Source organism: Budorcas taxicolor, chromosome 7, assembly GCF_023091745.1.
Source record: "Budorcas taxicolor isolate Tak-1 chromosome 7, Takin1.1, whole genome shotgun sequence".
In the NCBI taxonomy this organism is placed as follows: domain Eukaryota; kingdom Metazoa; phylum Chordata; class Mammalia; order Artiodactyla; family Bovidae; genus Budorcas; species Budorcas taxicolor.
The window spans coordinates 10,463,670-10,524,617 of NC_068916.1; the positions used below are offsets into that span (position 1 = coordinate 10,463,670).

General features: G+C 38.8%; 3 protein-coding genes and 1 pseudogene across 3 annotated transcripts in view; all 4 read left to right on the forward strand.

Moving 5' to 3' along the window:
• The window catches only part of LOC128051274 (olfactory receptor-like protein OLF4), a gene marked incomplete at its 3' end in the record, with an annotated part of 3,773 nt that extends 2,405 nt beyond the window's left edge, over window positions 1-1,368 (forward strand). Inside the window, exon 2 of the mRNA XM_052643803.1 lies at window positions 1,347-1,368. Coding sequence (XP_052499763.1) covers window positions 1,347-1,368 — 22 coding nt within the window. The remainder of the gene's footprint in view (window positions 1-1,346) is intronic.
• A 29,032-nt stretch (window positions 1,369-30,400) lies between these two features.
• Window positions 30,401-31,432, forward strand: LOC128050431 (olfactory receptor 7A17-like). The gene has a single exon (XM_052642685.1). It carries the CDS (start codon window positions 30,401-30,403, stop codon window positions 31,430-31,432), a length of 1,032 nt encoding a protein of 343 aa, XP_052498645.1.
• A 13,876-nt stretch (window positions 31,433-45,308) lies between these two features.
• LOC128050432 (olfactory receptor 7A10-like) lies at window positions 45,309-46,167 on the forward strand (annotated as a pseudogene).
• Window positions 46,168-52,354: 6,187 nt separating this feature from the next.
• On the forward strand, window positions 52,355-53,885 carry LOC128050434 (olfactory receptor 7A17-like). The gene is made up of 3 exons (XM_052642686.1): window positions 52,355-52,709; window positions 52,998-53,176; window positions 53,724-53,885. Exons 1-3 carry the CDS (start codon window positions 52,355-52,357, stop codon window positions 53,883-53,885), a joined length of 696 nt encoding a protein of 231 aa, XP_052498646.1.
• Window positions 53,886-60,948: the final 7,063 nt, after the last annotated feature.

Consider the following 60,948-nt stretch of genomic DNA (forward strand, 5'->3'; position numbering starts at 1 on the left):
CCTCCATCCATGGGATTTTCCAGGCAAGAGTACTGGAGTGGGTTGCCATTTCCTTCTTTGGAATCAGCCACAGGTATGCATATATCCCTTTCCTTTTGAACCTCCCTCCCCATACCACCCCTCTAGGTTGATACAGAACCCCTGTTTGAGTTCCCTGAGCCATACAGCAAATTCCTGTTTGCTATCTATTTTACATATGGTAATGTAAGTTTCCATGTTACTCTTTCCATACATCTCATCCTCCCCTCCCCTCTCCTCATGTCCATAAATCTATTCTCTATGTCTGTTTCTCTGTTGTTGCCCTGTAAATAAATTCTTCAGTACCATTTTTCTAGATTCCATATATGTGTGTTAGAATATGGTATTTATCTTCCTCTTTCTGACTCACTTCACTCTGTATAATAGGTTCTAGGTTCATCCAGCTCATTAGAACTGACTCAAATGCATTCCTTTTTATGGCTGAGTAATATTCCACTGTGTATATATACCACAAATTCTTTGTCCATTCATCTGTCAACAGACATCTAGGTTGCTTCCATGTTCCAGATACTGTAAATATCACTACAATTAATAATGGGATACATGTGCCTCTTTCAATTTTGGTTTCTTTGGGGTATATGCCTAGCAGTGGTATTGGTGGGTCATATGGCGGTTTTATTCCTAGTTTTTTAAGGAAAAATTCCAAACTCTATACTGTCTTCCATAGTGGCTGTATAAATTTACATTCCCACCAATAGTGCAAGAGTGTTCCCTTTTCTCCACACCATTTCCAGCATTTATTGTTTGTAGACTTTTTTTATATGTTTTATTTAAATGCATATATTTATAAAGCAGTTTTTAATAGCTACTTTTATATTCTTTTATTTTTTGATGAGGACCATTCTGACTGGTGTGAGGTGATATCTCATTGCAGTTTTGATTTGCATTTCTCTAATAATGAGCGACATAGTGGCAGACATTTTTGGGGGCTCCAAAATCACTGCAGATGGTGACTGTAGCCATGAAATAAAAGGACGCTTACTCCTTGGAAGACATATTATGACCGACCTAGACAGCATATTAAAAAGCGGAGACATTACTTTGCCAATAAAGGTCCATCTAGTCAAAGCTATGGTTTTTCCGGTAGTCATGTATGGTTGTGAGAGTTGGACTATAAAGAAAGCTGAGCACCAAATAATTGTTACTTTTGAACTGTGGTGTTGTAGAAGACTCTTGAGAGTCCCTTGGACTGCAAGGAGATCCAACCAGTCCATCCTAAAGGAAATCAGTCCTGGGTGTTCATTGGAAGGACTGATGTTGAAGCTGAAACTCCAATATTTTGGCCATCTGAGGTGCAGAGCTGACTCACTTGAAAAGACCCTGATGCTGGGAGAGATTGAGGTGAGAGGAGAAGGGGATAACAGAGGATGAGATGGTTGGATGGCATCACCGACTCAACGGACATGAGTTTGAGTAAGCTCTGGGAGTTGGTGATGGACAGCGTGGCCTGGTGTGCTGCAGTCCATGGGGTCACAAAAAGTAGGATATGACAGAAAATAAACTGAACTGAACCGAATAATGAGCTATGTTGAGCATCTTTTCATGTGTTTGTTAGTCATCTGTTTGTCTTCTTTGGAGAAATGTCTGTTTAGGTCTTTTTCCCACCTTCTGATTAGGGTTTTTTTTTTTTCCTTTTTTTTTTTTTTTTCTGGTATTGAGTGATACGAGCTGCTTGCATATTTTAGAAATCAATCCTTTGTAAATTGTTTCATTTGCTATTATTTTCTCCCATTCTGAGGGCTGTCTTTTCACCTTGCTTATAGTTTCTTTTGTTGTGCAAAAGCTTTTAAATTTAATCAGATCCCACTTATTTTTTAAAAATATAAATTTATTTATTTTAATTGGAGGTTAATTACTTATCAATATTGTATTGGTTTTGCCACACATCAACTTATTTACTTTTGCTTTTATTTCTGTTACTCTAGGAGGTGGGTCATGGATGATCTTGCTTTGATTTATGTCAAAGTGCTCTGCCTATGTTTTCCTCTGAGTTTTATATCTTCTGGTCTTACATTTAAGTCTTTAATCGATTTTGAGTTTATCTTTGTTTATGGTGTTAGAAAGTGTTCTAATTTTATTCTTTTACATACAGCTGTCCAGTTTTCCCAGCATCATTTATTGAAGAGGCTGTCTTTGCCCCATTGTATATTCTTGCATCTTTTGTCAAAGATAAGGTACCCATAGGTGCATGGGTTTATTTCTGGGCTTTCTATCTTGTTCCACTGGTCTATATTTCTGTTTTTATGCCAGGACCATGATGTCTTGATAACTGTAGATGTGTAGGATAATCTGAAGTCAGGTAGCTTGATTCCTCCAGCTCCATTCCTCTGTCTCAAGACTGCTTTTGCTATTCAGGGTCTTTTGTGTTTCCATATGAATTGTGAATTTTTTTGTTCTAGTTCTGTGATAAATGCCATTGGTATTTTGATAAGGATTACATGGCTTAGACAGTAAAGTGTCTGCCTACAATGTGGGAGACCTGGGTTCGATACCTGGGTCAGGAAGATCCTCTGGAGAAGGAAATGGCAACCCACTCCAGTACTCTTTCCTGGAAAATCCCATGGACAGAGGAGCCTGGTAGGTTACACTTGATGGGGTCACAAAGAGTCGGACACGACTGAGTGACTATACTTTACTTCACTTTCACATTAACTCTGTAGATTGCGTTTGGTATTCTAGTCATTTTCACAATATTGAATCTTCCTACTCAGGAATGTGGAATATCTCTCCATCTGTTTATGCCATCTTTATTTCTTTAGTGTCTTATAATTTTATGTGTACAGTTCTTTTTCCTCCTTAGGTAAGTTTGTTCCTAGATATTTAATTCTTTTTGTTGCAAAGGTGAATGGGATTGATTCCTTAATTTCCCTTTCTGATTTTTCATTGTTAGTATATAGAAATGAAAGTGATTTCTGTGTATTGATTTTGTATCTTGCAACTTTTCTAAATTCACTGATTAGCTCTAATAATCTTCTGATACAATATTTAAGGTTTTAACGTACAGTATCATGTCATCTGTAAACAGTGAGAGCTTTACTTCTTCTTTTCTGACCTGGGTTCCTTTTATTTCTTTTTCTTCCCTGATTGCAGTAGCTAGGACTTCTAGAACTATGTGAATAATAGTAGTGAAAGTGGACACCCTTGTCTTGTCCCTGATCTTAGGGGGAATGCTTTCATTTTTTCACCACTGAGAATAATGTTTGCTGTAGGCTTATCATATATGGCCTTTACTATGTTGAACTAGGTTCCTTCTATGCTCATTTTTTGAATAATTTTAATCATAAATGAGTTCTTAATTTTGTCAAAGGTTTTTTCTGCATCTGTTGAGATGATCATATGCTTTTTGCCTTTCAATTTGTCAATATGGGACATCACATTGATTGATTTCCATATATTGAAGAATCCTTGCATTCCTGGAATAAACCCAAGTTGATTATGGTGTATGAACTTTTTGATGTGTTGCTGAATTCTGTTTGCTAAACTTTTGTTGAGGATTTTTGCATCTAGGTTCCTCAGTGATATTGTCCTATAGTTTTCTTTTTGTGTGTTGTCTTCATCTGGTTTTGGTATCAGGGTGATACCATTGTACAAGGTGGTGGCCTTGTAGAATGAGTTTGGAAGTATTCCTCTGCAATTTCTTGAAAGAGGTTTAGAAGGACAGGCATTAGCTCTCATCTAACTCTTTAACAGAATTCTCCTGAAATAGGCATATCCTTTTAACCTTTCTTGCTTATCTACATGGAACCCTAAATGGAATCCCATTTTTATAAAATTGACATAAACTTGAATGATAGAATCATCATGAATGTTATTCAAACATCACACAGTTGCCTGGAAAAAAGCAGCATGTTATTATAACTCCCCCCAGTTCTGTTCATTTTGATTATTGTTTCTGTTACCTGTTGCTACGTAGCAAGTCATCTTATAAGCAAATGGCTTAATATAATGAAGATTTGTCAGATGGTTTCTGTGACAGGTAGCTTATCTGAGCTCTGACTGTCTTCTCTTGGGTCTGCTGTCAGCTGGCAGGCTCTATTTTGTGTTTTAAAGGATCATCCATGATGTGGTGTGCAGTAGTAGTGCTCTTCTGTCTCGAACCACTTTGTGTCAATTTCTTCCTTTTAAATATTAGGTCAGTCTTTTGTTTATAGGGAAATCACTAGGTTTCTCAAATGTCAGTTGCTTTATTTAAATTTCACTGTTCTTAAATTTATATATGCCCCTTCGCTTTCTTCCTAATTAGAGGAGCTGTCTCCCATCAATTTTAGGTATGACACAACTGCCTGTGTTTAACATACTACCCTCCACAATGTACTGCCAGAAAGTTTTAACACTTAACTAATTAATTAGAGTGCAATTCCATATAATAAACTGTACATTTTTAAAGTATTCAACTTTCTGAATTTTAAAAATTAGCAGTATATTCAGTTCAGTTCAGTTGCTCAGTCACGTCCGACTCTTTGCCAACCCATGAATCTTAGCATGCCAGGCCTCCCTGTTCATCATCAACTCCTGGAGTTTACTCAAACTCAAGTCCATCGAGTCGGTGATGCCATCCAACCATCTCATCCTCTGTCGTCCCCTTCTCGCCTGCCCCCAATCCCTCCCAGCATCAGAGTCTTTTCCAATGAGTCAACTCTTCGCATGAGGTGGCCAAAGTATTGGAGTTTCAGCTTCAGCATCAGTCCTTCCAATGAACACCCAGGACTGATTTCTCTTAGGATGGGTTGGTTGGATCTCCTTGCAGTCCAAGGGACTCTCAAGAGTCTTCTCCAACACCACAGCTAAAAAGCATGAATTCTTCGGCGCTCAGCTTTCTTCACAGTCCAATTCTCACATCCATACATGACTACTGGAAAAACCATAGCCTTAACTAGACACAGACCTTTGTTGGCAAAGTAATGTCTCTGCTTTTGAATATGCTATCTAGGTTGGTCATAACTTTCCTTCCAAGGAGTAAGCGTCTTTTAATTTCATGGCTGCAATCACTATCTGCAGTGATTTTGGAGCCCCCCAAAATAAAGTCTGATACTGTTTCCCCATCTATTTCCCATGAAGTGATGGGACCAGATGCCGTGATATTAGTTTTCTGAATACTGAGCTTTAAGCCAACTTTTTCACTCTCCTTTTTCATTTTAATCAAGAGGCTATTTAGTTCCTCTTCATTTTCTGCCATAAGAGTGGTGTCATCTGCATGTCTGAGGTGACTGATATTTCTCCCAGCAATCTTGATTCCAGCTTGTGCTTCTTCCAGCCCAGCATTTCTCATGATATACTCTGCTGATAAGTTAAATACATAGGGTGACAATATACAGCCTTGATGTACTCCTTTTCCTATTTGGAACCAGTCTGTTGTTCCATGTCCAGTTCTAACTGTTGCTTCCTGACCTGAATACAGATTTCTCAAGAGGCAGGTCAGGTGGTCTGGTATTCCCATCTCTTTCAGAATTTTCCACAGTTTATTGTGTTCCACACAGTCAAAGGCTTCGGCATAGTCAATAAAGCAGAAATAGATGTTTTTCTGGAACTCTCTTGCTTTTTTGATGATCCAGCAGGTGTTGGCAATTTGATCTCTGTTCCTCTGCCTTTTCTAAAACCAGCTTGAACATCTGGAAGTTCATGGATCACGTATTCCTGAAGCCTGGCTTGGAGAATTTTGAGTATTACTTTACTAGCATGTGAGATGAGTGCAATTGTGTGGTAGTTTGAGCATTCTTTGGCATTGCCTTTCTTTGGGATTGGAATGAAAACTGACCTTTTCCAGTCCTGTGGCCGCTGCTGAGTTTTCCACATTTGCTGGCATATTGAGTGCAGCACTTTCACAGCATCATCTTTCAGGATATGAAATAGCTCAACTGGAATTCCATCACCTCCACTAGCTTTGTTCATAGTGGTGCTTTCTAAGGCCCACTTGACTTCACATTCCAGGATGTCTGGCTCTAGGTGAGTGATGACACCATTATGATTATCTTGTTCGTGAAGATCTTTTTTGTACAGTTCTGTGTATTCCTGCCACCTCTTCTTAATATCTTCTGCTTCTGTTAGGTCCAGACCATTTCTGTCCTTTATCGAGCCCATCTTTGCATGAAATGTTCCCTTGGTATCTCTACTTTTCTTGAAGAGATCTCTAGTCTTTCCCATTCTGTTGTTTTTCTTTATTTCTTGGCATTGATTACATAGTTCCATTTGCATATGGTTTAAAAGGGTGCACAATAAGTTTTTTTTGTAATGTTATTGTTAATGATGGAATTGCCCTGAGCCTCAGTTTTATCTTTCAGAAGGAAATGTGAAATGATAAACCCTAACTTCACTTGGATGTTGTGAGGAATGAATGAAGTGCATAGAAATACTTTGTTGAGCCCACAAACATTGTTCAAGCTTAGGAATATGTATGTACATCTGTATCTGTATACACTTTCTCTGAAATAAACACCCATGCACACATAGATTTAAACACACTGTTTCCTTTTTTTTAAATTAAATTTATTTATTTTAATTAGAGGCTAATTACTTTACAATATTGTATTGGTTTTGCCATACATCAACATGAATCCACCACGGGTGTACACGTGTTCCCAATTCTGAAGCCCCATCCCACCTCTCTCCCCGTACCATCCCTCTGGATCATCCTGGTGCACCAGCCCCAAGCATCCAGTATCATGCATCGAACCTGGACTGGCGATTCGTTTCTTATATGATATTATACATGTTTCAACGCCATTTTGCCAAATCATCCCCCCCTCCCTCTCCCACAGAATCCAAAAGACTGTTCTATAGGGTGGGATCATTTGGGAGAATGGCATTGAAACATGTATAATATCATATATGAAACGAGTCGCCAACCCTGGTTCAATGCATGATACTGGATGCTTGGGGCTGGTGCACTGGGAAGGCCCAGAGGGATGGTATGGGGAGGGAGGAAGGAGGGGCGTTCAGGATGGGGAACACGTGTATACCTGTGGTGGATACATGGTGATGTATGGGAAAACCAATACAATATTGTAAAGTAATTAACCTCCAATTAAAATAAATAAATTTATTAGAAAAAAGACTGTTCTATACATCTGTGTCTTTTTTGCTGCCTCGCATACAGGGTTATCATTACCATCTTTCTAAATTCCATATATATGTGTTAGTATACTGTATTGGTGTTTTTCTTTCTGGCTTACTTCACTCTGTATAATTGGCTCCAGCTTCATCCACCTCATTAGAACTGATTCAAATGTATTCTTTTTAATGGCTGAGTAGTACTCCATTGTGTATATGTACCACAGCTTTCTTACCCATTTCATTTGTAATTCCATCTGTTGTCTTGAAAGAAAACATAAGAGCAAGTTTGAAGGAGAGAAGTAAAAAAGAAAAGAAAAAAAACCACGAACATTTAAATTAGCATAAATTAGAAAAAAAGTGGAATTTTTATTTTATTTTATTTATGTATTTATTTTTTTAAAGTAGAATGTGTGACCTTAATTTGTTGTTGTTGTTGTTGTTGTTGTTGTTTTTGTTCTGTCCCTCCATTGGATAATCTCTCTAACGTCACTCATTCTTTCTTCTGCCAGTTCAAATCTGCTATTAAGCACGTTCAGTGATTTTTATTTCACCTGTTATACTTATCACCTTCATAATTCTTAATTTTTAATAATATCCATCCTCTACTGATTACCTATATTGAATGAGAAATCATTCTCATACTTTCTTTTTTTAAACTTAAATTTATTTATTTTAATTGGAGGCTAATTACTTTACAATATTGTATCGGTTTTGCCACACATCAACATGAATCCACCACGGGTGTACATGTGTTCCCCATCCTGAACTCCCCTCCCACCTCCCTCCCCACACCATCCCTCTGGGTCATCCCAGAGCACCAGCCCCAAGCATCCAGTATCCTGCATCGAACCTGGACTGGTGATTCATTTCTTATATGATATTATACATGTTTCAATGCCATTCTCCCAAATCACCCCACCCTCGCCGTCTCCCACAGAGTCCAAAAGCCTGTTCTATACATCTGTGTCTCTTTTGCTGTCTCACTTACAGGGTTATTGTTACCATCTTTCTAAATTCCATATATATGTGTTAGTATACTGTATTGGGGTTTTTCTTTCTGACTTACTCCACTCTGTATAATCGGCTCCAGTTTTATCCACCTCATTAGAACTGATTCAAATGTATCCTTTTTAATGGCTGAGTAATACTCCATTGCGTATATGTACCACAGCTTTCTTATCCATTCGTCTGCTGATGGACATCTAGGTTGCTTCCATGTCCTGGCTATTATAAACAGTGCTGTGATGAACATTGGGGTGCATGTGTCTCTTTCAATTCTGGTTTCCTCAGTGTGTATGCCCAGTAGGGGGATTGCTGGGTCGTATGGCAGTTCTATTTCCAGTTTTTTAAGGAGTCTCCACACTGTTCTCCATAGTGGCTGTACTAGTTTGTATTCCCACCAACAGTGTAAGAGAGTTCCCTTTTCTCCACACCCTCTCCAGCATTTCTTGCTTGTAGACTTTTGGATCACAGCCATTCTGACTGGTGTGAAGTGGTACCTCATTGTGGTTTTGATTTGCATTTCTCTAATAATGAGTGATACTGAGCATCTTTTCATGTGTTTGTTAGCCATCCGTATGTCTTCTTTGGAGAAATGTCTATTTAGTTCTTTGGCCCATTTTTTGATTGGGTCATTTATTTCTCTGGAATTGAGCTGCAAAAGTTGCTTGTATATTTTTGAGATTAGTTGTTTGTCAGTTGATTCATTTGCTATTATTTTCTCCCATTCTGAAGTCTGTCTTTTCACCTTGCTTATATTTTCCTTTGTTGTGCAGAAGCTTTTAATTTTAATGAGGTCTCATTTGTTTATTTTTGCTTTTATTTCCAATATTCTGGGAGGTGGGTCATAGAGGATCCTGCTGTGATTTATGTCAGAGAGTGTTTTGCCTATGTTCTTCTCTAGGAGTTGTACATTTTCTGGTCTTACATTTAGATCTTTAATCCATTTTGAGTTTATTTTTGTGTATGGTGTTAGAAAGTGTTCTAGTTTCATTCTTTTATGTGACCTTAATTTTAATAATGACTTACTTTTCCTATCTTAAATTCCAAAGGCCTCAGAGTCAGATCCACATTTACATTTAGGCCAGGTGAAAGGGGGCAAAATCTGTCCATAGTGACTAAAAGATCAGAGTGTACCATAAATGACCCTGTGTAAAGGAAGTTCACTGATTGACTCCGAAGGGTTAGTCTCAGCTCCTAGGAGCAGTATGTGTGTTGTGCTGTGCTAAGTCTTTTCACTCGTGTCTGACTCTGCGACCCCATGGACTGTAGCCTGCCGGGCTCCTCTGTCCACGGAATTCTCCAGGCAAGAATGCTGGCATGAATTACCATGCCCTCCTCCAGGGGATCTTCCCAACCCAGGGATCCTATCCACCCATCTCTGTTCTATGTCCTGTGTTGGCAGACAGGTTGTTTACTTTCTGATGGAAGCAGGAAATCTTTTTAGGTTTTGCAAAACTTGCTTGAAACCAAGTTTTATATTAAAAGAGCAAAGTTATCTCGTGTTTTGAAAAGGGCGAAAGTCATATTCAGAGATTTCTTGTTCCCACAACAGATCGAAGCATTGAAGACGCAAAGGACCTAGTCAAGACCGATCATCAATACTATACTTTTGAGAAAACTTGAACTCAGGGGTATGATGAGGTGCCAGGAGTCTTAGAGCTTTGGAAGCAGAAGTAAAGGTGAAGGGGTGAGGAAACTGAATTTACCTGACTTATAATGGAGTCTCTTAAGAACAGAGGATTAGCAGAAAAAAATGCATTCTGTTCAGACCAGTACTCCAAGGGAAATCATGTACTTGGAGGTTGGACTAACAAAGGGAAAACATCTAATGAGATAACACGGAAGATGTAAATATCTCCTCTGCTGCAGGCCCTCAGCCTGTGCCTCTTTGGTTGGATAGGATGTGGTTGTTGCTTTTGCAATCCTACATCGGGCTGAGAGAACAATGCTTGATCTCTCATTGCTGTCCTGTGGGGAAACAGAGCATGGATCTGCATCATCAGCTACTTAGGGGTGAAATTTGACTTTCACAAGGAAACCTCCCTCACAGAGTTCCCAAAGAGGTGAGTCTGAGAGCTCCACAGACACTGCAGGAGAGGATCAGAGAGGATGGAAGCCAGGAATGTACCTGAGGTCACCTGAGGACCAATCTAGCATATCCCAGAGGCAGAGGTCACTGTGGTTGTTTGCTGGGTGTCCTGAAAATGTACTTATTTATGATACTGAAAAAGGAACACTGCACTTGAAAACGAGAGTGTCAACGTTGAAAATTAAATCATGCTAGGCAAAGGCTACCCACTCCAGTATTCTGACCTGGAAAATTCCATGGAATAGTTCAAGGGGTCGCGAAGAGTCGGACGCAACTGAGCAACTTTCACCTTCACTTTCAGTGGAAGTCCAACAGAAGAATGAATGGGAGGTATAAATTGCATCCAGTAAAAGTGGAACATGAGTCTAAAGTTCTTGTTAATTAACAGGAGTAGACAAATAGGGTATTAACTGTAGAGGGTCAGTCGGTGAGGTGAGGGCATTTCATTTTATTGTAAGATGGGGCATATTAGACTGTGCCTCCACATAGAGGAGAAAGCTCTAAACTGAGGACTGTTTGCAAATAATACACACTTTCAATAGCTGTGTAGGAAACATACACATTACAGTATGTTCTCTCACTCTTGTGTGCACATAAGAAACAAAAAAATACTTAGTTATGTTAAAAAAAAAAAAGATGTATGCTAGGGACATTTACTTTCCAACTATTTTATTATCCGTGAGGCTAAATAGATCTATGAGTTTGTTAGTCATGCGGTGTTTCTCTATTTAAAAAATGTCTCTATAACTATTTTGTTTTATATAGTGGTATCAGAGTGTTGTTATTCCTTTTTAAAATTGCATTCTTTGATAGGAAGGATTATTTTTTAACAAAACCCTTAAATTTGTGATTTAGTTCTTTTATATATGCATAGATATATTTGTGAGATTGTATAAGAATTGATAAATTTTGTTGGTCAAACCTGCAAACATTCTCTTCATTGCTTTTCCAAAAGAATTTGGGTATTTGGCCTATGACAATATATGACTTACAGGTACACAGCATAATGATTTAATACTTGTTTATACTGCTCACTACAGTAAATCTCCTTAACATCTGTCACCACATATAGTTACAATTTATTTATTGTGAGGGGAACTTTTAGGATATACTGTCTCTTAGCAACTTTCAATTATGCTAAAAAGAGTATTATGAACTATAGTCACCATGCTGCACAGTACATAGCACTCATTGCTCTTTATTGCTATGTTTCTTACTGTAATAATTTGTCACTTTAATATTCTAAATGTGTCAACCCTTGCTGTAAGCAAGAAGGAAAGTGAGAGTTCTTTAGCATTCTTAGTGGTGATAGACAACTTATACATATTTACTTCTATTAAGAGTTTCTCATCAGTTATTCCTTATTATTCCTTTTGGCCTTCTGATTAAATCTTTTCCTAAAAATTGCATCTCCTCTGATCATAACTCTTCACCATTTGACTTACATTCTATAGCCATATTTGAATTCCTCTCTCTACATATAAGATAAAATTATAACTTAGATACTGCTCCTTCCTCACTTCATAAATGTTCTTCTGTTATTGTCACCCTGCTTATTTAAATTCTATGCAGAGTACATCATGAGAAATGCTGGACTGGAAGAAACACAAGCTGGAATCAAGGTTGCTGGGAGAAATATCAGTCACCTCAGATATGCAGATGACACCACCCTTATGGCAGAAAGTGAAGAGGAACTAAAAAGCCTCTTGATGAAAGTGAAAGTGGAGAGTGAAAATTTGGCCTAAAGCTCAACATTCAGAAAAAGAAGATCATGGCATCTGGTCCCATCAGTTCATGGGAAATAGATGGGGAAACAATGGAAACAGTATCAGACTTTATTTTTCGGGGCTCCAAAATCACTGCAGATGGTGATTGCAGCCATGAAATTAAAAGATGCTTACTCCTTGGAAGAAAAGTTATGACCAACTTAGATAGCATATTCAAAAGCAGAGACATTACTTTGCCAACAAAGGTCCGTCTAGTTAAGGCTATGGTTTTTCTTGTGGTCATATATGGATGTGAGAGTTGGACTGTGAAGAAGGCTAAGTGCTGAAGAATTGATGCTTTTGAACTGTGGTGTTGGAGAAAACTTGAGAGTCCCTTGGACTGCAAGGAGATCCAACCAGTCCATTCAGAAGGAGATCAGCCCTGGGATTTCTTTGGAAGGACTGATGCTAAAGCTGAAACTCCAATACTTTGGCCACCTCACGCAAAGAGTTGACTCATTGGAAAAGACTCTGATGCTTGGAGGGATTGGGGGCAGGCGAGAAGGAGACGACAGAGGATGAGATGGCTGGATGGCATCACTGACTCGATGGACGTGACTTGAGTGAACTCTGGGAGCTGGTGATGGACAGGGAGGCCTGGTGTGCTGCAATTCATGGGGTCGCAAAGAGTTGGACACGACTGAGCAACTGAACTGAACTGAACTGAATTGAACTATATTGTTTCACTTCCAAATCTTTGGCAGTTTGATCTTAAATTAGAGATCCATGTTAATATTGTTGAATTTTTACTCTTTTGTGTCTTTTTATCAGTGAGTTGTAGATTTTCATTCAATTTTATTACATCCTATTGTTCAGGAAGGGGCTTCCCAGGTGTACTAATGGTAAAGAACCCATCTGCCAATGCAAGAGAATTAAGAGATGCAGGTTCGATCTCTGCGTTGTGAAGATCCCCTGGAGGTGGGCATGGCAACTCACTCCACACTTCTTGCCTGGAGAATCCTTTGGACAGATGGAGGCTACTGGCAAACTACAGTCCATAGGGTCACATGGAGTCTGACATGACTGAAGTTACTTAGTCATATTAGTTATATTAGTCATATTGCTCAGGAAACAATATACTTAACATAAGTGCACTCTCACCAATATATTTTGTTCCATAAGTTCTTAGTTTTTGAAAAATCTCTTTCTAAAATGTGTTCTTATACATACTTATATACTTTTACACAAATGAATCAATACCATCCTGAATTCATGATAAATGGTCTTTATATTTTAGTGACAAATAGTCATTATGTTTAATGTTTTCTGCAATTTGTCCCTCTTTTGTTTCTTTCTCAATGATACCTCACGGACTTGCTTCCAATCAACCAGTATAATGCTGGTTTGTCATTTCCTTATCTGTATAATACTGCATGGTGTGGCTGTGTGACTCAGACATTTGGTGGTGTATTATATCATTTATAAATAAGTGACTATAATATCACTGCTACAAAAGTACTTTGAAATTCTTAGTTTAATATTATTTTTCTCAACCAAGGATAATTGTGTCCCCCAGGAACCTTTAAGCAATATTTTTAGACATTATTCACTGTCACACTGATGATGGGTAAGTGGTGGGCAAGGATGCTTCTAAACATCTTGCAATTTATAGGACAGATCCCACCCCAGAGAAGAATCTGGCAGAGATTATCCAATAGTGCAGAGACTGAGGAATCCTGAGTTAAAAGTTATCCGTGTTTCTAATAACAATGGAAAAGTAGTTCCAATGTAGTTTTTCATATATTCATCTAAAGAGTACTGCTTACTTTTGCACTGGGGTCTTTAGTCCATTTTAAAAAGGTATGCCATATAAGGAACTACTTAATTTCCTTCTAGATAGGTGGCCATTTACTCCAGCTTTTATTCAACAATTCAGCATTTTCCAACCAAATTGGATGCAACCATCCCATAGGATAGTGTTCATATCTAAAGGGATCTAATTCTTAATCATTCAACAAATAATAGCAAAACATTTGCTACTTGCCAGAAATTTCTGGATCATTCTATGTTATATTCTCTTGAGTCAAGGTCTTTTCTAAAGTAATTCTTAATTCATGCCATAAGTGCTTAATTACTCCTATTATATATATCATGTTTCAGTCAGCTTTTGCTGTTCCATTCAGTTTTCTTTAATACAATTATGTGAAATCACCCTTTTAACTGGTTTCATATTTTAGCCATATTTTGTCATTTTATAATTTGTATTTTTCTTCAGTGTGTTTTTTAAATAAATGCAAATATATTCACAGACCTGGGAAAATAAGAATTGAACAAAGCAATTTAAGTCTCTGATGATTAGCATCTTGCAATATAGTGACAATGTCATAGTACACTGAAATAAAATATAGTCCTCAGGCTTAGATCAGGTAAAGAAATTTATCCAGAATAAGAGAAGGAATTTTCATGGCCTACTCTAACTTTATAGAGTATGGTCTGGAAAGGCCTTTGCCTGTTGGTCAAAGACCAGAACTAGACTTGAAGTGTGCCCATTGGACTAATTAAAAAGGTGAAAATATTAAGACGAACAGTAGCAAACTTGTAAGAAAAAAAGAGACAAGGCTTGCCTCATTCAGTATCAGACCACACAGAAAAAGGTCAGATTATATGGAAAAGCACAAGAAAGACATCTTCTACTACTTCACGTAACACATATGAAACTTGTCGTATTTTGTGTGTTTTAATTTTTGAATTGTGAGTTTACTATCTTTACTTATTCTTCTCTTGGAATATTAAATCTGTATGGTTTTGGTTTTTCACATCATTTAGATTTAACTTTCTCTCCTTGGAAAAGAGATATATTTCTTTCTGATTTTTCCTGGGCATCAAGGAGATGTAGCTGAAGTTGAAATATTGCCAAACCAAGGGGGGTTTTCTTTGTCCCATTGTCTCAGGGATGATTTGAGCTTGTTAGATCTTTTCCCTTCATTTTATCTCTCTCCCATACTTTTTATATTTCTTTAAACACAGGACAGAAAATGGTTGTAGTTAAAAGGAACCCTAACTTTATTACTCTCTCAGAAGCTTATGAACTAGAATTTCTGGGTACCATTAAAACATTGTTTAAGAGAAAGTTAATCTGATCTGACCAACTTGAGTTGTAACCACCCATGGCCCAAGGAGGTTGGTTCTGGATGAGAAATTCATGCCAATAATGTAGTTCAGGAGGCTGTGGGGTGTGTGTGCCTGTGCCTTGTGAAGTGAGAGCGGTTCTTAAAGCAGAGACAACTGGACTCCTATATTAAGTTGGCATGAGAAACTCACAGAGGCCAGAACTCAATCAACAGATGAAACTATGAAAGGGATCTAATATAATTCATAGGACATTTCTGCAAGAAAATTAATAAAGTGCAAAGAACAACATGGAAGGAGGAATTCTCTGTGGACTAAGGTGTCAGTTGTAGCAGAGAGGCCACCTTTATCCTTAGCATCCCTGACACCATCTCTAGTCACTCCCCCACGTGCTCATTCCTCTGGCTTCCTTGTTTGCATTCAAACATGTGGAACAAGTGTCTTGCTCAGGACCTTTGCAGTGGCTGTTACCTCTTCCAGGCACACACTTCTCCTGGTGTCATACTATATCCTTCTGTCTCTTTCTTAACATCTCTTCAAATAACCTCTTGTTTGTTGGCCTTGCCTGGACACTCAGTGCATAATAAGTTTCCCTCCTACTTGCTCCTTTATATCTGTTTTTGTTTTCTTCAAAATATCATTCACCTTCCAACATAAAATATATTTATTTGAAAATCATCTTTCACCATCCCTGGATTGTGGGAAATTTGTTTTTCAGTACCTCTACTTATTCCCTATATGTTCTCGGAGCATGTTGGCCCTCAATATAAAGTATTCCTGAAAATATCTGAAAGAATTTCTCATTAAAACTGAAAATACATGGACTCTTTGGAAGTATGCTGACAATGTGATAAAAATATCTGGTGAGAGATGAAATGGGATACATCCTCAGGGAGGATCTGTCTATGTACAATATATTAGCATCAGTTTCTTGCAAGCAAAATAAAAATTATAGTATTTCAGCTATGTGAGTTATGCCAATTTCAGGGAACCTTGCTCATGTTTTTTTTTTTTTTTTCCCCCCCTAAGAGTCACCTTCACCATATGGAACCAGGGAATAATACACACATTTCAAAATTTCTTCTCATGGGACTTTCAGAGGTACCAGAACTGCAGCCCATCATATTTGGGCTTTTCCTCTCCATGTACCTAATCACTGTTTGGAAACCTGCTCATCATCTTGGTCTTCAGCTCAGACTCCCACATCCACACCCCCGTGTACTTCTTCCTCTCCAGCCTGTCCTTTGTAGACACCTGCTTTATCTCCACCACCATCCCAAAGATGCTGCAAAATGTTCAGATACAGAGCAAAGTCATAACTTATGAAGGCTGCGTTGTCCAGATGCATTTTTACATTCTCTTTGCAGGATTAGATGACTTTCTCCTGACTGTGATGGCCTATGATTGCTTCATGGCCATTTGCCACCCCCTGCATTACACAGTTACCATGAACTCCCAGCTCTGTGGATGGCTGATTCTGGAGTCCTGGATCATTAGTGTCCTGAACTCCTTGTTACACAGCTTAATGATATTGAAATTGTCCTTCTGCTCAGACTTGGAAATCCACCACTTTTTTTGTGAAATCAAACATCTAATCCAACTTGCCTGTTCTGACACCTTTGTCCATAACGTAGTGCTGTATGTTGGATCTGGAATTCTCAGAGGTGTTCCCCTGGCTGGTATCCTTTACTCTTAGAGTATAAAGCACTTTCCACCTGTGCATCTCACCTCTAAGTTGTCTCTATTTTATTGTACATGTTTAGGAGTATACCTCAGTTCTGTTGGTACCCACAGCTCAGAAGCAACTGTAATAGACTCAGTGATATACACTGTGGTCACACCCATGCCGAATCCCTTCATCTACAGTCTGAGAAATAGACATAAAGAAGGCTCTGAAAAGATTCTTTGGGATGGAAACTTTTTAATAGGGCCATTTGATCTTGGACTGAAAAAATGCCCATGATAGCAGGACTCAAAGCCTCATAGGCAGATATTGTGATTCTTTGTTCAGATTGTGATGACAGTAGTTGCTTCTTCAATTTATAGCCTGATATTTCCATTTCTTTGATTTCAACTTCTCTATACAATTTTAAGGACTTCCCTGGTGGCTCAGACAGTAAAGCGTCTGTCTACAATGCGGGAGACCCAGGTTTGATCCCTGGGTTGGGAAGATCCCCTGGAGAAGGAAATGGCAATCCACTCCAGGACTATTGCCTGGAAAATCCCATGGACAGAGGAGCCTGGTAGGCTACAGTCCATGGGGTTGCAAAGAGTCGGACACGACTCAGCGACTTCACTTCCCTTTATACAATTTTAAAAACATCCTTTACTAACTTTTCTCTGTTATCTAAGTTTTTTCTTTTTTCATTTTTCTACTCTCTCAAATTGATTCAAACTCTTGTGTGAAATATATATAAATTCCAATTTATCTCATGAGACTTCACCCATTTCTTAAGAATAAATTCTTATGAAATGAACTAATTTATACTGAGTAAATTTTCTTTCATTTTATTAAAGAATAATCATGAATTTTGCTACTTCTATGGAAAAAAATGTATACCCAAACCTGTTACATAATATCATAGAGGAGCAAAATATGAAACTACATTTCATCACATTTTGAGTCCTCATACCTTGGAACATCACCACTGTAATTGCTCTTTCTGAAAATGTAGGCATTAACAAATAGTGTGTTTCATAGTACGTCATCTGCTTTTATGCCCTCACAGTGTACTGTTTTCCTTGTAGCTCAATGTCCACTTTACCTACATGAGTCACTGGCAGAGTGACTCTAATTGGTGTGTATGTGAAACAAAAATTTCAGTAAAGAGTTTGGCATTATAAGATGTGGAGTCAGAGGGGACCTTAAGTATGATGTAGCAAAAATTCATGTCAGATTATTTCTATGTAAACTGTTTTTCATGGTGTCATTTACTTAGTGGTTTATGTGATTTCATTGTTTGTGTGTAAAGAGGTTTATCACTGGAGCAAAGGATTGTTTGGTGTAATTATATCTTTCTGCTTCTGCTTGAAGAAATTCCATTGCTGCTGCCTAAGAATATGATTCTTTCCAATTCTCTAAATGAAATATTTGCCCCATTCTAATTTCTTTCATGATCAGTAAAAGTCAGTGGATAATATAAATATCATATTTAAATGATATATGTGATGTAAAATATATAAATAAAACACTTTGACACTTTTCTTTCTTCCTAAAAGAGCTATCTCAACCAATTTTAGGTGTGACTCAACTACCTGTGCTTAGCATAAACCATGCAGCATCAGAAATGTTTAATTTTTAGCTAATTCATTAACATGTAATTACATACAGTAAACTGCACATTTTAAAAATATACAGTTTTCTAAATTTCAAAAATTGAGTATACTGTATTGGTGTTTTTCTTTCTGGCTTACTTCATTCTGTATAATAGGCTCCAGTTTCATCTACCTCAGGAGAACTGATTCAAATGTATTCTTTTTAACGGCTGAATAATACTCCATTGTGTATATATACCACAGCTTTCTTATCCATTCATCTGCTGATGGACATTGTAAAGTAATTAGCCTCCAATTAAAATAAATAAATTTAAATTAAAAAAATTAAAAAAAAAAACAAAAAAATCCCCCCCAAATTAAGAGTATACTACATGGTTCCACTTGTGAATAATTTAAAAGGGTGCACAATAAGTTTTAATTTCTTTGTAATGTTGTTAACAATATAATTGCCCTGAGCCTCAGTTTTCATTTCATAAGGAAATATGAGATGATAAATTCTAGCTTCACTTGGATATTGTGAGGTATGGATGCAATGCATAGAAATATTTGCTGAGTCCACAAACCATGTTCAAGTTTAGGAGTACATATATGTTTATATGTGCCTTCATCTGTATACACCACTCTCTGAAATAAACCCACTCACACATATATGTATTGCACACAGTCTCATTAGTAATCTCACCCATTGTGTTGAAAGAAAACTTGAGAGAAAGTTGGAAGAATAGAAGAAAAAAAGAATGCTTGAATTAATATAAACTAGAAAGAATGTAGAAATGTTAACACAAAGATTTAAAATAGGATATTAATTTCAATAATGAGGTACTTTTCCTACCTTAAATTTCAAAGGCCTCAAAATCAGAGCCACATTTACATATAGATAAAGAAAAATTCTCTGTATCAACTAATGGGAAAAATGTCTCTAAAGTGACTCTGATTTCCTCCTGTATATAGTAGGAGTTCAACACAAAATGCCCTGTTTAAGAGAAGCTTATTGTGTGAATAGAGAATCTTTAGCTCAGCTCCTAGAAACAGTATATGATTGGACAAATATATTTTAGATTCCTATTGCCCCCCTAACAAACTACCATATCAGTGGGTTAAAAAAGTACCTGTCATAAAATTATGTAAGGTCAGAGGCCTGAAGTCTCATTGAGCAAAAATTTAGATATCCACAAGACTGTGATCCTTAAGGATACCCCAGAACAGGTTGCATTCAATTTCCTGTTTTACTTCTAGTGGCCACCACCATTCCATAGTTCACGGTACCTCCTCCATATTCAAATCCAGGTGTATGGCATTTTAACTCTCTCTAATTCCAATTCTTCCCCTCTCTTGCATGGTTAGAAAAATCATCATAATTGTATAAGTCTGACCTGGATATCTGTGCTAATATTCTTTTATCAAGATTAATGATCAGCAACCTTATTTCCTCTGCTATTGTAATTAAACTAATTATGTAAACTAGGCTATTCCAAAGTTCTTGAGATTTTCCTGTAGACATCTTTTGGAGGATCTTATTGTGACTACTGCAAAATATTATTCTAATAGAAATTATTTGATGTCACTTAATACTTTTATAAAAAATCAAACACAAAATTTATCACTACCTAACAGGTGATCAAAAATCTTTTCTTTCAAAATTAAGAAAGATTGGAGGGTTCTGGGTGAAGGCCTAAAACTACTTACACCTGAATCTAACACAGAACCACTTTCTTGCTAGTCAAATTGTCATCCACAGGCCAGGACCTATACTATCAAATAACACTTAGAATCTTGTTAGAAACCCAGGGCCCTGGGTCCCTGATCTGACCTACTGAATAATAATTTACATGAGATACCATTGCACACCAGTCAGAATGGCTGCGACCCAAAAGTCTACAAGCAATAAATGCTGGAGAGGGTGTGGAGAAAAGGGAACCCTCTTACACTGTTGGTGGGAATGCAAACTAGTACAGCCACTATGGAGAACAGTGTGGCAATTCCTTAAAAAACTGGAAATTGAACTGCCTTATGATCCAGCAATACCACTGCTGGGCATATGCACCAAGGAAACCAGAATTGAAAGAGACACATGTACCCCAATGTTCATCGCAGCACTGTTTATAATAGGGAGGACATGAAAGTAACCTAGATGTCCATCAGCAGACTAATGGATAAGAAAGCTGTGGTACATATACACAATGGAGTATTACTCAGCCATTAAAAAGAATACATTTGAGTCCATTCTAGTGAGGTAGATGAAACTGGAGCCGATTATACAGAGTGAAGTAAGCCAGAAAGAAAAACACCAATACAGTAAACTAACACATATATATGGAATTTAGAAAGATGGTACTGATAACCCTGTATGTGAGACAGTTAAAGAGACACAGATGTATAGAACAGAATTTTGGACTCTGTGGGAGAGGGAGAGGGTGGGATGATTTGGGAGAATGGCATTGAAACATGTATTCTATCATGTAAGAAACGAATCGCCAGTCTAAGTTTGATACAGGATAGAGGATGCTTGGGGCTGGTGCACTGGGATGGTCCAGAGAGATGATATGGGGAGAGAGGTGGGAGGGGTTTCAGGATTGGGAACTCATGTACACCCGTGGTGGATTCATGTCAACGTATGGCAAAACCAATACAATATTGTAAAGTTAAAAAAAAAGTTAAAAAAATAAAAAAAGTAATTTAGATTTGAAATACAACCCTTGGTAATTTGTAGAAGCAGTGGATTTAGAGAAGTGCTAGTCTAGAATAGGTTTCACCACCTTCTCAGTGTTGATACTTGGGAAGTATGATTACTTGCATTGGATGATGTCCTGTATGTCAGAAGAGCTCAGTAGGACCCCTTCAAATATTGCCAAATATCTTTAATTGCAAAATCACTCTCGGTTGAGAATCACTGCTCCAGTGTTTGAAAACTGGGAGCCTCCTGAGAGATTCCAATCAAGACTCCATCTCTTATTTAGTTTAAAATATTGAGCACTTCCCTGGTGGTTCAGATGGTAAAGTGTCTGCCTACAATGCCAGAGACCTGGATTCGATCCCTGGATTGGGAAGATCCCCTGGAGAAGGAAATGGCAACCCACTCCAGTACTCTTGCCTGGAAAATCCCATGGACAGAGGAGCCTGGTAGGCTACAGTCCATGGGGTCCCAAAGATCAAGGCATGACTGAACGACTTTACTTTCACTTTTATTGAGCATAAAAATTAAACACTTCTGAGTATCATTAACAAAATGGGGAATGAAGTGCATAAGAGGACTACATCATAAATATAGTATGGGGACTACATTTATTTATGACTACATCATAAATAAAAATTTTTGCAATCACTATAATGTTCTAAGGTAGGTTATGGTATGTTGTTACTCTTGTTCACTAGCTAAGCCAAGTGCTTGGTTTTTATATTAATTAGAAAGATCTTGACCAAGTTGTTCAATCCCACAGTTGTGTCTGGCTCTTTGAGACCCCGCGGACTGCAGCAACCCAAGCTTCCCTGTCCTTCACCATCTCCTAGAGCTTGCTCAAACTCATGTCCATTGAGTCAGTGATGCCATCCAGCCATCTCATCTTCTGTTGTTCCCTTCTCCTCCTGTCTTCAATCTTTCCCAGCATCAGGGTCTTTTCTAATGAGTCAGACTTCACATCAGGTGACCAAAGTAATGAAGCTTCAGCTTCATTATCAGTCAGTCCTTCCAATGAATACTCAGGATTGATTTCCTTTAGGATTGACTGGTTTGATATCCTTGCAGTCCAAGGGATTCTCAAGAGTCTTCTCCAACACCACAGTTTAAAAGCATCTATTCTTCTGTGCTCAGCCTTCTTTATGGTCCAACTCTCTACCAGAAAAACCATAGCTTTGACTGTGTGGACCTTTGTCAGCAAAGTAATGTCTCTGCTTGTTAATACACTGTTTATGTTTGTCATAGCCTTTATTCCCCGAAGAAAATAAAGTCTGTCACTGTTTCCATTGTTTCTCCATTTATTTGCCATGAAGTTATGAGACCAAATGCCATGATCTCAGTTTTTTGAATGCTGAGTTGTAGCCAGCTTTTTCTCTGTCCTCTTTCACCTTCATCAAGAGGCTCTTTAGTTCCTCTTCACTTTCTAGCATAAGAATGGTGTCATATGCCTATCTGAGGCTATTGATATTTCTTCTGGCAGTCTTGAGACCACCTTGTGATTCATTCAGCTCAGCATTTCACATGATGTACTCTGAATATAAGTTAAATAAGCAGGGTGACCATATACAGCCTTTGATGGATTAATTTCCCAATTTGGAACCAGTCCAGTTTTAACTGTTGCTTCTTGACCCTCATACAGATTTCTCAGGAGGCAGGTAAGGTGGTCTGGTATTCCCATCTCTTGAAGAATTTTCCACAGTTTGTTGTGATCCACACAGTCAACGGCTTTAGTGTAGTCAATGAAGCAGAAGCAGATGTTTTTCTGGAATTGTCTTGTTTTTTCTATGATCCAATGGATGTTGGCAATCTGGTTTCTGGTTCCTCTGCCTTTCCTAAAGCCAGCTTGTCCATCTGGAAGTTCTCAGTTCATGTACTGTTGAAGCCTATCTTGGAGGATTTTTAGCATGATCTTGCTCACATGTGGAATGAGTGAAATTGTGTGGTAGTTTAAACATTCTTTGGCATTGCCCTTCTTTGGGATTTGAATTAAAACTGATCTGTACCAGTCCTGTGGCCACTATGGCCAAATTTCCTGACATATGGAGTGACGCACTTTCACAGCATCATCTTTTAGGATTTGAAATAGCTCAGCTAGAATTCCATCACCTCCACTAGTTTTGTTCGTAGTGATGCTTCCTAAGGCCCACTTGACTTCACTCTAGGTAAGTGATCAACCATTGCGGTCATCTGGGTCATTAAGATCTTTTTTTGTATAATTTTTCTGTGTATTCTTGCCACCCTGTCTTAATATCTTCTGCTTCTGTTAGGTCCATACCATTTCTGTCCTTTATTGAGCCCATCTTTGCCTGAAATATTCCCTCAGTATCTCTACTTTTCTTGAAGAGGTCACTAGTTTTTCCCATTCTATTATTGTCCTCTATTTCTTTGCATTGATCATTGAGGAAGGCTTTCTTATCTCTCCTTGCTATACTTTGGAAATCTGCATTCAGATGGATATATCTTTCCTTTTCTCTTTTGCCTTTTGCGTCTCTTCATTTTTCAGCTATTTGTAAGGCATCTTCAGACAATCATTTTGCCTTCTTACATTTCCTTTTCTTGGGGATGATTTTTTTAAAAATTTATTTATTTTATTTTATTTTAATAGTTTTTTATTTTTTTAATTTTAAAATATTTAATTCTTACATGTGTTCCCAATTACTTTACAATATTGTATTGGTTTTGCCATACGTCAACATGAATCCGCCACAGGTATACAAGCGTTCCTCATCCTGAACTCCCCTCCCTCCTCCCTCCCTGTACCATCTCTCTGGGTCGTCTCAGTGCACCAGCCCCAAGCACCCAGTATCATGCATCAAACAATCTTTTGGGGATGGTTCTGATCACCACGTGGTGAACAGTGTTATGAAACTCCATCCATAGTTCTTCAGGCACTCTGTCTATCAGATATAATCCTTTGAATCTATTTATCAGTTCCACTGTGTAATCTTAAGAGATTTGATTTAGGTTGTACCTGAATGGTTTAGTAGTTTTCCCTACATTCTTCTATTTAAGTCTGAATTTTACAATAAGGATTGCAAAAATAAATCCTGACCAAGGTATTTATGCAAATACATGCCTACTGCAGCATTACTTGGAACATATATCTCAGTATCTTTTCTATCTCTGGATATTTGCATAAAATGTTTTATGTGAAAATGGGCACACTAAAGAGCTTTAACTATTATTAATTATAACAGTTGCAATTATTTTATTACCAATGATGCTGTGTATGTATTTCCATTTTTTAGTCATTTAATTTCTTGATAAAAAATATTGTCTGTGAGAGTCTTTTGTTTTGTATGCTCTGGTTGGATTGGTTGGATTCCTATGTTTGATCATACTTTTAAACAAAATTTTGATGTTTCATTTATTCACAAAAATATTCCATGCAATTTAATTATTTTACATATGTAGATATATTAGAATGTTTGATAACATATACTCAGTCATATGTTGTTCTTTTTATTACTCAGTTCAGCTAAGTCACTCAGTCGTGTCCAACTCTTTGTGACCCCATGGACTGCAGCAACCCAGGCTTCCCTGTCGATCCAGGAGGCTCCCTCCAGGAGCTTGCTCCAACTCATGTCCGTTGAGTTGGTGATGCAATCCAACCACCTTATCTTCTGTCATCCCCTTCTCCTCCTGTCTTCAATCTTTCCGAGCATCAGGGTCTTTTCTAAGGACTCAGTTCCTTGCATCAGCTGGCCAAAGTATTGGAATTTCATCTTCAACATCAGTCCTTCCAATGAATATTCAGGACTGATTTCCTTTAGGATTGGCTGATTTGATATCCTTGCAGTCCAAGGGACTCTCAAGAGTCTACTCCAACACTACAGTTCAAAAGCATCAATTCTTCAGTGCTCAGCCTTCTTTATAATTCAACTCTCACATCCATACCTGACTACTGGAAAAACCATAGCTTTGACTATGTGGACCATTGTCAACAAAGCAATGTCTCTGCTTTTTAAAATGCTGTCTAGGTTGGTCATAGCTTTTCTTCCAAGGGGAAAGTGTCTTTCATTTTCATGGATGCAGTCACCATCTGCAGTGATTTTGGAGTCCAAGAAAATAAAGTTTGTCACTGTTTCCATTGTTTCCTCATCTATTTGCCATGAAGTGATGAGACTGGATGCCATTTTTTGAATGTTGAGTTTTAAGCCAGCTTTTTCACTCTCCTCTTTCACTTTCATCAATAGGCTCTTTAGTTCCATATCACTGAGTCATATGGTGTTCTTCCCGTTGCTTTTCTACTTTTTTTTTTTTTTTACTGCAATAATTGAACTGTCACTTTAATACTTGTCACTTGCAAATCCTTGTTATAAACAAAAACAAGAGTGAATGTTCTCTTGCATAGTGTGAATAAATAACCTTTTATACATTTATATACATGGAAATCTGTTACTTGTCATTGCTCTATCAGCCTTTCTTTATTAAACACATTTCTAAAAGTTGTATCACTTTTGGTGAGCACCTGGAAAGCATTCTTCTTTGCCATTTGAAAAATATCACCTTCATCTTTCATATGTGTATTTGAATCCAAATATATTAACATGAAAACAAATTGTAACTTGAGTACTCCTTTATTCTCACATTTTAAAATCCTTTAAGTTATTTTATTTCTAAGTCTTTGGGAATTTAGGTTGAAATAGTAGCTCATGTTGGTATCATTAAATGGTTAATATTTTATGTTCTTATATAAGTTAATTGTAGATTTTTATTCAATATTGTTGCATTCAGTTATCTTGAAATCACTATGAAAAGTGAAAATGTTAGTTGCTTAGTCATATCTTACTTTTCAGGATTCCAGGGACTGTAATCCATCAGGCTCTTCTGTCTATGGAATTCTCCAAACAAGAATACTGGAGTGGGTAGCCATTCCCTCTCCAAGGGATCTTCCTGACCCAGGAATTGAATCTAGGTCTCCTGTATTGCAGGTGGATTCTTTACTGACTGAGCCAGCTGGAAAGCCTAATGTACATCTCTATTGTACCTGATTCTTGATTAATTCAACAAATAGTTGAACATCTACTATGTGCCACTGTTTCTAGGAACATTGAGTATTACATTCAGTTAAAACTCATCAGTGGCCATAGGACTGGAAAAGATCAGTTTTCCAATCCCAAAAAAGGGCAATGCCAAAGAATTTTCACTCATCTCACACTCCAGCAAAGTAATAATAAAAATTCTCAAAGCCAGGCTTCAATAGTATATGAACTGTGAACTTCCAGAAGTTCAAGATGGATTTTGAAAAAGCAGAGGAAAAAGAGATCAAATTGCCATCATTTGTTGGATCATAGAAAAAGCAAGAGAGTTCCAGAAAACATCTACTTCTGCTTTATTGATTACCCCAAAGCCTTTGACTGTGTCAATCACAATAAGTGTAAAATTCTTCAAGAGATGGGAATACCAGACCACAGACCACCTGACTTGTCTCCTGAGAAATCTGTATGCAGGTCAAGAAGCAACAGTTAGAACTGGACATGGAAGAACAGAGTGGTTCCAAATTGGGAAAGAAGTACGTCAAGGCTGTATATTGTCACTCTGCTTATTTAACTTATATTCAGAGTACATTATGCAAAATGCCAGGCTGGATGAAGCACAAGCTGGAATCAAGATTGCTGGGAGAAATATCAATAACCTCAGATATGCATGCAGAACACCACCCTTATGGCAGAAAGTGAAGAGGAACTAAACAGCTTCTTGATGAAGGTGAAAGAGGAGAGTGAAAAAACTGGTTTAAAACTCAACATTCAAAAAACTAAGATCATGGCATCCGGTCCCGTCACTTCATGGCAAATAAATGGAGAAACAGTTGGAACAGTGAAAGATTTTATTTTGGGGGGCTTCAAAATCACTGCAGATGGTGACTGCAGCCATGAAATAAAAAGACGCTTGCTCCTTGGAAGAAAAGCTATGACCAATCTATACCACATATTAAAAAGCAGAGACATTACTTTGCCAACAAAGGTCCATCTAATCAAAGCTATGGTTTTTACAGTAGTCATGTATGGATGTGAGAGTGGGACTGTGAAGAAGGCTGAGCACTGAAGAATTGATGCTTTTGAACTGTGGTGTTGGTGTAGACTCTTGAGAGTCCCTTGGACTGCAAGGAGATAAAACCAGTCCATCCTAAAGAAAATCAGTCTTGGATATTCATTGGAAGGACTGATGCTGAAGCTCCAACACTACAGCCACCTGATGCAAAGAACTGACTCCTTAGAGAAGACCCTGATGCTGGGAAAGATTGAAGGCAGGAGGAGAAGGGGACGACAGAGTATGAGATGGTTGGATGGCATCACTGGCTTGATGGACTTGAGTTTGAGCAAGCTCCGGAAGCTGGTGATGGACAGGGAAGCCTGGATTGCTGCAGTCCATGGGGTTGCAAAGAGTCAGACACGACTGAGTGAATGAACTGAAGTGCATGTCTACTCTTTTGCCAATTTTATTAATAATCTATGTCACATCATTAAGTCAATACCATTTTTTGCTTCTTTAAGTTTTTTCAATTGAAGTATAGTTGATATGGGTTTTCCTGGTTGTGCTAGTGGAAAAGAACCCACTTCCCAATGCAGGAGTCATGAGATGTGGGTTTGATCTGTGAGTTGGGATGATCCCTTGGAGGAGGGCATAGCAACCCATTTCAGTATTCTTGCATGGAGAATACCATGGACAGAGGCCCCTGGCAAGTTACTATCCATAGAGTTGCAAAGAATTGGACACAACTGAAGCGACTTAGCATACACAAGGATAAAGTGCAAGGAGGTTAGACCTCTGGAAGGCAGGCAAGTTCATGGGAAGAAGGTAATAAAAACTAGATTCATCTGACTTCTAATTAGCCTTCTGGGAAAAGAGACTTATCAGGAAAATTTTCCTATCTAGACCAGTGTCCCACAGGGAAGTGTTGTGCTCAGATGTGGGAGTAACGATGGAAACAGTGCTAAATGAACAGATATGGAGAGCTGTAAAACCTCCTTGGTTGCATTCCTCGATCTGTATAACCTTGAGCTGCACAGGGCATGGTTATTGGTTTTGGAGTCCTACATCTGAATAAGGACCAATGCTTCCCTCTTTCCTTCTGACCTGCCTGGGAACAGAGCTTCAGCCTTCATCATCAACCATCCACGGAAAAATATGGATATCCACACAGGGACTTTCCTCCTGTCGTCCCCATCCAGGTGAGTGTGAGAGTTCTATAGGTACTTCAAGGAAGTTTGAGAGAGAATACAAGCAGAAAACTTTTTTCTGAGGTCACTTGAGAGCCTAATTGGCCCACACCAGGGCTGAGATATTAGCCACTGTTGTTCATTAGGTTGACTAATTAACTTATAATTCATTTTTCTTATATGTTAAAATTTTTGGAGAAGTGTCTGATGAACTCAGCAGCACAAGAATCAGTGTTGACAATTACGTGATGGGAATGGAAATCCAACTGGATGAGAATGAGGAAGCAATGAGGAGCATAAAGTGGTTCCAGTACAATCAGAGCATATTAGAGGAGTTATACATTTAAGCAGAGTAAGAAAAGTGGGTTTGGAGGCATGTGAAATGAAATATCTACATTTGCAAAAAGACTTTTAAATTTGGGAAGTATTTGAATACTTCCATTTTTATTAGAACAACCCATACCTATGGAAGTAAAAACTGCCTTGCAACAGTGTTTTTGAGACAAACATTTCACAGTACATTTCCTCATGTTAGATATTCACAAGAAAATATTGTGCTTAGAATGAAAAGAGGGGTATGAAAAGGAGTCTTACTTTGGAATTCTTAAATACCAAGAGGTAGGGAAGCAAGGGAGGCATTTGGAAGGTAGAAAGAAAAAACAAGCAAATTCACATCTCTGTGATATCTGCTAATTTAGTATGAGAAAGGAACTATGCTAAACTTTTACATATATTGACTAAATTTGCCTTCCAACTTAGGAGGATAGATACCACTATCCCCACTATTTGAATTAGGTCATTAATGTTTGGTGTAAATCCCTGATGCCATCAGACTTGTCATAGAGGATGAAGTGTCTGCATAACTGAGGTATACATACTCCAAGGCCTGGATCCTAGGACAAGGCAGCCACCAAGGAATGTGACCCACAGGTAGACCTTATTTTCATCCACAGGACTTTTCGTTCTCTCAGGTTTTGAATTACTTTTTTTTTTTAATGCGTGCATGCTTGCTCAGTTGCTTCAGTCATGTCCAGTGCTTTGCAAGTCCATGGACGGTAGCCCACCAGGCTCCTCAGTCCACGGGATTCTCCAGGCAAAAATATTGGAGGCGGTTGCCATGCTCTCCTCAAGGGGATCTTCCCAATCCAGGGGTTAAACCTGTGTCTCTTGCATCTCCTGGGCTTCAGGGGGATTATTTACTGCTGAACCACAGGGGAAGCCCAATACAGGGGACAAAGAAGTCACATTTAAATGGAATACAGTCCATGCGAAGCTTACCATCTAGAACTTGGGTACTATTTCTACATTTGCTTAGGGAAAAATAACATAGTGTTGATGACTTTCTTTTATCACTGCTTTCATAATTATTGTAGCCAAAAGTGAGACAAGCCAGAGAGTAACAAGCCCAGTAAGACATGATGTGTATAAGTGTGTATTGTGTGTGTGTGTGTTGTGGGGAAGGAGCAGTTCTCTGGAAAGTGATTCTTAAATTATCCACTCCAAAATGTTACCCTTAAAACATAGACACAATGTCAACCAGAAGATGCAAATAAAGGAGTGCATTCATTTTAATTCACAGGAATCGAAACAAATGTAAAAATGTGAAAGTAACAACATGTGGATGAAGGACTTCTTGTGTCTTGAAGGTTCAGCTGTAGCCAGGAAAACCTTGTACCTTAGCATTCTCTGATACTATTTCTACTCACACTCACTCTTGTTTGTTCCCCTTGACACTTTTGCTGCTTTTAAAGTCTTGGATATTTGAAACAAGCCCTACCCTCAGGTATGTTGCAGACTCTTTTCCCAATAGGGCACACTGTTCCCCCAGGTAAACTGATGTCTCTGCTTTGTCTTGCTTTGGGTCTCTGTTCAAATGTCTCTGTTTTTTCATTTTTTATTTTTGCATATCTTCCTGAACTCATTAAAATATAACATATCCATGCATGGTAATTTATACCTGCCTTTTTTCCCCATATCATCTGTCACCACATGAGATGACACATATACATATTTTTCATTTGCTAACTCATATTCTTTCTTCATCATTGCATTTTTGGAAGTTTTGTTCTGAGCATCTCACACATTTCCCCTAGAAGATGGTTGATACTCAACATGAATTTCTAGAATATATGAAAGACATTTGCTTTAAAACTGTATAATCATGACCTCTTGGGGAAAAGTTTGAGTGTTAGACAGGAATTTCTAATCACAGATAACAGTGGATTATTTAAAGATGATTTAATATTGTAATTCATAGCATCTTATTATGTTAATGTGCACACATGTAGAAATTAATCATGCTATATTTTTCTTCCCTAGTAGTGATCACCACCACGTGGTACAAGGAAATGATACAGGAATGGCACAATTTATTCTTCTAGGATTATCAGAGGAACTAGAACTGCAGCCTCTCATATTTGGACTTTTCCTCTTCATGTTCCTGATCACTGTGTTTGGGAATCTGCTCATCATTTTTGCCACCATCTCAGACTCCCACCTCCACACCCCCATGTACTTCTTCCTCTCCAACCTGTCCTTTGTAGACATCTGTTTCATCTCCACCACCATCCCAAAGATGCTGATGAACATACAGACACAGAGCAAAGACATTTCCTATGAAGGCTGCATCACCCAGATGCATTTTTACATACTGTTTGTAGAGCTGGAGAACTTAATTCTAACTGTCATGTCCTATGACCGCTTCATAGCCATCTGTGACCCCCTGCACTACACAGTCATCATGAGCCCTGTTCTCTGTGGACAGATAGTGCTCCTATCCTGGATGATGAGTGCCCTGAATTCCTTAGTACAAAGCTTACTGGTACTGAGACTATATTTCTGTACAGTCTTGGAAATCCCCCACTTTTTCTGTGACTTGAAAGAAGTACTCCGACTTGCTTGTTCTGACGCTGTTCTTAATAACGCTGTGATGTATTTTGCAGTTGGGCTGTTTGGTGCCGTCCCCCTGGCTGGTATATGTTACTCATACTCTAGGATAGTTTCCTCCATATGTAGAATCTCATCAGCTGAGGGGAAGTATAAAGCATTTTCCACCTGTGCATCTCACCTCTCTGTTGCTTCCTTATTTTATTGTACGGGTTTAGGATTATATCTTAGCTCTACTGCTACCCACAGCTCACATTCAAGTGCAATAGCCTCGGTGATATACATTGTGGTCACACCCATGCTGAACCCTTTCATCTACAGTCTGAGGAATAAAGACGTAAAGAGGGCTCTGAGAAGATTCTTTGGAGTGGCAGCTATGAAAGGGCCATTTGTCCTGGGGCTGAGGAAGTCCTGGTAATCGCTGTGCTCAAAGCATTAGAGTCAGAAATTGTGCTTCTTGATCAGATTGTGGAAAGAGCACTGTTCCTTTTATGTATTTCCTGGTTTTTGCACTCTTTGATTTAAATTCAGCATATATATATGGAATTTAGAAAGATGGTAATGATAACCCTGTATGCGAGACAGCAAAAGAGACACAGGTGTGTAGAACAGTCTTTTGGACTGTGGGAGAGGGAGAGGGTGGGATGATTTGGGAGAATGGCATTGAAACATGTATAATATCATATAAGAAACGAATCGCCAGTCTAGGTTTGATGCAGGATACAGGATGCTTGGGGCTGGTGCACTAGGATGACCTAGAGGGATGGTGTGGGGAGGGAGGTTGAGGGGGGTTCAGGATTAGGAACACGTGTACACCGTGGTGGATTCATGTTGATGTATGGCAAAACCAATACAATATTGTAAAGTAAAAAATAATAAAAATAAAAATAAAATAAAATAAAAAATCCAGCATATAATTTAAGTAACTCGATTAAGCTTTCTTAATAGCTGATGCATGGACAATTTTCCTTTTTTTTTTTTTTTTTTTTCTATTTTTCTACTTTCCCTAAATTTTTCCCAAACATGGGTGAGAAATATTCGGAAACTTCCATTTATTTGGTAGGAAAAACTGGATTTCTTAAGGCCTTTGTCTTAAGCAACATTCCAAGTATTTAAAAAAATTCTCTACTCATGAGGAATAACTGCCTTTGGCAGCTAAAGTAACTTATAGAATTCAACTGCAGAGTAAAGTCTGAAACCAATGTTTTTATTTTGGCTCTGTAATTTTTATGTTTCACCAGTTTAACTGTTCTTCCTGATAATATCGATTTTATTCATGCCACTGAGTTTTATAACTGGTCTTTTGGTGTCATACAATTATTCAGCCTGTGTCCCCAATATCTACCACGTGTTGTTGCTGTTGTTGTTTAGTCGCTAAATCGTGTTTGCCTCTTTTGCAATCCCATGGACTGTAGCCTGCCAGGCTTCTCTGTCCATGGGATTTTCCAGACAAGAATACTGGAGTATCCATCTTGAACCTCCCTCCCACAACATACTACTCCTCTAGGTTGTCAGACAGCATCAAGTTGAGCTCCCTGTGTTGTTCTTTTTGGCTAAAAAATTTCTGTGCTGCTTACAATTATGGCTTCTCTATTGCATATAAGTTAAATAAGCAGGGTGACAATATACAGCCTTTATGTACTCCTTCCCCAATTTGGAACCAATTCATTGTTCCATGTCCAGTTCTGTTGCTTCTTGACATGCCTACAGGTTTCTCAGAAGGCTAGTAAAGAGGTCTGGTATTCCCATATTTTTAAGAATTTTCAGAAATGTGTTGTTCAGCCTCCATATGTTGGAATTTTTAATAGTTTTTCTCCTGTAATTGAGATCTAATCTTAATGCATTATGGTCAGAAAAGATGCTTGGAATGATTTCAATTTTTTAAAATTTATCAAGGTTAGATTTATGGCCCAGGATGTGATCTGTCCTGGAGAAGGTTCCATGAGCACTTGAGAAAAAGGTGAAATTCATTGTTTTGGGGTGAAATGTCCTATAGATATCAATTAGGTCTAACTGGTCTATTGTATCATTTAAAGTTTGCGTTTCTTTGTTAATTTTCTGTTTAGTTGATCTGTCCATAGGTGTGAGTTGGGTATTAAAGTCTCCCGCTATTATTGTGTTATTGTTAATTTCCCCTTTCACACTTGTTAGCATTTGTCTTACATATTGCGGTGCTCCTATGTTGGGTGCATATATATTTATAATTGTTATATCTTCTTCTTGGATTGATCCTTTGATCATTATGTAGTGGCCTTCTTTGTCTCTTTTCAGAGCCTTTGTTTTAAAGTCTATTTTATCGGATATGAGTATTGCCACTCCTGCTTTCTTTTGGTCTCTATTTGCGTGGTATATCTTTTTCCAGCCCTTCACTTTCAGTCTGTATGTGTCTCTTGTTTTGAGGTGGGTCTCTTGTAAGCAGCATATAGAGGGGTCTTGTTTTTGTATCCATTCGGCCAGTCTTTGCCTTTTGGTTGGGGCATTCAACCCATTTACGTTAAAGGTAATTATTGATAAGTATGATCCCGTTACCATTTACTTTATTGTTTGGGGTTCGGGTTTATACACCCTTTTTCTGTTTCCTCTCTAGAGAATATCCTTTAGCATTTGTTTGAGAGCTGGTTTGGTGGTGCTGAATTCTCTCAGCTTTTGCTTGTCTGGAAAGCTTTTGATTTCTCCTTCATATTTGAATGAGATCCTTGCTGGGTACAGTAATCTGGGCTGTAGGTTATTTTCTTTCATCATTTTAAGTATGTCTTGCCATTCCCTCCTGGCCTGAAGACTTTCTATTGAAAGATCTGCAGTTATCCTTATGGGAATCCCCTTGTGTGTTATTTGTTGTTTTTCCCTTGCTGCTTTTAATATTTGTTCTTTGTGTTTGATCTTTGTTAATTTGATTAATATGTGTCTTGGGGTGTTTCGCCTTGGGTTTATCCTATTTGGAACTCTCTGGGTTTCTTGGACTTGGGTGATTATTTCCTTCCCCATTTTAGGGAAGTTTTCAACTATTATCTCCTCAAGGATTTTCTCATGGTCTTTCTTTTTGTCTTCTTCTTCTGGGACTCAGAAATATAGATCAATGGAACAAAATAGAAAGCCCAGAGATAAATCCACACACATATGGACACCTTATCTTTGACAAAGGAGGCAAGAATATACAATGGACTAAAGACAATCTCTTTAACAAGTAGTGCTGGGAAAACTGGTCAACCACTTGTAAAAGAATGAAACTAGATCACTTTCTAACACCACACACAAAAATAAACTCAAAATGGATTAAAAATCTAAATGTAAGACCAGAAATTATAAAACTCCTAGAGGAGAACATAGGCAAAACACTCTCCCACATAAATCACAGCAGGATCCTCTATGATCCACCTCCCAGAATTCTGGAAATAAAAGCAAAAATAAACAAAGGGGATCCAATTAAAATTAAAAGCTTCTGCACAACAAAGGAAACTATAAGCAAGGTGAAAAGACAGCCTTCGGAATGGGAGAAAATAATAGCAAATGAAGCAACTGACAAACAGCTAATCTCAAAAATATACAAGCAACTTTTGCAGCTCAATTCCAGAGAAATAAATGACCCAATCAAAAAATGGGCCAAAGAACTAAATAGACATTTCTCCAAAGAAGACATACAGATGGCTAACAAACACATGAAAAGATGCTCAACATGACTCATTATTAGAGAAATGCAAATCAAGACCACAATGAGGTACCACTTCACACCAGTCAGAATGGCTGCAATCCAAAAATCTGCAAGCAATAAATGCTGGAGAGGGTGTGGAGAAAAGGGAACCCTCCTATGCTGTTGGTGGGAATGCAAACTAGTACAGCCACTATGGAGAACAGTGTGGAGATTCCTTAAAAAATTGCAAATAGAACTGCCTTATGACCCAGCAATCCCACTGCTGGGCATACACACCGAGGAAACCAGAATTGAAAGAGACACATGTACCCCAATGTTCATCGCAGCACTGTTTATAATAGCCAGGACATGGAAACAACCTAGATGTCCATCAGCAGACGAATGGATAAGAAAGCTGTGGTAGATATACACAATGGAGTATTACTCAGCCATTAAAAAGAATACATTTGAATCAGTTCTGATGAGATGGATGAAACTGGAGCCGATTATACAGAGTGAAGAAAGCCAGAAAGAAAAACACCAATACAGTATACTAACACATATATATGGAATTTAGAAAGATGGCAATTATGACCCTATATGCAAGACAGCAAAAAAGACACAGATGTGTATAGTGGACTTTTGGACTCAGAGGGAGAGGAAGAGGGTGGGATGATTTGGGAGAATGACATTGAAACATGTATACTATCATGTAAGAATCAAATCGCCAGTATGTCTGATGCAGCATACAGCGTGCTTGGGGCTGGTGCATGGGGATGACCCAGAGAGATGTTATGGGGAGGGAGGTGGGAGGGGGATTCATGTTTGGGGACGCATGTACACCCGTGGTGGATTCATGTCAATGTATGGCAAAACCAATACAGTATTGTAAAGTAAAATAAAGTAAAAATACAAATTTAATAAAAGAAAAAAATGAAAAAAAAAAAAGCATTTTCCACAGTTTGTTGTCATTCACGCACTCAAAGGCTTTAGTGCAGTCAATAGAGCAAAAGTAGATGTTTTTCTGGAACTCTCTTGCTTTCTCTATGATCCAATGGATGTTGGCAATTTGACGTCTATTTTCTCTACTTTTTCAAAATCCAGCTTGTGCGTCTGGAATTTTTCAGTTCATGCACTGTTAAAGCCTACAGTGGAGGATTTTGATCATTATTGTGCTGGCATGTGAAATGAGTACAAATGTGTGGCAGTTTGAACATTCTTTGGCATTGCCTTTCTTTGGTATTGAAATGAAAACTGACCTTTTCCAGTCTGTGGCCACTGCTGAGCTTTCAAATTTTGCTGGCATATTGAGTGCAGCACTGTTGCAGCATTATCTTTTAGGATTTGAAATAGCTCAGCTGGAATCCCATCACCCCACTCTCTTTGTTCACAGTGATGCTTCCTAAGGTTCACTTGACTTCACACTCCAAGATGTCTGGCTCTAGGTTAGTGGTAATACCACTGTGGTAATCCAGATCATTAAGATCTTTTTCTTGTATAGTCATTTTGTGTATTCTTGCCACTTCTTCTTAATATCTTCTGCTTTTGTTAGGTCCATAACATTTCTTTCCTTTTTTGTACCCATCTTTGCATGAGATGTTCCCTTGTAATCCCTAATATTTTTTGAAGAGATCTCTAGTCTTTCCCATTCTGTTGTTTTCCTCTGTTTCTTTGGATTGTTCATTTAGGAAGATGTTATGGGGAGGGAGGTGGGAGGGGGGTTCATGTTTGGGAACACATGTAAGAATTAAAGATTTTAAAATTAAAAAAATAAAAAAAATAAAAATATTTTAAAAAAAAAGGAAGACTTTCTTATATCTCCTTGTTACACTTGAATTCAATTGGGTGTATCTTTCCATTTTTATGTGCCTTTTGCTTCTCTATGAAAAGGCAAGAAGATATGACACTGAAAGATAAACTCCCCAGGTTGGTAGGTGCCCAATATGCTACTGGAGAAGAAGGGAGAAATAGCTCCAGAAGGAATGAAGCCGAGCCAAAGAGGAAACAGCACCCAGTGGCATATGTGTTTGGTGCTGAAAGTAAAGTCTGATGCTGTAAAGAACAATGTTGCATTAGTTCAGTTCAGTCGCTCAGTCGTGTCCGACTCTTTGTGACCCCATGAATCGCAGCACTCCAGGCCTCCCTGTCCATCACCAAATCCCGGAGTTCACGTAAGCTCACATCCATCGAGTCAGTGATGCCATCCAGCCATCTCATCCTCTGTTGTCCCCTTCTCCTCCTGCCCCCAATCCCTCCCAGCATCAGAGTCTTTTCCAATGAGTCAACTCTTCGCATGAGGTGGCCAAAGTACTGAAGTTTCAGCTTTAGCATCAATCCTTCCAAGAACACCCAGGGCTGATGTCCTTTAGAATTGACTGACTGGATTTCCTTGCAGTCCAAGGGACTCTTGAGAGTCTTCTCCAACACCACAGTTCAAAAGCATCAATTCTTCTGCACTCACCCTTCTTCACAGTTCAACTCTCACATCCATACATGACCACAGGGAAAACCATAGCCTTAACTAGACGGACATTTGTTGGCAAAGTAATGTCTCTGCTTTTGAATATGCTATCCAGGTTGGTCATAACTTTTCTCCCAAGGAGTAAGCATCTTTTAATTTCATGGCTGCAATCATCATCTCCTGTGATTTTGGAGCCCTCCAAAATAAAGTCTGACACTGTTTCCACTGTTTCCCCATCTATTTCCCATGAAGTGATGGGACCAGATGCCATGATCTTCGTTTTGTGAATGTTGAGCTTTAAACCCACGTTTTCACTCTCCTCTTTCACTTTCATCAGGAGGCTTTTTAGTCCCTCTTCACTTTCTGCAATGAAGGTGATGTCATCTGCATATTTGAGGTTATTGATATTTTTCCCAGCAATCTTGATTCCAGCTTGTGCTTCTTCCAGCCCAGCATTTCTCATGATGTACTCTGCATAGACGTTAGATAAGCAGGGTGACAATATACAGCCTTGACGTACTCCTTTTCCTATTTGGAACCAGTCTGTTGTTCCATGTCCAGTTCTACCTGTTGCTTCCTGACCTGCATATAGGTTTCTCAAGAGGCAGGTTAGGTGGTCTATTTCAATCTCTTTCAGAATTTTCCACAGTTTATTGTGATCCACACAGTCAAAGGCTTTAGTGTAGTCAATAAAGCAGAAATAGATGTTTTTCTGGAACTCTCTTGCTTTTTCCATGATCCAGTGAGTGTTGGCAATTTGATCTCTGGTTCCTTTGCCTTGTCTAAAACCAGCTTGAACATCTGGAAGTTCAATATTCACGTATTCCTGAAGCATGGCCTGGAGAATTTTGAGCATGATTTTACTAGCATGTGAGATGAGTGCAATTGTGCAGTAGTTTGAGCATTCTTTGGCATTGCCTTTCTTTGGGACTGGAATGAAAACTGACCTTTTCCAGTCCTGTGGCCACTGCTGAGTTTTCCACATTTGCTGGCATATTGAGTGCAGCACTTTCACAGCATCATCTTTCAGAATTTGAAATAGCTCGACTGGAATTCCATCACCTCCACTAGCTTTGTTTGTAGTGGTGCTTTCTTTGGCCCACTTGACTTCACATTCCAGGATGTCTGCCTCTAGGTGAGTGATCACACCATCGTGATTATCTGTGTCATGAAGCTCTTTTTTGTACTGTTCTTCTGTGTATTCTTGCCACCTCTTCTTAATATTTTCTTCTTCTGTTAGTTCCTTACCATTTCTGTCCTTTATCAAGCCCGTCTTTTCATGAAATATTCCCTTGATAGCTCTAATTTTCTTGAAGGGATCTCTAGTCTTTCCCATTCTGTTGTTTGCCTCTATTTCTTTGCATTGATCACTGAGGAAGGCTTTCTTATCTCTCCTTGCTATTCTTTGGAACTCTGCAGTCAAACGGGTGTATCTTTCCTTTTCTCCTTTGCTTTTTGCTTCTCTTCTTTTCACAGCTGTTTGTAAGGCCTCCCCAGACAGCCATTTTGCTTTTTTGCATTTCTTTTCCATGGGGATGGTCTTGATCCCTGTCTCCTGTTCAATGTCACGAACCTCCGTCCATAGTTCATCAGGCACTCTATCTATCAGATCTAGTCCCTTAAATCTATTTCTCACTTCCACTGTGTAATCATAAGAAATTTGATTTAGGTCATACCTGAATGATCTAGTGGTTTTCCCTACTTTCTTCAATTCAAGTCTGAATTTGGCAATAAGGAGCTCACGATCTGAGCCACAGTCAGCTCCCTGTCTTTTTTTCCCAACTGTATAGAGTTTCTCCATTTTTGGCTGCAAAGAACATAATCAATCTGATTTCGGTATTGACCATCTGGTGATGTCCATGTGTAGAGTCTTATCATGTGTTATTTGAAGAGGGTGTTTGCTATGACCAGTGCATTCTGTTGGCAAAATTCTATTAGCCTTTGCCCTGCTTCGTTCCATACTCCAAGGCCAAATTTCCTTGTTACTCCAGGTGTTTCTTGACTTCCTACTTTTGCATTTCAGTCCCCTATAATGAAAAGGACATGTTTTTGGGGTGTTAGTTCTAAAAAGTCTTGTAGGTCTTCAGAGAACCGTTCAACTTCAGCTTCTTCAACATTACTGGTTGGGGCATAGACTTGGATTACCATGATACTGAATGGTTTGTGTTGGAAACAAACAGAGACCATTCTGTCATTTTTGAGATTGCATCCAAGAACTGCATTTCAGACTCTTTTGTTGACCATGATGGCTACTCCATTTCTTCTAAGGGATTCCTGCCCACAGTAGTAGATATAATGGTCATCTGAGTTAAATTCACCCATTCCAGTCCATTTTAGTTAGCTGATTCCTAAAATGTCAACGTTCACTCTTGCTATCTCCTGTTTGACCACTTCCAATTTGCCTTGATTCATGGACCTAACATTCCAGGTTCCTATGCAATATTGCTCTTTACAGCTTTGGACCTTGCTTCTATCACCAGTCACATCCACAGCTGGGTATTGTTTTTGCTTTGGCTCCATCCCTTCATTCTTTCTAGAGTTATTTCTCCACTGATCTCCAGTAGCATATTGGGCACCTACTGACGTGGGAAGTTCCTCTTTCAGTATTCTATCATTTTGCCTTTTCATTCTGTTCATGGGGTTCTCAAGGAAAGAATACTGAAGTGGTTTGCCATTCCCTTCTCCAGTGAACCAGATTATGTCAGACCTCTCCACCATGACCTGCCCATCTTGGGTGGCCCCACAGGGCATGGCTTAGTTTCATTGAGTTAGACAAGGCTGTGGTCCTAGTGTGATTAGATTGACTATTTTTCTGTGATTATAGTTTCAGTGTGTCTGCCCCCTGATGTCCTCTTGCAACACCTATCATCTTACTTGGGTTTCTCTTACCTTGGACTTGGATTATCTCTTCACGGTTTCTCCAGCAAAGTGCAGCCGCTGCTCCTTACCTTGGGCGAGAGATATCTCCTCACCACCACCCCTCCTGACCTTGAACATGAAGTAGCTTCTCTAGGCCCTCCTGCGCCCACACAGCCACCACTCCTTGGACGTGGGGTGGCTCCTCTTGGCCACCGCCCCTTGGGCATGGGGTCCTCCTGGCTTCTGCTCCTGACCTCTGACGTGGGGTAGTTCCTCTTGGCCGAACTTGTGCGCCATCACAGCCACCCACGCTTATTCCTATTGCAATATTGCATAGGAACCAGTAATGTTAGGTCCATGAATCAAGGTAAATTGGAAGTGATTAAACAGGAGATGGCAAGAGTGAACATCAACATTTTAGGAAACTAAAATGAATGGGAATGGGTGAATTTAATTAATATGACCATTATATCTACTACTGTGGAAAATAGATGGGGAAACAATGGAAAGAGAAACTTTATTTTGGGGGGCTCCAAAATCACTGCAAATGGTGACTGCATCCATGAAATTTAAAGACACTTGCTCCTTGGAAGAAAAGTTATGACAATCCTAGGCAGAATATTAAAAAGCAGAGACATTACTTTGCCAATAAAGGTCCATCTAGTCAAATCTATGGTTTTTCCAGTAGTCATGTATGGATGTGAGTTGGACTACACAGAAAGCTGAGCTCTGAAGAAGTGATATTTTTGAACTGTGATGTTAGACTCTTGAGAGTCCTTGGACTGCAATGAGATCCAACCAGTCCATCCTAAAGGAAATCAATCCTGAATATTCATTGGAAGGACTGATGCTGAAGCTGAAACTCCAATACTTTGGCCACCTTATGAGAAGAACTGACTTATTGGAAAAGACCCTGATGCTGGGAAAGATTGAAGGCAAGAGGAGAAGGGGACGACAGAGGATGAGATGGTTGGATGGCATCACCAACTCAATGGACTTGAGTTTGAGTAAGCTCTGGGAGTTGGTGATGGACAGGGAAGCTTGGCATGCTACAGGCCATGCAGTCGCAAAGAATCAGACACAACTGAGCAACTGAACTGACAGTGGGCAAGAATCCCTTAAAAGAAATGGAGTAGCCCTTATAGTCAACATAGAGCCTGAAATGCAGTTTAGTTCAGTTCAGTTGCTCAGTCGTGTCCAATTCTTTGCGACCCACTGAATCACAGCACGCCAAGCCTACCTGTCCATCACCAACTCCCAGAGTTCACTCAGACTTGCGTTCATCGAGTCAGTGATGCCATCCAGCCATCTCATCCTCTGTCGTCCCCTTCTTCTCCTGCCCCCAATCCCTCCCAGCATCAACGTCTTTTCCAATGAGTCAACTCTTCTCACGAGGTGGCCAAAGTACTGGAGTTTCAGCTTTAGCATCATTCCTTCCAAAGAAATCCCAGGGCTGATCTCCTTCAGAATGGACTGGTTGGATCTCCTTGCAGTCCAAGGGACTCTCAAGAGTCTTCTCCAACACCACAGGTCAAAAGCATCAATTCTTCAGTGCTCAGGGCTTCCCTGGTGGCTCAGAGGTTAAAGCGTCTGCCTCCAACGTGGGAGACCAGGTTCAATCCCTGGGTCGGGAAGATTCCCTGGAGAAGGAAATGGCAATCCACTCCAGTATCCTTGCCTGGAGAATCCCATGAATGGAGAAGCCTAGTAGGTTACAGTCCACGGGGTCGCAAAGAGTCGGACACGACTGAGCGACTTCACCTCACCTCACCTCAGCCTTCTTCACAGTCCAACTCTCACATCCATACATAACTACTGGAAATACCATAGCCTTGACTAGACAGACCTTAGTCGGCAAAGTAATGTCTCTGTTTTTGAATATGCTATCTAGGTTGGTCATAACTTTTCTTCCAAGGAGTAAGCGTCTTTTAATTTCATGGCTGCAATCACCATCTGCTGTGATTTTGGAGCCCCAAAAAATAAAGTCTGACACTGTTTCCACTGTTTCCCCATCTATTTCCCATGAAGTGATGGGACCAGATGCCATGATCTTCGTTTTCCAAATGTTGAGCTTTAAGCCAACTTTTTCACTCTCCTCTGTCACTTTCATCAAGAGGCTTTTTAGTTCCTCTTCACTTTCTGCCATAAGGGTGGTGTCATCTGCATATCTGAGGTTATTGATATTTTTCCCAGCAGTCTTGATTCCAGCTTGTGCTTCTTTCAGCCCAGCGTTTCTCATGATGTACTCTGCATAGAAGTTAGATAAGCAGGGTGACAATATACAGCCTTGACGTACTCCTTTTCCTATTTGGAACCAGTCTGTTGTTCCATGTCCAGTTCTACCTGTTGCTTCCTGGCCTGCATGCAGTACTTGGGTACAATCTCAAAACAACACAATGATCTCTGTTCATTTTCAAGGCAAACCATTCAGTCTCAGAGTAACCCAAGTCTATATCCCAACCACTAATGCCAAAGTTGAATGATTCTATGAAGACCCTCAAGACCTTCTATAACTAACATCAAGAAAAGATGTCCTCCTCATCATAGGGAACTGGAATGCAAACGAAGAAAATCAAGAGATACCTGGAGTAACAGTTAAGTTTGACCTTGGAGTACAAAATGAAGCAAAGCAAAGGATAACAGAGTTTTGCCAAGAGAATGCACTAGTCACAGCAACACCCTCTTCCAGCAACACAGGATATGACTCTACACATGGACATCACCAGATGGTCAATACTGAAATCAGGTTGATTACATTCTTTGCACCTGAAGATGGAGACGCTCTATACAATCAGCAAAACAACTATGGGAGCTGACTGTGTCTTAGATCATGAACTCCTTATTGCCAAATTCAGACTTAAGTGGAAGAAAGTAGGGAAACCTACCAGGCCATTCAGGTAAGATCTAAATCAAGTCCCTTACAATTACAGTGGTGAATGTGACAAAGATTCAAGGGATTAAATCTGATAGACAGAGTGCCTTAAGAACTATGGACTGAGGTTCATAACATTGTACAGGAGGCAGTGATCAAAACCATCCCCAAGAAAAAGAAATGCAAAAAGACAAAATGGTTGTCTGAGGAGGCCTTACAAATAGCTGAGGTTTTTATACTTATTTAAATACAAGACAGAAAATGGTCACACTTTAATGAAGCACCAAGTTCACATGTCCCAGGCAGGCTCACCAACTGGACTATGAATGTTATTTCTTTACTCTTTAGGGTAAAGATAATTTAATTGACAGCTTTATTTCTAGAGCTTTTTTTTTTTTTTTTTTCCCTTCCTAATTTTGGTTAGGAATGAGAAGGGGCTTCTTTGGTGGCTTGACAGTAAAGAATTTGCTTGCAATGCAGGAGACCTGGGTTTGATCCCTGGGTTGGGAAGATCCTCTGGAGAAGGCAGTGGCAGAATATACCAGTATTCTTCCTGGAGAATCCCATGGACAGAGGAGCCTGGTGGGCTACAACCCATGGGGTCACAAAGAGTTGGACACAGCTGAGTGACTAACACTTTCACTTTCTTTTAGGGATGAGAATAGCCTGGATGTATTGTGCCCCTAACAGGACAAAATATGCTCTGTGTTGTGTGTTCTGTGTGTGTTGTGGCTGATGCACAGTTCTAAGTGTTGACTACTTGAACCCACATACAGTAAAGTGACCTTTAAAAGACAGAAACCAGAATGTTAACCAACACATGAAGATAAGGAGAATCCATGTGACTAGGATCCATGCCTAGTCACAGGATGCCTTGAAATCAAAATTAATGATGAGCAAAGAACAGAATTTGACAAAGGGACTCTGTGCCCTGAAGTTCCAGTTATGGTAAGGAGTCCGCTCTCTGACACTATCTGTCATCACTTTCTCTATGCTCTTTGCTCACCACACTGGAAATATATTGAGCCTGGAATGTCTGAAATGAGAACCTTCCTCAGATCCCTTGCACTGACACTTTTCCCTGCAGGGCACACACTTCCCCAGACAACTCTTTGTCTGCCAACTATTTTTACTTAAGGTTTATGTACAAATATCCCCCTGTTTTTCAGTCTTCCTGAACTTCCAATGAAAATAACAAAACCACCCACTCTCTCTTATGTTTACTTTTGCTTGACATACAGTTGTAATTGCAGCATTTTCAACATGTTACTGATGTCCATTTATATAAAAATTAATCATAGTATTTTATTTTATTTAATTTTTAATTTTTATTTTTACTTAATTTTACTTTACAATACTGTATTGGTTTTGCCATACATTGACATGAAACCACTACGAGTGTACATGCAATCCCAAACATGAACCCCCCTCCCACCTCCCTCCCCACAACATCTCTCTGGGTCATCCCCGTGCACCAGCCCCAAGCACGCTGTATCCTGCATCGGACATAGACTGGTGATTCGATTCTTACATGATAGTATACATGTTTCAATGCCATTCTCCCAAATCATCCCACCCTCTCCCTCTCCCTCTGAGTCCGAAAGTCCACTATACACATCTGAGTCTTTTTTGCTGTCTTACATACAGGGTCATCATTGCCATCTTTCTAAATTCCATATATATGTGTTAGTATACTGTATTGGTGTTTTTCTTTCTGGCTTACTTCACTCTATCTAATCGGCTCCAGTTTCATCCATCTCATCAGAACTGATTCAAATGTATTCTATTTAACGGCTGAGTAATACTCCATTGTGTATATCTACCACAGCTTTCTTATCCATTCATCTGCTGATGGACATCTAGATTGTTTCCATGTCCTGGCTATTATAAACAGTGCTGCAATGAACATTGGGGTACATGTGTCTCTTTCAATTCTGGTTTCCTCAGTGTGTATGGCCAGCAGTGGGATTGCTGGGTCATATGGCAGTTCTATTTGCAATTTTTTAAGGAATCTCCACACTGTTCTCCATAGTGGCTGTACTAGTTTGCATTCCCACCAACAGCGTAGGAGGGTTCCCTTTTCTCCACACCCTCCCCAGCATTTATTGCTTGCAGATTTTTGGATCGCAGCCATTCTGACTGGTGTGAAGTGGTACCTCATTGTGGTTTTGATTTGCATTTCTCTAATAATGAGTGATGTTGAGCATCTTTTCATGTGTCTCAAAAATATACAAGCAACTTATGCAACTCAATTCCAGAAAAATAAACGACCCAATCAAAAAATGGGCCAAAGAACTAAATAGACATTTCTCCAAAGAAGACATACAGATGGCTAAAAATCATAGTATTTTAAAATTTTAGTCTTTACCACCACACATGAGACCAGGCAATGATACCGAATTTTCAGGATTTCTTCTTCTGAGATTATCAAAGGAACCAGATCTGCAGCCCATCATATTTGGGCTTTTCCTCCCATGTACCTGATCATTGTGCTTGGAAACCTGCTTATCATCCTGGCTGTTGGCTCAGACTCCAACCTCCACATCCGCATGTGCTTCTTCTTTTCCAACCTGTCCTCTGTAGACATCTGTTTCACCTCCACCACAATCCCAAAGATGCTGTGGAACATCCAGACACAGAGCAAAGGTATCTCCTATGAAGGCTTCATCACCCAGATGTATTTTTCCATACTCTTTGGACACCTTTCTCCTGGCTTTGATGGCCTGTGTCCACTTCTTCGCCATCTGTCATCCTCTGCACTACAATATCATCCTGAATCCCCAGCTCTGTGGACTGCTGATGCTGGTGTCCTGGGTCTCGAGTGTCCTAAATTCCCTGTTACAAAGCTTACTGATGTTGTGATTTTCCTTCTGTACAGATATGGAAATACCCCACTTTTTCTGTGATCTCAATCAGATGCTGAAACTTGCCTGTTCTGACACTTTTCTTAAAGATGCTGTGTTTTATTTTTCAACTGGGTGCTGACTGGTGGTCCCCTTGCTGGTATTCTTTACTCTTATTCTCAGATAGTTTCTTCTATATGTAGAATCTCATCAGCTCAGGGGAAGAATAAAGCATTTTCCACCGGTGCTTCTCATCTCTCAGTTGTCTTCCTGCTTTACTCTTCTGTCCTAGGAGTGTACCTTAGCTCTGCTTCTATACAGCTCACCCTCAAGTGCAATAGCCTCAGTGATGTACACTGTGGTCACACCCATGCTGAATCCCTTCATCCACAGTCTGAGGAATGAAGACATTAATGGGGCTCTGAAGAGATTATATGGGATGGCAGGTATAAAAGGGCCAATCATTCTGGAGGTGAAGAAGTGTCCTTGATTGCATGACTCAAAACCTCAGAACACAAAATTATGATTCTTTGAGCACTGTGGAATATAATTTGTTTCCAATTATTTCCTAGATTTCTATTTCTTTGAATTCAACCTTTGTATACAATTTCAACAATTCAATTTATTAATCTTTCTGTTCTGTCTGGTATATAGACAGCTTTTCCTTGGGGCCATTTTCATATATTCCCAAAGTTTTCTCTACTTTGGATCAGATATATTTGTAAATTAACATATATTTCATGAAGAGACTTAGATTTCTTAAAAATATTTTCTTCTCAAAAGACTTATACTGCCCCACACAATTGCCCCTAGTTTCCATGAAAGAGCAATCATGAGTTATTATATTGATATGCATAAAGCTATACCTGGCATCTAAGATCATTTATGCAATGTCTTTGTAGGGGGAAAGATGAAACCACAGTTTCACTTTGGTATTGTCACTCTGCTTTACATCATTATTTTAACTGCTCTTCCTGGTAATGTGGACTGTCTCATGAACCCAATTTCAATATCTACCTACTGATATGATGGTGTTGCCTAAGAATGCCTGGGAGGCATTGCCCAGGCCTGTAATGTTTGTGATATTGATCTGAACAAATGTTTTGACTAAACCAGCCCTTGTGTTGTTGTTGTTTTAAATGAATCATAACTGATATTACCTAATGTTAGTTTCAGGTGTACAACATAATGGTTTGATAATTGTGTATATCACAAACAAATTACCACAATAAATCAAGTTAGCTTTCATCATGATGTTGTTGTTTTCATTTGCTAAGTCAGGTATGACTTTGCGATGACGTGGACTATATAGCACACCAGGTTTCTCTTTCCTCCACTATATCCCAGCATTTGCTCAGATTCATGTCTATTGAGCTGGTCATGCTACCTAAACATTTCATCCTCTGCCACCTCCTTCTGCTTTTGCTTTGTCTTTCCCAGCATCAGGGTCTTTCCCAGTGAATCAGCTCCTCACATCAGGTGGCCAAGGTACTGAAGCTTCAGCTTCAGCAACAGTCCTTCCAGTGAATATCCAGGATTGATTTCCTGTAAGATTGGTTTGTTCTTCTTGTTGTCCAAAGAACTCTCAAGAGTCTTCTACAGCACAACAATCTGAAAGCATAAAGCTTTCTTTATGGTCCAACTCTCACATCATTACATGACTATGGGAAAACCTGTAGCTTTGACAACATGGGCCTTTGTCAACCAAGTGATGTCTGTGCTTTTTAAAATGCTTGACTGCTGGGCATACACACCGAGGAAACCAGAATTGAAAGAGACACGTGTACCCCAATGTTCATCGCAGTACTGTCTATAATAGCCAGGACATGGAAGCAACCTAGATGCCCATCAGCAGATGAATGGATAAGAAAGCTGTGGTACATATACACAATGGAGTATTACTCAGCCATTAAAAAGAATACATTTCAATCCATTCTAATGAGGTGGATGAAACTGGAGCTTATTATACAGAGTGAAGTAAGCCAGAAAGAAAAACACCAATACAGTATACTAATGCATATATATGGAATTTAGAAAAATGGCAACAATAACCCTGTATGCGAGACAGCAAAAGAGACACAGATGTATAGAACAGTCTTTTGGACTGTGGGAGAGGAAGAGGGTGGGATGATTTGGGAGAATGGCATTGAAACATGTATAATATCATATATGAAACGAATCACCAGTCCAGGTTTGATGCATGATACTGGATGCTTGGGGCTGGTGCACTGAGATGACCCAGAGGGATGGTACAGGGAGGGAGGAGGGAGGAGGTTTCAGGATGGGGAACACATGTATACCTGTGGTTGATTCATGTTGATGTATGGCAAAACCAATACAATATTGTAAAGTAATTAACCTCCAATTAAAATAAATAAATTTATATTAAAAAAATAAAATGCTTGTCTCAATTTGTCACAGTTTTTCTTCCAAGGAGCAAGCATCTTTTAATTTCACAGCCTCAGTCACCATCTGCAGTGATTGTGGAGCCCAAGAAAATAAAATCTGTCACTACTTCTACTCAGATTATAACTGGGAGATCACTAATCCCTATGGACCCCATTTCTACAATGGAAAACCTAGTTCATAATAGTACTACCTCACAGAATGAAGTTTTCCAAAGATAAATCATACAATCTCTAGGAGATGTTAAGATCTAAATATACCTCTTACAATTAACAAACACTTTATAATGATGAACAAAATAACCGGTCTTGTGCTGGAAGTATGAAATGTGTAATTGTTTTGGCAGTATTGTCACAAATCCAAGCAGTGTACTGCCCAAGGTTTTATATTAAAGTGACACTTTAACCCACTTCTTAAAGATGACAATAGGATTTTAGGGGCTGTGACCCACTACAGTTAGTGCTTGATTAGGGCCCTAATCAAGACAGAATACCAATCTTGGATTCTAGTTAAAGATGGATTCATGGTTGGAATAAATTGTTGGGACTCTTAAGGTTTATTCCTCTGGGTAGACACGACAGTTCATGTAAAGAGTTATAAATGTTGAATGCATCTGACTTGTAACATTGTCTCCTAAACATAGAAAATGAACAGGAAATTTTTTTATCTGTCCAGACCAGTGTCCCTCAGGGAAATCAGTTATTAGAGCTGGTGGAAACAAGAGAGAAACATGGTAATGAGTAGACCCAGGGAGCTGTAAATATCTCCTCTGCTGCAACCCTCAGCCTGTGCATCCTTGGTCTGGACAGGACTCGGTTGTTGTTTTTGGAGACATAACTGACTTAGGGGACCGATGCTTACTGCATCTCACTGTCTTGTCTGGGAACAGAGCTCCTATTTCCATCATCAACCATTCAAGAGGAATTTGGACATCTCTGTTGAGAACTTCCTCTCAGAGACTCACCCAGGTGAGTCAAGAACAAGATAAATACTGCAGAGTGTCAAAGGGAGTAACAATCAAGAACATTCACCCAAGTTCACCTGAGAGCCAGTCCAGGCTAACCCAGAGGCAAGATCACTGAAGTTGTTTGTGTGCTTGATTAATAATATATTAATTTTTTATTCCAAAAATAGAAGCGAAAATTGAACTAACAATGCAAGGTCAAGGTTGACCATTAAAAGATGCACATGAAAGTCCAATGAGAAGAGGGAATAGGAGGTATAAAGTGCTTCTAGTAAAAGTAGAATCTAAGTTCAAGGATTTTGCAATTAACTGGAGTAGAGACAAAGGTTATTAGCTGTGGAAGGATGTACAGAGATGCAAGAACTTTTTTTTTTTTTTTAATATGGAGCATATTTGACTATGATGAGAGGTATCCAGACTAAGGAATACCTCCACATATTTTCTTGAAACAGCAGTTCATAAAAAAAAAAAATATATATATATATATATATATATATATTTCACAGTATTTCTCCTCTCAATGTAGAAAATAAAACACATTATCATGTGAAAAATGGTGTAGTAATGAGCTTCATCTGTGGTTATTTCCTGTAAGAGTGAATACATTTGTAGATTAGCTAACCAATCACTTTCTCTGTTGAAAATATAGAGACATGACTAATCAGGACCTTTCTTTTTTCAATTTATTATTTTTTAAAATTTATTTACTTATTTTAATTGGAGGATAGTTACTTTATAATATTGTGATGGCTTTTGCATGCATTAACATGCATTGGCCATAGGTATACATGTGTCTCCCCAGCTGAAACCCCCTCACACCTCCCTCCCCACCCCATCCCTCTATATGAATCCAGCATATTTTATTCCTGTTTTATATTTTATTCTTCCAAACAATTAAATTTTTTCATCAAGCTTGCTGCTTGCCATTTACTTCTTTTCTGTATATATAAAACAATTTGTATATAATGTGTGAGAATTTATAAATTTTGTGTGGTAAAATCAGTGTTATTTCATCTTATTGCTCTTCATTTTTTGCAATTCATCTCTATTGCTTTTTAAAAAGAGTTTAACTGAAGGGATAGAGTTGTCACTTAAATATTATTTACTTGGAAAATCCTTGCTTTAAATAGAAATGAAAATGTTCTTCTGTATATTGGGTGCTACTAAATCATGCTTTTAATGCATTTGCAACTACCTTTCCTATCTCTTATCCCTTATTGTTTAATTTATTCTATTTTGATCAGATCTATTTATGAAAGTTGCACATATTCAGCCACTACTATTTGGAAGGCATTCTCTTTTACATTTAACCAAAGACAACTTTGTGTTCCATACCTGAATTTGAGTCCATATGTCCCCATGGAAGAGGAAATTATAACTTAGGTACTGCTTCCTCCCCATATTAAAAAGACTTTCTGTCATATTCTTTCATTTCCAAATCTAAAATTGAATTAGTGACACACTTGATATCATTAAATTGTAATTATTGTATATCATTTCTTTGAGAAGTCATTTCTGGATTTTCCTTAAATTTTGTTTCCTATAGGCATTTTTTTCAATTAAAATAAATAAATTTTAAAAAGCTGAAAAAATAAAATAAAAAGCTAAAAAATATAAAAAAGTATCTTTTATTGAGATGTAATCAACATATGTTATATTAGTTTCAGGTTTACAACATAATGATTCAATATTTATATATATTGAGAAATGGTTACCAAAATAAGTCTAGATAATACACATCACCAAGTGTAGTTATAATTTTTGTCTTGATAGAAACTTTTAAGATTTACTCTATTAGCAACTTTCAAATATGTAATGCAGTATTATTAACTATTGTCATGATACTGTTTATTATAGCCCCATGACTTATTTATCTTATAACTGGAAGTGAGTACCTTTGACCTCTTTCATCCAGTTTACCCACTCCACTCCCTGCTCCTGCCTCTGGCAGCCACAGTCTGTTCTCTCTGTCTATGAGCTTGGCTTTTGTTTTTGTTTTTGTTTTGATTCCATGTATAAGCAAGATGTTACAAGTGTTTGTTTGTCTCTGTCTGACTTATTTCACTTATCATAAAAGCCTGCATGGCAATTAAGACCCAGGACAGCCAAAATAAATAAATTAATAAATTAAAAAAATAATAAAGAAATAAAACAAAACAAATAGGATATAAATCTGTAATGTGCAGTATAGGGAGTATAACCAATATTTTGTAATACTTTTAAATGGAGTATAACCTGTAAAAATATCAAATAACTATGTTGTACACCTGAAACTAATAAGCAGTTTAGATCAACTATATACCAGTTTTTAAGAAAAGAATGAAATCTTGCCAACAACATGGTTAGAACTTGAAACCATTATGATAAGTGAGATAAGTCATATAGGCTTTTTAAAATACGGAGTTTTCTAAAGCGCTGAAGACACATGTGGACTTTATGACTTGAAGTTTCCCCAGTAACACGGAGGCTACATAATTTTTCAACCTTCTCTGACAATATCTCTCCTCACTAATCCTCTTGCTCATTTTCCCTCATCAGATCGGCTTCCTTTGATCAGCCGGGCCATCTTAAGCAAGTGCTTTCCTCAGGCCCTGTGCACTGGCCGCTCCCTTGTAAGGAGACCCTTCCCCAGGTCTGTTCATGACAGTCACCCTTCTTTGAAGTCTGTTCAAATAATGTCTTGTTTACAGTTCTTGTCTAAACATGCATAAAATAGTATTTCCTTTTCACTCTTGCTTTTATGCCAGCTTTCTTTTCTTTTTATTTTATAGATCTCTTTTTAAGAGACCCATAAGCATAAAACATGCTATATATACATTTAAATTTCTGTGTCACTTTTTATTTGCTTATATTCTCTCTGCACAACCAGAGTTTATGAACTTTTGTTTTCCAACATCCTAAATCCCTGCATAGATAGTACCTGGAATATTGTCACAATTCAATTTACATTCCTCAAATGCATGAAAGAATTTCTTATTAAAATTGTAGTATATATAACATGTTGGGGAAAACTGACCATGAGACAGCTTTGCTAACTAGGGATGACACAGGAGGTTCCTTCAAGGGCACAAAATCCATGAACAAAATGTTGAAAGCAATTATTGATGGCAAAATATAAATGGTAGCATTTCTACCACATGAGCAATGATGCTTTTGTGTGAAAATAAATCATGCTATTTCCCTCTTTTTCCATAGTCACCATCAACACATGGCAATAGGAAACCTAACAGGAGTTTCACAATTTCTTCTTCTGGGAGTCTCAGAGGAATTAAAATTGCAACACTTCATATTTGGTCTTTTCCTCTCCATGTACCTGATCACTGTGTTTGGAAACTTGCTCATCATCCTGGCTGTCAGCTCAGACTGCCACCTCCGCACCCCCATGTACTTCTTCCTCTCCAACCTGTCCTTTGTAGACATCTGCTTCACCTCCACCACCATCCCAAAGATGCTGTGGAACATCCAGACACAGAGCAAAGTCATAACCTATGAAGGCTGCATCGCCCAGGTGTATTTTTTCACACTCTTTGCAGGACTTGACATCTTGCTCCTAACAGTGATGGCCTATGATCGCTTCATGGCCATCTGCCACCCCCTGCACTACACGGTCACCATGAACCCCCAGATCTGTGGACTGCTGGTGCTGGTGTCCTGGGTCATCAGTGTCCTGCATTCTTTGTTAGAAAGCTTAAGTTTGTTGAGACTGTCATTGTCTACCTTCTTAGAAATCCCCCACTTTTTCTGTGAACTCAATCAGATGATCCAACTTGCCAGTTCTGACACCTTTCTCAATAATGTGGTGATGTATTCTGGAGCTGTGTTGCTGGCCGGGGGTTCCCTCACATGTATTCTTTACTCTTACTCTGGGATAGTTTCTTCCATAGGCAGAATCTCATCATCTCAGGGGAAGTATAAAGCATTTTCCACCTGTGCATCTCACCTCTCAATAGTCTCCTTATTTTATTGTACAGGTTTAGGAGTGTACCTCAGCTCTGCTGGTACCCACAGCTTCCACTCAAGTGCAACAGCCTCGGTGATGTACACTGTGGTCACACCCATGCTGAACCCCTTCATCTATAGTCTGAGAAATACAGACTTAAAGAAGGGTCTGAAAAAACTCTTTGGAAAGGTAATCATAAAAGGTCCTATTGGCATAGGTCTTAAGAAGTGCTTAGTCACTCAGTCATGTCTAACTCTTTGTGACCCTTTAGACTGTAGCCCGCCAGGCTCTGTCCATAGGATTTCCCAGGCAAGTATACTGGAGTGAGTTGCCACGCCCTCCTCCAGGGGATCTTCCTGACCCAGGAATCAAACCCATATCTCTTATGTCTCCTGAATTGCAGGTGGATTCTTTACTTGCTCAGCCATCAGGGAAGCCCAATAGATCTGAATTCTCCTAGCTTATAACCCGATCTCTTGAGAACAGAGAATCAGAAGGAAAATTTTCTTTCTGTCCAGACCAAGTTCCATAGGGAATTCATGCGCTTACAGGCCATTGTAAAATGAGAGAAATGTGCATAATGAGCAGACAGAGAGAGCTGTAAATATCTCCTCTGCTGTGGTCCCTGAGCTTGTACAACCTGGGTGTGGATGAGACACAGTTGTTGCTTTTGGAGTCCTAAGTGTGGCTCTAGTTTCGATAGTTTAACACTTCCTGCTGTCTCATCTGCACACAGAGCTTCAGTCTCCGTCATCAACCATCCAGGAAGGGATTCAGACTTCTGCCCAGAGAACTACCTCTCAGAGTTCCCATGCTGGTGAGTCCAAGAGCCCAAAAGACACTGCAGGAACAGGTCACAAAGAATGAAAATCAAGAATATTTACCTGAGGACACGTGAAAAATAATTCAGTCTATCTCAGAGTCCAAAGAACACTGTGGTGGTCTTCTTGTTTGACTGAAATATCAAATTATTTTTTAGATGCTAAAAAGAGAACTCAGTAAGGCAATGCTCAGTGATAACAATTAAATGACAGGAAAGAAAGCACAATTACAAAAGATAAAAGAGAGATATAAAGGGCTTTCAGGCAGAATATAATAGAATGTATATCCAAATATCTTACTAATTCACTGGAAGAAAGAGGTAAAGTGTTAACTGGAGGGACATAAAATGAAGTGAAGGCATTTTTTTCTAACTTTCAATATAGGGCATATGTAACTATATTTCCTTATTGATGAGAAAGGTCCACACCAAAGAAGATCTGCAAACACATCCTTGCAACAGCAGTTGCAGGAGACATGTATTTCACAGCATTTTCTATGGGGGAAAAAAAGGAAGGAAAATAATTAATTTTCATAAAGGGGAATGCTAATGAACTTGAATTATTCCATTCCTTGTGATGCTTGAATATATAAGTGGATTTGATAACTATTTACTTTCTGTATCTCAAATTATCTTTGTGACTCCTTTCCTTGGTAGAATAGAACTGGAGAATTTCTATTCTTGTTTATAATTGCTGCTGCTGCTAAGTCGCTTCAGTCGTGTCTGACTGTGTGACCTCATAGATGGCAGCCCACCAGGCTCCCCCGTCCCTGGGATTCTTCAGGCAAGAGTACTGGAGTGGGTTGCCATTGCCTTCTCCATGTTTATAACTATGATCTTTCAAATAAATAGTTGGAGGTTACCACTACCCCCTCATACTGGTTATTTGTCATTTTGTTCTTTATTTATGTATAGATGTATTTGAGGGGAATTGTGAATATATATGAATTTGGTGTGGTCAAATTTCTTAATTAATCATATTGTATATTCTCCATTGCCTTCTATTTATTTATTTATTGGCATATAGTTGCTTTACCACATTGTGTTACTTTCTATAGTGCTATGAAGTGAATCAGCTCTATGCATACATACATCCCCTCCCTCTTGGCCCTCCCTCTCATCCCCCATCCCATCTATCTAGGTCATCATGGAGCACCGAGCTGAGTTCCCTGTGTGGCACAGTAGGTCTGCACTAGCTATCTGTTTTACACACGGCAGTGCACCTACTTCAGTCCCAATCTTCAAATTCATCCCCCTTCTCCCGTCCAGCTGTGTCCATATGTTTTTCCCCGATGTCTGTGTCTCTATTCCCACCCAACAAATAGGTTCCTCAGTACCATTTTTCTAGATTCCACTTACATGCATCCCTATATATTCGTTTTTATTTAAAAATTTTTTTTTCTGAAAGAAATTGAGCTGTCAGTTTAATAGTTTCCGTTTGCCGATCATTGTTTTAGACAAAAATGAAGTTGAAAGTTCTGTATCCTTCATGCTAATAAATCACCGATTACAGTTTTTCCAACATGCATTTACATCTCTGCTATTTCTAATTGTTCCTTTATTTATTTATTTTTGGCCACCCTACATGGCATGTGGGATCTTAGTTCTCTGACCAGGAATGGAACTTGTGCCCCCTGCAATGGAAGTGCTGATTCTTAACCACTGGACCAGCAGGGAAATTCCTAATTGCTCCTTTTGATTAGACCTATGTTTAAAATCAAACCATCATTTGGAAGGCATTTTTTTAATTTTAATTTTTATTTTCTTTTGCTTTACAATACTGTATTGGTTTTGCCATATATTGACATGAATCAGCCACGGCTGTACATGAGTTCCCAATCCTGAACCCCCCTCCCACATCCCATCCCATATCATCTCTCTGGATCATCCCCATGCACCAGCCCCAAGCATCCTGTATCCTGTATCGAACATAGACTGGCGATTCGTTTCTTATATGATAGTATACATGTTTCAATGCCATTCTCCTAAATCATCCCACCCTCTCCCTCTCCCTCAGAGTCCAAAAGTCCATTCTATACATCTGTTTGTTTATCATTTGACTAATGATCACTATACCTTCTGTGAAAATTGAAAGTGAAAGTCACTCAGTCGTGCCAGACTCTTTGTAGCCCCATGGACTCCTCTGTCCATGGAATTCTCCAGGCAAGAATACTGGGGTGGGTTACTATTCCCTTCTCCAGGAGATCTTCCTGACCCAGGAACTGAACCCAGGTCTCCTGCATTGCAGGCAGATTCTTTACCATCTGAGCCACCAGGGTACACTGAAATCCACAACTATTCATATAAGGTGAAATTATAACTTAAATACTGCTTTCTCCCTACATTTTAAAAGTCATTCTGTTTCATTCTTTTTTCCCAAGTCATTGGCAACTTAACTTTATATTAATGATCAATGGTGACTTTGTTAAATTGTTACTATTTCACATTTTTATATAGCATAGATTTTCATTCCATTTTGTTACATACAGTTGTTTTGAAACTACTCTACTTGACCTAGTCTCATTCAAGTTAATTTTTTTTTTTGCCATAAATTCTTAGATTATTTTAAAATCTCTCTTTCTGTATTATGCATGAAGTCTTAACTACCAGACTGCTAGGGTAGTTCCCCAAGATTAACATCTTGTTTGTACTATGCACTTTGGATATATTCTTGACTATGGTAATTGTTCAAGATGTTTGTCAGCCTGAAAGCATTTAAATTCCTAATGGAAAAAAAATCTTACTCATTATTAAAATAAAAATTGATTTAAAGTGAAAAGAGAATATCTGTAGTTTGACTATTAATAGCTATCTTCAGATTGTTTATCAGAGACTGATTCTTTACTACTGCTAGCACATTTGGGGGTAATTATTCTTACCCCAAAATGTGAAAGGTCTTTAAGTTTTCCCCAGGACAATGGTATGAAAAAGATTTTTTGCTGTTCTCTTAAACTATATACTGAGTTCAAGCAAAGATTTTTATGCTGGATCATGATTTTGATTTGCCTATTATTATTATTATGTACCCACATATTCTATGTCCAGTTTTCTATAGATACCAATATTTCAAAGAATTTTTATGAAAGATTGTTTTTGAACTGACTTTAAGTACATACTTTTGTTCATAAGTTAAAAAACATTTTTTCTCTAGTTAAAAATGTCTATCATCTTACTTCTGAGTATCTTGACTTATTTATCATGATTTTGCCCACTCAAAGACTTTATATGTAGATTTCAAGATGTTTATCTATGTGTCCGTTACACTTACACTGAGGTCATAATCTTTCTAATTTTTTGCAAGATGTTTTACGGTGGGAACCTACAGACTTGGCAAAATAAATAGATATTTGTGTTTAATTTCATCAACAATTCACTTCTTCCAAACAAAATGAAATACAACCTTAAATGTCCATAAATAGAGACCTAAGCCCTAATGTATCCAACAAATAACTGAGAACATGCTATATACCAGATCATTCCAGGAAGATTATGTTTTATATTATTTGACATCTAGGTCATTGTCAATTTAATTAACCCATTTTTATATCATGAATCAGAAAGTCGCTCAGTTGTGTTGACTCTTTGTGACCTATGGACTATACATACAGTCCATGGAATTCTCCAGGCCACAATACTGGAGTGGGTAGCTGTTCCCTTCTCCAAGGGATCTTCCCAACTCAGTAATCAAACCCAGGTCTCCTGCATTGCAGGTGGATTCTTTATCAGCTGAACCACAAGGAAAACCCGTAAGTTATTGTTATCATATTTCTTATGCATTTAGTTTTCAATGCTCTATTCAATTTTATTTGTTAAACTTCTCTTGAAACCATACTATTTAACTTGGTTTCATTCTCCTTTTCCTTTCCTCAACTTTTCATTTTTTTCTAAATTCATTTTTGTACAAGTGCATTTATATTCACACACGGTTAAAATACAAACTTGAACATAACAGGTGAAGTCTCTGTCTGCTTAGACCCTGTTTTCATTGAGAAGATGAGTACAATGAAAGAAATGTATGAATAACACAATGTCTCAGATAACTAATATGAAGAATGTTACTCAGAAGGCTGGAATCACCATGACATGTATATCTTATGTGTATGGACCGTGGAGGTCACTGATGGTTGGGCAAACTAGGACCAAAGTGTGCATACAAGAATTAACAGATCATCCCACCCTCTCCCTCTTCCACAGAGTCCAAAAGACTGTTCTATACATCTGGGAGAATGGCATTGAAACATGTATATTATCATATATGAGACAAATCGCCAGTCCAGGTTCGATGCATGATACTGGATGCTTGGGGCTGGTGCACTGAGACGACCCAGAGGGATGGTACCGGGAGGGAGGAGGGAGGGGGGTTCAGGATGGGGAACACGTGTATACCTGTGGCAGATTCATGTTGAAGTATGGCAAAATCAATACAATATTGTAATTAACCTCCAATTAAAATAAATAAGTTTATATTAAAAAAAAGAATTAACAGAAAAATGATGAAAACCCAAGAATAGCAAAGAGAAGGGGCCACGTACGAAAAGAGAGAAAGAGGACTGCCTAGTCTGCTATCAGACCACATAAAAACAATTAAAAAAATATAAAACAGGCACAGGAAAAACAAGTTTTGCTGCCTCATCATAAAGATGGGCTTTCCAGGTGGCACGAGTGGTAAAAAATCTGCCTGCCAATGCGGGCAAAGGCACCCCACTCCAGCACTCTTGCCTGGAGAATTCCACGGACGGAGGAGCCTGGTAGGCCGCAGTCCATGGGGTCGCGAAGAGTTGGACACAACTGAGCGACTTCCCTTTTACTTTTCACTGTCATGGATTGGAGAAGGAAATGGCAACCCACTCCAGCGTTCTTGCCTGGAGAATCCCAGGGTCAGGGGAATCTGGTGGGTTTCCATCTATGGAGTCACACGGAGTCGGACAGGACTGAAGCGACTTAGCAGCAGCAGCAACCAATGCGGGAGACAAGAGTTGTGAGTTCGATCCCTGGGCCAGGAAGATCCCCTGGAGGAGGAAATGGCAAGCCAGTCCAGTGTTCTTGTCTGGAGAATCCTATGCACAGAGGAGCCTAGAGGGCTACAGTCCATGGATTTGCAAAGAGTCAGACATGACTAAAGCGACTAAGCACAGGATAGCACATTAAAGTCAACATTCATTTTACATTATGTATTGTACTTTATATACATCCTTTTACAAGTGGTTTTTTTTTTTTTTTTTTTTTTGCCTTTACTCACTTTTATCTTGAGTGGTATAATCTGCAAATGTTTTAAAGCATAAAGACATCACTACTTTATCTTTTGGGTGAGTGTATTCTTTTTTATCATTTTTCCTGGGCATCAAGGGAGTATTCAGTTCACTTGCTCAGTCGTGTCTGACTCTTTGAGACCCAATGAACCGCAGCACACCAGGCCTCCCTGTCCATCATCAACACTCGGAGTCCACCCAAACCCATGTCCATCGAGTTGGTGATGCCATCTCATCCTCTTTCGTCCCCTTCTCCTCCAGCCCTCAATCTTTCCCAGCATTAGGGTCTTTTCAAATGAATCAGCTCTTCCCATCAGGTGGACAAAGTATTGGAGTTTCAGCTTCAACATCAGTCCTTCCAATGAACACCCAGGACTGATCTTTAGGATGGGTTGGTTGGATCTCCTTGCAGTCCAAGGGACTCTCAAGAGTCTTCTCCAACACCACAGTTCAAAAGCATCAATTCTTCGGTGCTCAGCTTTCTTTACAGTCCAACTCTCACATCCATACATGACTACTGGAAAAACTATAGCCTTGACTAGACGGACCTTTGTTGGCAAAGTAAGTCTCTGCTTTTTAATATGCTGTCGAGGTTGGTCATAAGGAGTTCCTTTCAAGGAGTAAGCGTATTTTAATATCATGGCTGCAATCACCATCTGCAGTGATTTTGGAGCCCAGAAAAATAGTCAGCCACTGTTTCCACTGTTTCCCCATCTATTTCCCATGAAGTGATGGGAACAGATGTCACGATCTTAGTTTTCTGAATGTTGAGCTTTAAACCAACTTTTCGCTCTGCACTTTCACTTTCATCAAGAGGCTCTTAAGTTCTCCAATTTCTGCCATAAGGGTGGTGTCATCTGCATGTCTGAAGTTATTGATATTTCTCCTGGAAATCTTGATTCCAGCTTGTGCTTCTTCCAGCCCAGCGTTTCTCATGATGTACTCTGCATATAAGTTAAATAAGCTGGGTGACAATTTCTACCTTGACGTACTCCTTTTCCTATTTGGAACCAGTCTGTTGTTCCATGTCCAGTTCTAACTGTTGCTTCCTGACCTGCATACAAGTTTCTCAAGAGACAGGTCAGTTGGTCTGGTATTCCCATCTCTTTCAGAATTTTCCACAGTTTATTGTGATCCACACAGTCAAAGGCTTTGGCATCGTCAATAAAGCAGAAATAGATGTTTTCCTGGAACTCTCTCGCTTTTTCCATGATCCAGCGGGTGTTGGCAATTTGATCTCTGTTTCCTCTGCCTTTTCTAAAACCAGCTTGAACATCTGGAAATTCACCGATCACGTATTGCTGAAGCCTGGCCTGGAGAATTTTGAGCATTACTTTACTAGAATGTGAGATGAGTGCAATTGTGTGGTAGTTTGAGCATTCTTTGGCATTGCCTTTCTTTGGGATTGGAATGAAAACTGACCTTTTCCAGTCCTGTGGCCACTGCTGAGTTTTCCAAATTTGCTGGCATATTGAGTGCAGCACTTTCACAGCATCATCTTTCAGGATTTGCAATAGCTCAACTGGAATTCCATCACCTCCATTAGCATTATTCATAGTGATGCTTTCTAAGGCCCACTTGAGTTCACATTCCAGGATGTCTGGCTCTAGGTGAGTGATCACACCACCGTGATTATCTGGGTCATGAAGATCTTTTTTGTACAGTTCTTCTGTGTATTCTTGCCATCTCTTCTTAATATCTTCTACTTCTGTTAGGTCCATACCATTTCTTTCCTTTATCAAGCCCATCTTTCCATGAAATATTCCCTTGGTGTCTCTAATTTTCTTGAAGAGATCTCTAGTCTTTCCCATTCTATTGTTTTCCTCTATTACTTTGCATTGATCACTGAGGAAGGCTTTCTTATCTCTCCTTGCTATTCTTTGGAACCCTGC

Coding starts and splice junctions, on each gene's coding strand:
- LOC128050434 (XM_052642686.1), top strand. CDS start 52,355: ATGTACCTGATCACTGTGTTTGGAAACTTGCTCATCATCCTGGCTGTC. Junction 52,710..52,997: donor GCTGGTGTCCTGGGTCATCA/GTGTCCTGCATT, acceptor ACCTCTCAATAG/TCTCCTTATTTTATTGTACA. Junction 53,177..53,723: donor TGAAAAAACTCTTTGGAAAG/GTAATCATAAAA, acceptor ATCTGCACACAG/AGCTTCAGTCTCCGTCATCA.
- LOC128050431 (XM_052642685.1), top strand. CDS start 30,401: ATGTGCACACATGTAGAAATTAATCATGCTATATTTTTCTTCCCTAGT.